The sequence below is a fragment of the Phascolarctos cinereus genome, unplaced genomic scaffold (assembly GCF_003287225.1).
Source record: "Phascolarctos cinereus isolate Bilbo 61053 unplaced genomic scaffold, phaCin_HiC Scaffold_7;HRSCAF=346, whole genome shotgun sequence".
NCBI lineage: Eukaryota > Metazoa > Chordata > Mammalia > Diprotodontia > Phascolarctidae > Phascolarctos > Phascolarctos cinereus.
The window spans coordinates 165,127,903-165,199,991 of record NW_027556180.1 but is presented as its reverse complement, the minus strand read 5'-3'; the positions used below and the strand labels follow the sequence as shown (position 1 = coordinate 165,199,991).

Here is a 72,089-nt window from a genome sequence, read left to right as displayed (position 1 = left end):
AGATTACATTTAATAAAGTGCCCCCAAAGCATAGAAAAAAAATTAATTGGAAATTAAGTAACTTAATCCTAAAGAATGTATAGATCAAAGAACAAACTATAGAAACAATCAATGATTTTATTAAAGATAACAATAATGATGAGATAATATACAAAAATGTGTGGAATGCAACCAAAGCAGTACTTACAGAAAAATGTATATCTTTAAACTCTTTCATCAGTAAAAGAGAGAACAAAGAGATTAATGAATTGGATACACAACTAAAAACCCTAGAAAAGCAACAAACTAAAACTCCTCATTTAAGGACCAAAATAGAAATTTTAAAAATCAAATGGGAGGTTAACAAAAATGAAAGAAAAAATAAATTAATAAAAGTAGGAGCTTGTTGATTTCAAAAAAAAAATAACATAAACCATTAGCTAATTTGATTAAGAAAAAACATGAAGAAAATTAAATTACCACTATAAAAAGTGAAAAGGGTAAATTCACAAACAATAATAAGAACAATTATTAAGAGCTATTTTGTCCAAGAATATGTCAATAAATTTGACAATTTAAATGAAGTATGAATTGCTCAGTTTAACAGAGCAGAAAATTTTTAAATAACCGTATCTTAGAAAAAGAAATTAAATGAGTCATAAAAGAACTCCTTAAGAAAAAAAAGCCCAAAGACCTGATGGATTTACAAATGAATTCTACCAAACATTTAAAAAATAATTCCAATATTACACAAAATGTTTGAAAAAATAGATAAAGAAACGCTCTCACCAATGTCCTCCTATGATACAATGGTCTCGATACTTAAAGCAAGGAGAGTCAAAACAGAAAAACAAAACTATAGGCCAATTTACCTAGTGCATATTGACACAAAAATTTTAAATTAAGTATTAACAAGGAGACCATAGTAATATATCACAAAGATTATATACTATGACTTGTCTGGATTTATTCAGGAATACAGGACAGGTTCTTTTTTGGATAGGCAGTGGGGTTAAGTGACTTGCCAGGGTCACATAGCTAGTAAGGGTCAAGTATCTGATGTAGGATTTGAACTCCTGACTCCAGGGGCAGTGCTCTATCTACTGCATCACTTAACTGCTCCACTAGGTTCATTTTTAAGAAAGCTCTAAGTATAGTAACAAAACCAACAAAAATATGATTTTCTCTAGATGCAGAAAAGGCTTTTGACATAATACAATACCTATTCCTGTTTAAAAAAAAACTGGAAAACACAGGAAAAAATAGAGCATTGCTTAAAATTATAACAATATTCACCTAAAACCAAGAGCAAGTATTATCTGAAAAATGGAAAAAGCTAAAACCTTCTCCAGTAAGATGAGGGATGATGTAGGATGCCTATTAACACCGTTTCTATTCACTATTGTACCAGAAATGATAGCTCCAACAATAAGACAAGAAAAAAAAATTGAAGGAATAAGAAGAAACAAAACTATCACTTTTGCAAATGATATGATCATTACTTAGAGAACCTTGGAGTCAACAAAAAACTAATCAAAGCAATAACTTCAACAAAGTGGCAGGATATAGAATAAACCAAATAAATTATTAGTATTTCTGTATACTGCCAAGAAAATTCAGCAGAGAGAGATAAAAAGAGAAATCTCATTTAAAATAAGCATGAACAGTACAATATATTTAGGAGTTTACCTACCAAGACACATGCAGGAATTATATGAACACAATTACAAAAGAATCTTCATATACATAAAAACAGAAGTAATACTTGGAGAAATATTCCATGAGTTCATGAATATTTAGTATCATATCAACAAAACTACCAAAGAATTATTTTATAGAACTAGGGAAAAAAATAAAATTCATCTGGAGAGATAAATGGTCAAGAATATCAAGGGAATCAATGAAAAAAAAAAGGAAAAAATTAGGATTGACAGTACCAGGTCTCAAACCACGCTTGGTCGTTTTTTCAGCCATTTTTTCAGCCACACCTGACTCTTTGTGACCTTACTTGGGATTTTCTTGGCAGAGACAGTGGAGTGGTTTGCCATTTCCTTCTGCAGCTCATTTTACACATGAGGAAACTGAGGCAAACAGGGTTAAGTGAGTTGCCCAGAGTCACACAGACAGTAAGTGTCTGGGAGCAGACTTGAACTCAGGAAGATCAGTTTTCCTGACTCCAGGCAGGGGACTCTATCAACTTTACCACTTAGCTCCCCCTTAATAACAATAACAAATCAAGCAACAAAACCAAAACCAAAACCTAATTATCAAAACAATTTAGTATGGGGTAAGGAATACAAATGATAATTAGTGGGAGAAATTAAGCACACAATACACTGAAGCAAATGAGTATAATAACAGGTTTCTTAACAAACCCAAGAATCCCAGCTGTTTGGCAAGAATTCTCAAACTATTGGGAAAGGAAAACTGGAAAGCGGTCTGGCAGAAACTAGATATAGACTAAGATCTCACAGTGTATACCAAGATAAGCTCAAAATAAGTACATGATTTAGACCTAAAGGGTGCTATCATCCTTATATTAGTGAAAATAGAAGAACTTAACCATCAGGACTCTGGATAGGAAAAGAATCTGTGATCAAGCAAGAGATAAAAAGTGTCACAGGAGGTAAAGTGGATGATTTTGGTTACGTAAACTTTAAAAGGTTTCGCACAAACAAAACCAATACAGCTAAAATTAGAAGAAAAGTAGGAAAATGGAGGAAAAAAATCTTTGCAGCAAATCTCTCTGATAAAGGTCGCATTTCTAATCTATCTAGAAAACTGAGAAGAAAATTATAGGAATAAGAGCAATTTTCCAACTGATAAATGATCAAGTGATTTTCTATCAACAGCCATATTTTTTAAATGATCCAAATCACTAATAATGGAGAAGTGCACATTAAAACAATGCTGAAGTACCACCTCACAGTCATCAGATTGGCTAAGATGACAAAAAATAAAAATGATGAATTCTGGATGAGCTGTGTATGGATGCAGAGGTACACTAATGTGCCATTAGTGGAGCTGCGAATTAATTCAAAAAAAGCAATTTGAAACTATGCAAAAGCTTTTATTTATTTATTATTTAATGGACACAGCAAAAGTAGCCCTTAGAAGAAAATTTATGTCACTGGAAATATATTATTAAAATACAAAAGTGAAAGGATTGTTGAGCTGAGTATGTAATTAAACTCACTCCCAATTTTTTAAAATAATGCAAACAATATACACAGATTTAAAATAAGCTGAAAAGGGGTAAAGTAGAACTTTTTTTTTAAACAAGCTACACCAATGAAATCAAGGTGCAGAAAAAATTAACTGTTACTTTGATAATTCAATATTTTCATGGATCTATGATCACATTAATGTGATCCATTTCAACAGTTATTGATCTCTAAATATTGATCTTGCCAACCAACCCATTGGACTGACAGACAAAACTTAGCTGGTTTTCCCTTTTTAAAAATGTTGATGAAATAGATAAGACATTTGCTAAATTGATTTTTCAAAAGGAATAATAAATTTTAAAATGAACAACATGAATTCATAACCTGGAGGAAATAAAGAAAATTATCAGAAACTACTATGCACAACTGTATGCTAACTAAACTAAGAATTTAAATAAAATTATTTACAATCTACCTATTTATAAATGCACAAATTAGCAAAAGAAGAAAAGATAAATTTTAAATAAGATTCTTGGAAAGAAAGAAAGAAAGAAAAAACCATAAATGCAGAAACAATTCTGTTGTTGCTGTTGTTCAGTCTTGTGCTTTTACTGGTGTAGGTAACTTCAGTTTTTTTAATTCTCACCATCTACATAAATCTACAACTTGTCTGCAACTTACAGTCTTAGAGAATTTCCTGGGGGCACCAAAAAGTTTGGTGACTTGCCCATCATCTCATACTAAATGCTTGTCAGAGCAGGGCATAAAATGTGTTGTCCCAAGTAATCATGGTGAAGAAGACTATATGATCCTACAGGAAACGATGGAGGACCAGATGTCACATAAATGTAAAACATACACTCACACACACACACACACACACACACACACACTTACATACACATAGAGGTTAGTGTAGAAATATATTCAATTCAGGACACCAGTGGGGACAGAGAAACATGAGGAGGGGGACCACAATGGAGGGCAAACCCAGATGATTATTCATAATGAAAACAAACTCCAATTTTGGTTTCTGGGTTTTTGTTTTGTTTTGGCTTTTTTTTTTCAGTGAGGCAATGGGGTTAAGTGACTTGCCCAGGGTCACACAGCAAGTAAGTATCAAATGTCTGAGTCCAGATTTGAACTCAGGTCCTCCTGACTCCAAGGTCAGAGCTCTGTCTATCCATTGTGCCACCTAACTGCCCCAAATTCTAATTTTGGAAGGTGGATCATAAAAGATGGAGGGAGGGGAGGGCCAGTGTTTAAAGAAAAGAAGGGAAGAACCCTATAATCTAGGGCTTAAAAAAGAGAATAAGTAAATTGAAATGGAAGTAGATTATATCAAGTATAGAACACTTGTTGTGCACATTTCTCTCTCATCAACCTCTTTGCAAAGAATGAGGAGCAAAGAGAAGAAAAGGATAAGATATACAACATAGAAAAGCAAACAAACATAATAATATAGTAGATAAACCATAAATCCCAACAATTTTGGTAAAGACTATTTGAGAAAACTTCTGGAAGAAAATGGAAAAGCAGTCTGTAGAAACTGGTGTTAGACAAACACTTTACACCATATACCAAGTCTCCAAATGGATATCTGGCCTGTATACCATTATACAATGAGCAAATTAGAGATTACACTTTTTTTTTTGTTTTTTGTTTTAGGCAATTGGGGTTAAGTGACTTGCCCAGGGTCGCACAGCTAGTAAGTGTCAAATGTTTGGTCTGAGGCCAAATTTGAACTCAGGTCCTTGTGACTTCAGGGCAAGTGCTCTGTCCACTGTGCCAGCTAGCTGCCCCCCCCACAGCAATTAGCAAATTAGAGGAGCAAGGAAGGAAATATCTTTCTCAATTACGGCCAGGGGGAAAAAAAAACTCATGACTCAATTAAAGGGGCTGGGCCAGGAGGAATCACAAAATGAAAAATGGAAATGTTTTATCACTTAAAATTGAAAAAAAAAACTGCACAAAGAAAATCAATATAGTTAAAATTACAAGTGAAATAGTTTACCAGGAAAACATCTTTTCAAAACACTATTCAAATATATAAGAAGAAGAGTCATTCCCCAGTTGTTGCCACTCTTCATCATTTATTTTTGAAGATGACTAATGATATCATAGGTGATATCTTGATTCTCATATGAATTGGATTTAAGTAAAGCAGATTTGTACAGTCATCAGCCACACTCTCTCTTCTACAGTTATCAAAGTCCAGGGGCAGGAAAAAAGTCAAGATGACGGGAAATGACCCATGACACAGTAGATGACCTTGGCATCTTCAACGTTTGACCAACCTCTAACCACTTCATAGCACCTGCTTCCTCACAAAGGACAGTACAGCCAGCACATTTGGAGTACCTGACATGCTGTAGATTTTTAAAATTTCAAGTTTATTCACTTTAATCTTTTAAATTTCTATGTGTGTTTTTTGGGGGTAAACATTGATTTTCTGGATTTTATTGAGCATTAAGCTCATTAATCCTTTCATGTTCAATTTTGTTAACATGTTTTCAGAAATATAAAATTTTCTCTGTCCAATGATTCTATCTCCTTTAAATTGTTCTATACTGTCTCATTCTTAGCATTTAACATGTGAATTCTTTATCATTTCCAATTTTAAAAAATCAACAAAAAGTCTTTTGAATCTGTTCAACTCAAAATTGTCCTTCTTATTGACCTTTCTGTTATACTTACCCAGATCTGGGGGAAAAGAGAACTTTAATATATTCCCTAATTATTGTGATATTATTTAATGTGTGTTTGACATTTGGTTAGTTTTTCTATTAAGAAGACGAAGAGAATGCATTTTGTGGGTATTTATTCACTGTTTAATTGTCAAAGGCCTCTAAATAAAATGTGGTAATTCTGATTGTCTAAGTTATTAATTTTTATTGTTGTCTTTTCTGAAAACATAATTGTGATTATGGATTTTGGGGGGATTTTCTAAGTTACAATAATTTCTGTTCTATTCTTTTATTTTTGATTATGCATGTTTTTAGGTTTTCAATGTGATTCTTACATTAACATACTGTCAGGTTTTATTTTCTCTTCCATCTTGCAATTTTCTTCATTTTAATGGATAGTTCAATGTATTCACTTTTAAGGCTTTAATTTTTAACTTTGTCATCTTCTCATTAAATTGTTTTTATTAATTTTTTTCTTTTCTTTCAAATTAGCACTCAATCCCCGTACTTTGTTCTACTTACACTACTTTGATCCATATATCTTTCCAGACACCCCTTGTCCTTCCAGTGTCTGTTCACATCTAAATTCATTATCTCTATTGTTAGCTTTTGTCTTCTTTTCTCTCACTCTTGTATCATTTATTTTCTGATCACATATAAAAGATCATATAAAGGTTACATATCAATACCTAATATACCTAAAGCATTAAAACAATGATTGTATTTATTAGTCTTTCTTAGATAACCATATTTGTTTCCTTTACTTGTTTTTATTTGACAAGGTTGCATGTCCAAGAACTTTTTGTCACATTTAAAAAAATAAGTGACACAAATTCCTCCTTTTTGCTAAAAAAAAAAATCTTTTCCTTTGGTAATTCAAACCCCAGAATACAATTTCTTAGTTAGATAACAATCATTTGTGAAAAAGTAATATTATGTGAAATGAAATATAATGTGAAATATAAAATTAAATATAATGTGAAAAGTAGTAATATTAATTTATTCCATCCTTTTCCTTACTCCTTTCTTCTTGTAACATATAAGATGTTAGAGTTTAGAAGCAAATTTCCAGTTCTTAGATTTTGTACTTACACATTCCTTATTCTCTCTATCACCTTCATAATAGGTTGTGCTTCTGGTAGACAAACACTTTGCTTCCTCCTTTAGGAAGCCCATTGGTAGTATAGTGTATTGTATAATGTAGTGTAGGTTTCTCTCATGCCTTCTTTACCTCTTGTTTTGAAATGACATTCTTGTGAGGAATCTAATTGATAAAATTATATGTTCATTAAGCAGATAGTGTCCTGAGATAAAAGGAACTCTGATTTCAAAGTCACAGGACCCAATTAGAATACAAATATTCTCACTTATCCCTTGCTGATCCTGAAACTTCCACGCCCAACTTTTACAATGAAAGCCCCTTAAGACTCCATTCGCTTTTGGGGGAAAGATCTGTGACAGTCCCATAGTGTTCCCTCTCTGTGGGCAAGACTCTATACTAGATCCCTGCCAACCCTCGTCTTTCCTCAATGCTTTTTCTTTGGTTTTCTAAAGCCAATACCCATCCTGTTGGTTCGGGTTAGTCATTTTTCTGTTATGTCTAACTCTTTGTGATCCCATTTCAAGTTTTCTTGGCAAAGATACTGAAATGGCTTGACATTTCCTTCTCAAGCTCATTTTGCAGATGAGGAAACTGAGGCAAACAGGGTTAAAGGACTTACCCAGGGCCACATAACTAGTAAATGTCTGAAGCCAGATTTGAACTCAAAAAGTTGAGACTTCCTGACTCCAGACTCAGCCTTCTATGCACTGCACCAACTAGCTGCCATCATCCTCTTCATAAAGAAAATGATTAAAAAATTCCACAGTTCTCTCTTTTTTTTCTAGGTCTCTTTCTATAGGGCATATTGCTATATTTCTCTAGCCCACATCCCTTGCTTTCCCTCCTAACCACGTACCCACTGGAAATATTCTCTATATTTTCTGAGCATTCAAAATATTCTTTTTTTTGGGGGGGGGGTTAGGCAATGGGGTTAAATGACTTGCCCAGGGTCACACAGCTATTTAGTGTTATGTGTCTGAGGTGGGATTTGAACTCAGGTCCTCCTGAATCCAGGGCTGGTGCTCTATCCACTGTGCAACCTAGTTGCCCCCAAAATATTCTTTAATGATGGAATATGTATTCTAGTAGAAGAAATATTAATTTAACTCTTGTTCCTTCTTTCTTCATGATTTTGTCACTCTCTTTGGAATTTTTTCATAGATATTCTTAGTTGTCTCAATGGCCCTCAAAGAATCTGAGTGTTAGAAAAACACAATACCTAATACACCTAAAGCATTAAAACAATGATTGTATTTATTAGTCTTTCCTAGATAACCATATTTGTTTCCTTTACTTGTTTTTATTTGATGAGATTGCATGTCAAGACCCTTTTTGCCAAATTTTAAAAAAAAGTGACACAAATTCCTTCTTTTTGCTAAAAAAAAATCTTTTCCTTTGACAATTAAGCTCATTTTTTGCGCATATGCCATATTGGTGTGCAAGGCAACGCCTTTTATTTTGGGGAATATTACCTTCAAATTTTTCTTTGATCTTTTCACAAATAAATTGTAATTACATGTGATTCAGACTGATTTGCCTTGGTATATAAAGGACTTTTTTCTAGCTCCCTAAAATAGCTGTTATCTGTCACTGAAGTTACTTGATGTTTAATACTGAAGTTCTGAAATTTGGACATAACACTTCTTGGTGATTTTTAATTTCCCATTTCCTTCTGTCAAGGCACTGTGGATTCCATTTCATCTGTACTTTAAACCACACTTCAGAGAAATTTTCATGCATGATTTCCTGAAGAATATAGTTGTTATGTTTTTATTTAAAATTTTTTGAAAGTACCACAATCCTCAGACTGTATATTCAAATCATATCTTAGTTTCCATGCCTTATAAAGATTTATGTTCTCTGACTTTGTTCAATTAGTCTTTCTTTAATCTCTGCATTTTTGTGTTCTAAAACTACTATTCTCTTTTTCAGAGCATCTACTGTTTTTAAAAGATCTGATGATTTCCTCTAAATACCCTACTCTCTTGTTTAATTTCCTTTATGCTGTCTTTCTCTCTTATTTTAATTTTCTTATTGACTTTATAAACCATTGTGAAATTTCTTCAAGATACTGTCATCTCTCAAGGTTGCACAAAATTTGTTTTAAAATGGTCTCTTTCATAGGAGAATTTTGAGTCATTTTCCTTTGCTCTGTAGTATTATTCACTGTATTAATTTCTTTTATTGAGCGGTGATTCATGCTTTTATCATTAATCTGCTGATTTTTCTACAATGTCCTTCCTGAGATAATTTTCCATATCCTTTCTTTGTTGTCTGTTATCATTCCTTTACCCTTTTTTGGTGCATTTCTTTTAATTTTAGGTTATATATGAGAATGGGCTTAGATATGACCCTTAAATTGACTACTTTGACAGAAGTGACTCAATAGTCTGATTCAGAAATGACTTCATCATTGGTAACCAATCATTTCCTATCAGCTAAAATGGAATCAATTTTATTTTTATGATATCTTGTGCTAGCTATGTTTACTAATTCCAGACTCTTTTCTTGAAGAATGTTATTTGTGATATACAGACATAAGGAGTCTGTATAGTCTGAAAGCCTTTTGCCTCTATTATTTCTTCCTACTGCATTATGTTTTTCCATTGGTCTTTCACTGTCCTCCCTCTATGCCCACCTTAACATTGAAATTACATTAAAGTATACATTGACTTAATTTGTATCACCTTATAAAGTTCTTTGAAGAACCATACCTTCTTCACTCCAACAGATGTTTGTGTATAGATGTTAATTATGCTCATGGAGCATTTTTTTTCAAATGCAAGTTGGGAACACTAGGGACTCATGAAATTATGCTTCTTTTTTACTTTTGGACACATAAAACAAATGCTGACATCTTCTTTGGCTCTTGAAGAAGAGTCTATAAAGTATATTTTCATTGGAATTATTTTTACCTTCTAGCTTCATTAAAATGTTTAGGTTTAAAACAACTCAGCACTTTCAGTATTATGTTCAACTGCTAGTCACTGGACTTGGATCTTACACTTAGAGTACCTTCAAGTAAGGTAATGTTCATAGACAGTCTAAAAAGTGTGATTCTTGTTGCTCTTTTCTCCCATTTCTACAACTCCATCTACACCGTTGGAGCTGAAGGAAGACATAAGATTGAAAGCCATTTTATATTTGACATGTTTCATAAATTGTCATGGCCAAGAAACTCATCACCAACTGATCAACTTACTAGTGATGAGCTTCTCTGTACTTAGCTAAGAATGATTTCTTCATAAAAACATGATCTATTTTCAGAATCATACTTGAGTATTTCCTACAACTATAAATACTGCCACTACTTGTAGAGGTTTCAAAGCACAGAAGCTTTATTTCCATACCATGAGGAGCTTTTATAGTTAGAATTTCAACAATAATAGCAACAAAAATAACATATTTTATAGCATTTTAAGGCAGGAATTATTAACCTTTTCTATCATGGACCCCTTTTGTAATGTTGTGAACCCTATGGACACATTCTCAAAATAATGTTTAAAAATGCATAAAATAAAATACATAGGGCTATGATGGAAGCCAACCATATTGAAATACAGTCACCAAAATATATTTTAAAACAAGTTCAGGGGCAGCAAAGTGGTATAGTGGATAGAACACTGGCCCTGGACCTGAGTTCAAATTCAGCCTTAGACACTTACTATGTGACCCTGAGCAAATTACTTAACCCTGATGGACTCCAAAAAAAAAAAGTTCAAAGACCCAAAGTGAAGAACCCCAAATTAAAGATTTGAGGTTTCACATACTTTTAAAGCACTTTCCCCATAACAACCCAATGAGATAGGTGAGTATCGTTAGCTTCATTTTATAGATAAGGAAATTTGGGCTCAAAGAAGATACACTTATGAACAATTCCAGATTTTCTGACTCTTTATTTTATGCACTTTCCAAAAGAACTACAAAATCTTTACCGAAGCCAAAGAAAAAACAAAGAGGGTGACATGCTAGATATTTTCTTTCCCTTTCCAATCTGTCACAAAATATTTCCTTCTCAGAAAAAAAAATGCAAAAAATAACTGAAGTATTCTACTTAATCTCCAGTATTTGGTACCCACCATATTCTACAAGATTGCAAACTACTTGAGTTCAAGGACTATGTACAATACATTCTAGTATAGCACAACACCTGGAATACAGTTGACACTATGTCATATTTATTAAATCAATGTTAAAAGAGTGAATCATTTGTACCAGAAACCATATCATGAAACAGTTACTCAGCACCTAATACATATAGTTTATCTGGTTTGGAAAATATAGTACATGTTAAAAGTGAGGTAGCTATCGTGAAGAATAGTTTACATTATTGCAAAATAAAATAATGTGCACTTACATTGGAATTTTTGTTTTAAAAGATTGTTAAAGTCACATTAATGGTGTTTTGTAAAGAAACTTAAAACACTTTGGGATAATCTAGTTATGTAGTTATATTTTATGCGATAACATACAATAATTTACAAAATTCTTTATTTCAGAAAAAATAATTATATGATCTCCCAATTACTCTTTTTTTTCTAATTAATATTATTTTAAAACACTTATTTTTGCATGGACTATCAGAAATGACAATTGTTTAAACCAAATAAATTTTAAATAGATAAATTTTATGACAAAATTATTCTCTTTTTGATGGATTTTAGAAATATACCAAATTTGGAGCACAGCATCATCATCATCATCATTATCCTCATCAACAACAAGAAGTATTAAGTACTTAATACGTGTTAAGCTCTGGTAATACAAAGAAAGGTAAAAAGAATCAGCCCCTGAGATTTTATGTCATCATCAGCAACACCATCGTCATTGCTACATTTAGCATCTCAAAATTCACGTGTGTGTGTGTGTGTGTGTGTGTGTGTGTGTACACATAATAAATATACGTATATGGGTATATATAACATATATATTTGGGTATACACATGTATATACACAATTCACATGTATATGTTTCTATATGCTTGTGGATGTGTAAAATTTTATTTGCTCATCAACACACTCATATAAGGTATGCATCTTTGGTGTCATTTTACTGATAGGGAAATTGTGGTTCAAACAGATTAAGTGGTTTGCCGGTAGTTATACATACATTCAGATGCACATAATACATATATACATGTATGCATGGCATACATTCATATATGCATAAAAAGAGAGGTAGATAGATATAGAACAAATAGATACAACCGAATTTATGCATGACACATATCTCAAAGACACAGTGAGATTCTACTTTGAAATTGAATCCTTAACAAGCCCAAGCAGCTGACAGGCATCCACAAATGTAGAAGGAAAAATGGCCTCTGAGTAAGGAAACAAATTGAATCAAAGGTCTATGTATTTTACTCACACAAAAGTCATAGCATTGCTTCATTCTAGGAACCAATTATATTGAAATAAGGAGGGTTTTCCCCCCTCTGTTCATGAATCTTCTGAAATCTATCCATAAATCTAAAGAGCTCCTATTCTAGTGAGTATTGATTTAGTATTAACTATAAAATTATAATTACCAGTTTAAAAGCTTTGCTATTTAGTTATCCTTTCTATTCTGAACTAGAGGGAACAGGGGCTTATCTGGCTTATGTGCACATGAAAACTTCTGGAAGCCAGCTCTTCCAGGAGAGACAACAAACACCATAGAAGATCAACTAAAAAAAGAACAGTTATCTGTACTAAAGAGAATTTTTTTTTTGCACATAGTAGACTATAGTAGCATTCTGAAAAATCAAAGTCATCAAGAGAGATAGGGACAGTTTGTTGTTGAATAAGACTGGGTTTGAAACCATCCCCATTTCCCCGTGTAAAACAAAACTGAAGTGAAATTTTCTTGATTGAATAAAATCAGACTTGAGTGGAAACAGACACTGTATATCTCCTTGAATCAATAAAACTACTGTGTGAGAATAGATGACACCCTGAACAATTTGTATCAATAGAGAATTGAAGTGATATTCTGGACCTAATTCTGACAATAAGAACAAATTTTGGATTTTGTTCCTTTTATGTACTATTTTTGTGAGTTCATGAAACAAGGACAATTACAAAAAGATATGTTAGGTAAAGTTTCTTTCATCCTTTTAAATTTTGTATGTCAACTGCAAACTTCAGATAAAATTCAAAATTGTTCACACAACCAAAACAAAAAAATTCAACAAAAACAAAACCCCAAAACATGAAGGTACTTTAACAAAAGAATCTTCAAGGTATGAGTCCATTTCAGTGTGTCTTTATAACACTAATAAAAAAAAAGTTCAAAATGTTGATTTATTCACTTTTATATAGTTAGTCACACATATGGAAATTCTATCTGGACCCTAAGGCCACAATCTAAATATCACTATCTATTTGTTGATAGCTCATCAAAATTGCAAGTATGATACTTACTAGAAAAATAAGAGCCTCATAAGCATAAAGTAATGGCAAATATTATATAAGCATTTGGGATATTTCTTTAGAGGGGGGAAGAAGTCCAGAATTGTCTTACTGAACAGATTACCTCAGATTTCTTGACATCTATTATCGTTAATCTAGTACCACCATACTCTCCAAACAGCCATAGTGAGCTCCTTAACATCTGTCTCAGCTGATACAATAGAAACCTTGAAAATTATGAACATCAGATGGTCGAGCAGAGGATGAGACAGCAGTGGTCAGGAGGAGGAAAATTTCACTATCAGACAAAATAGCTAAAAAACTTCACATACTATGATCCAGTAGTAATTCATATAGAAAAGGGATATGCAGTTACAGTGAACCTTGAATGAATTGCCAAGGTCAGCATTTCGATTGCACGGCCAAACTATTACAGAAAATGAGGGTAAGAATCAGAGCCTCAGTAAACCATTTGGGTTTAGCATTTACTGTTTCAATCTAGGTAGAGGACATAGACCAGTCATGGCACTAGAATATGCAAGCTGGAGGTCAGGATAGAAAGTTGAGAGTGAAGTCAGAAGGTAAAGGCGTGAACCAACATTCAGGGTTCAAACTGAGCACAATTTTACAAAGCAAAGGGCAGTGTTCAAACCAAGATACCACAGAGAGGTGGTCCTCACAGCAAGGCAATTGTGGTACAGTGGTTGATCCACAGATAAGAGCTGTCTGCTCTTTGGTAGCACCTAAATTAAAACATTTCAATCCCTAGTGATGGAAGATAGACTATTGGAATCCTTGTGATTCAAATTAGAAGTTAAAAAGGAATTGTTGAGTGCTCAACATATGTCTAGCAGCTAGTTGCCTCCAGGCAGTCATGGGATATATTACAGATAGAAATTGTGCCACAAGTACATAGCATTTTAGATATGTAAGAAAGTTTATAAAGCTCCCATCCTCTTAATATTATGGATGAAGAAATTGAAGCTGACTAGGCTAAATGACTTAGCAAAGTTACTTGAAGAACCAGGACCTAGTATTTGTATCTCCCAATTAGCAAGCAGTCCATTTGTTTTTCTACCTCCTCATCTCGCCTCCTCTTTCCTCTTTTAAAATTTATGTTTCCCTTACTCTTCCTTTCTTAATTTCCTGTTGTCCCTGTCTTGCCTACTATCATTTCCTCAAGTTTTAATAACTCCTATCTTCTTCTGAAGAGTACTGCAGTCATTCATTCTGGTATTTTTAAAAGATAAACTTGCTAACATCTTTATTTAGTGGGAAAAGTGAAATGAATTCTAAGGAGGAAGCAGTACACCATAAAGTAGGAAAGGTCAGGGAATCAGAGTATGTTTTCTTGGATGAGAAAGACTGAAAGTATATTACATAAAAGACTAAGAGAAAGTAGTTTATCCCTAACTACCCTCATAATAAATTGATCTAAGATTAACTGGAGCAGGTATGAGAATCTAATGCTACCTTCCAGCAGGTGATCCTACCCTATCTCTGAAACAGTCCATCCTCTTCTTCCTTCCACTAACTCATTCTACAGTTTTAGGTGTGAGGCGTGGATCAAGGGAGTTTCTGATAAAATTGAACCTAAATCAACCTGACGAAATAATAGGGTATAAGCAATTGTTAATCATGGTGGATGGCATAAGGAAGAGGAATCCCTTCTCTTCACAAACCGTTGGTGCACTTTAGAAGGAGCAAGGCAAGCGACAAAAAAAAATCCTTAATAGTTAAGCATCCCAAAGAATAAGATGAATTTCTTCTATTTTTATTTCTTTTATTTTTAATTTATGGAATATTTTAGTTTATATAATAAAACAAACATATCTATAACATAGTATAGTAAAAAAATAATTGTACATGCAACTGCAAATCTATTATGTACAACTTGCTATTCCTTTTAAATATGTAATAAAATTATCATACACATTTTTCCCCTTTTTTCTTCCCCCTCCACCCTAGAGATGGCTGCCATCAGACACAAATAGTGTGTGTCCACACACACACACACACACACACACACACACACATATGCACACACGCATATTTATTCTACACATACTTCTATTTATCGGTTCTTTCTTAGAATGCAGAAACATCTTTTTTCATGTCCTTTATGGTTTATTTGGTTATTTATAATAGTCAAAATGACTTATTCACTCAAAGTCATTCTTAAAAAAATATTGCTATTATTTATACAATGTTCTCTTGGTTCTGCTCATTTAGCTCTTCATTATTTCATGCAAGTCTTTGCATGTTTTTCTAAGATCCCATCATTTGGGGAATGGCTGAACAAGTTGGGGTAAATGGTTGTGATAGAATACTACTGTGCTACAAGAAATGATGAGTTTCTTTTATAGGCTTCAAAGAAGAGGTGCTGATTCTTCTGTAAGTCCATCTTTAAGAAGTCTTTATGATCCATAAATTTGATTCTTGGTTAATAAATATGTATTAATTGCCCACTATAAACCGAGCCCTGTGATAAGTGCTAGGGATACAACCAAAGGAAAATAAAACAAACAAACAAACAAAACAGCTTAGGCTTTCAAGGAGCTCACAGTCTAATGGGATAGACAAATTGAAAAACAACTATTTGCAAATCAAATATATACAAGATAAATCAGAAATAATCAGCAAAGAGAATACACTTGCATTAAGGGCAAATCAGTAAAGGCTTCTTATAGTAAGCAGAATTTCACCTGGGAAGCCAGAGAGCCAAGACATGGCAATGAAGATGAAGAAAATTCCAGCCATGGAGGACCTCAATAAAATGCCTGGAGTCAGGAGACGGAATGTCTTATTCAAGGAACAGCAAAGAGGACAGTGTCACTGGGTCACAAAATAAGTGAGAGGGAGTAAGGTATAAGAAGGCTGGAAAGGTAGTAGGGAGGTAAGTTATGATGGACATTAGATGCCAAACAGGGGATTTTATATGTAATCCTCAATGTGATAAGGAGCCACTGGAATTCATTGAACAGCGGAATGACATGGTCAAAAATTAATTTGACAGCTGACTGGAGGATAGACTGAAGTAGTGAGAGACTTGAGGCAGGTAATATTGAAGTTATAATTGAAGGTAAGATCAACGTGAATTGGCTTATGGTGTGTGATAAAGAGTGAGGAGTTGAGGATAATACTTGGGTTTCGAGCCTGCTTGACTGGAAGGATGGTGGCATTCTTGCAGAGGGTTGGGGAGAAAGATGATGATTTCCTGGAGGTGACAGGGAGCCACTTGGATTTATTGAATGGGGTGAGGAGAGGGTGACATGGTCAGACTTCAGTTGGATTAGGAGATTCTTTCAATTTGTTTAGGGACTAACAATAGCTCATACCTTGTCATTTCATAAATTGCTTAGTAAACTCATTTTGATCAGGGGCTGCTCTGATGTCACCTTGCCTACATTCACTTAGTGCCTATACCACTAGATGCTCTCACTAGCGTCTAATAATGGCAGATCTAGTTCTGAATAGTTGAGTGTGGGGCCATTTATTCCAACAGAACATCTAAGTTCTTGGTATTTTGTCATCTGCATTATCTTGAATCTTCACCATTGGTTTTGGCTTTAACAGAATTGTCATGACATAATATTCTCATGGGGACCTGCATTTGGGGATTTGTTTAGCTATGGAGCTTTTATTCTTAAGGTTTAGGTGTTTTTTTTTAAATAGCTGGACATTTGAAAAATGGCTAGATGATTAGCCATTTAGAAGTTAACATGGTGTTGTTTTTGTTTTCAAAAATATTCAATAGAGTCAATATAGTATAATGGAAAGAGCAGTGAATTTGAAATCAGAGGATCTGCTGCTTTTTCCCTCTGTAATCCTGGGTAAATTTAACCTTTATGGGCCTTAGTTTCTTCGATGAGAGGATTAATAGCAAATTGGTGCAGATGATAAAAAGATAGTCCAAGTTTGTAGAGCTGAGATTAGATAGGAACACTAATATGCTCTCTGGTTAACACAGAATTAATTTAACTATCCCATAAAACAGCTTGGAATTATATAGGGGGAAAAAGGTGATGAAAGTGACAAAATTGGTCATACCGCTTGATCCAGTAATTTTCCTACTGGGCATATACTTAAATGAGATAACAAATGGAAGAAAAAATATCCTAAAAACACTAACTTATTCATAAAAGAATTTAAGAAGTAGAAACAGTAGAAGCCCATTAACAGGAGAATGGTTGAACAAACCATGTATATGAATTCAAAAGATATTATTGCATGATAAGAAATTAAAAATATGGAAAATTCAGAGAAAAATGAAAAAAAATTGCATAAACTGATAATGAATGAAATAAAAACACGAGAGAACCATATAATGACAACTATAATATAAATGAAAAGAATACTAAATGGCAGCTAAATCCTAAGTAAGTGTGGTAATAACCAATTTTGGTTAAAGAGAGAGAAAATGAAGCAAACCTTTCAACTTTTGGCAGAAGGTAGGTGTTCATGGAGGTGCAAATTTGAGAAGACTGTTAAAGGTACTACTGTCTGGGATGAACTGTTTTTATTTTGTTATAAGGGATGTTGTAAAAAATATATCCCAAAATGCCTGATATAAAAACAAAAGGCATCAATAAAACAAAAACAAAAACAAATTCAGAAATAACAGAAAGGGGATCTGAAAAGCTCTAAGGTCCCTTCCAGGTCTCCATTCTATGATTTATCTTCACCAATATCTTTAGGTTCAGTTAAAATAAAGCTTCTCTCACTTAGTCCTTGTGCATAAAAAGTGACAAACTAATCCTAGAATTTTGAGAGATGGAAGACAATTTAGAGAACTCACTAGAGAACCGGTCTAACCCACTTTTTTTTGCAAATTTAAGAAACCAAGGCTACAATATGTTATGTGCCACACTAAATATAAATTAGTTAAATTGGTTAAAGAAGGTCTCCTAATTCTTATTTTAGTATTTTTTGATTAAATTATATTTGCCTATCAGAAGAAACAGGTAAACAAGAGGAGCTAAACTATTTTCACTATATTATAACTAATTAATCAGTAATTATATAATTAATAAATCACAAAAATCCCTTCAGATTCCACAACATAGGTGAAATCAAATATTTTATTGCATGGGTAGGGATCTGGGTAGGATACACAACTGAAAAATTTCTTACATTTTATTTCAGTTCAAAGGTATTATTTTTTATTGCATTGTAGTTATAGGTTTTCTGGGTTAATTTTTTAATGTTCTCAATATAGGCAACTAGATTTAGTTAAAAAATCAACTCTGAAATAAACTGAATGTGATTACTTGGAGTATCTGGTTAAAGCTCATTACCATGAAAGAAAATACATAGAGCTTTTTTTTTTTAACTATCTCATTTCCCTGTAAGCAATTAATAACCTAAAAAACATGCACCGACTTCTAAGCACTCTTGATCTTTTCAAAATTGATGTCCTTTATTTGTACAATATGTACTTGTGGTATATACATACCTTATTACTACTAAAATGATCTCATTATGTATCATTAAGTTTAAATACGGCATTCTAATCACAACAAAGGACATTATTTCAGCAAGCAAATCAAGGAAGACATAAAACTATTTTTCCCCTATGGAATTAACTGGAGATTGTAAACATCCTTTCCAATTGAGAGAATTAAGCTCTTACTTTAAGAATGCAGGACAAATGATACCTAATGAAAAGCAACAACAAAAACCGTATAACAAACACTTTAATTATGTTTTAAGAAACAGAATAAAAGGGAATGGGCTATCAGACAGATGCAATTTTAAAAGATTCTGGTTATTATTATTTTATTTAGCATTTATTAAACACCCACATCAGGTGATGCTAGAGAGGAATATTAGAAGCTATTTTAAAGCCCAGGGAGAACCTATCATCAGTATATTTTCACCATAGATCTTTTCAGATTCATCAGTAAACAAATATTCTAGAATTGAAAGGGAAAAAAAAACAGAGTAGTGTTCTAATCTGCCTTTGAAAATCAGTAATTATTCTGCTCTCAGGGGGTTCTCATTTCTTTTCTTTTCTTTTTTTCCCAGAAAGCACAATTTTGCTCAGCAGCAATTCCTACCTAACCAAGATGGACTCATCTCTTGTTTTGTCCCTCACACCTACACTCAGACCATTACCTGGAATTTTCCTGAATATGTAATCTGATCTAAATATCATTTACTTATAGAAAGTACCTGGACTTGAGAAGGGAGAAGATTCTCCCTAAACACAGAAAAAGGAAGAGGTTCAAAATTGATATATTTTTTTTAATTAAGGAAAACAATTGCCACAAATTTTTGTAAAACTTACGATTTGGAATTCCTTATAAAAATAATACTGTCTGAATGTACCGTTGTAAGGCAACACAGGAAAAAAAAGCTATTTCTCAAGTATTGCTAGTTTGAGAATGGAATGAAATTAAATGAAAGTTCAATTTGGAAGCTTATTTAGTTTTTCCCCAAAGGTTGCTTATGTGTTTTCTTTATTTCATTCAGTATATATTTCATGTTCAACAACTGTATAAGCATTTAGTGTTTAAATATTTAATCACCACAAAAATCCCATAATTTCTTTAAGAGACAGAACCTACTGAAGTCATATTGGCAAGAAATGTGGAACTAAAAAAGATATACATTCTATTTGTGCTATAAAATATCATCTCACCTTTTCTTATAAGGCATATACACCAATAAATAATGCAACCATGCAGTGACTCTAAATGCCAACCACCTGCATAGTAATTTTTACTGTGAGAATTTATGTATCAGATTTGAAATGGTATATACTGTTTTTAAATGTGATATGAATTTTAAATGTGTTGAGAACAACTAAAGTGAAGCCAGAAAAATTTCATAAGGTTCTAAAGAAATAGTTCATTTCAATTTAATATTTGTCTTTGAAAAACTAGGGAAAATATTACATATTAATGATCTTATGACAATTCAAAAGACACTCCAGTGTAAAATGTAATCCAATGTTTTCAATTAATTAAAAAAATTGCTTGGATCGTTATTTATCAAGAGAGATATCCTTCACAAATAAAAACAAAACAAGCTTAATGTCTATAGCAGTAAAGAAGGATTGGCAAAATCAAAATTTAGGGTTCTATTATGCTGGTCTTTCTTATATGAGGCTTATATGAATTAAGTTCTTCTAAGACCTTCAGCTATAAGTGTCTGGCAGTAAATTATACCAATTTCAGGTTCACAAGTTGGTGTGAACTTCATGATTTTGCGTTTCTTGAAGAAGTCTAATTTCATGTTTTTAAATAGATTATGAAAGTTCTAATGAAAGTATAAGGCATAAAAAAACTGCAAAGCAATAATACTCAAATAATTTGGATTCCTAAGTTTCTTACATCATTACGGTTTTCCCCCATCCTTAGGCTGGATGATATATTTTCTGCTCTCTCTCTTATCCCAGTCATCACTTGGTAACAAATTAAACCAAGCTTTTCACTTGCTCCATCATCCTTCATGCACACCCAGATGTATCATCAGTGATTAAATGGAAGACCTTCATTCTTTGTATTGGTTAATAATTGAAACAAATCCAATTAAGTAAGAGAAAAAGTGTAAGCTCTGCATTTAAAATTGGTTATGTACTCCCTGGGTCTTGGCTATTTTATTTACTCAAAATGTTGGTATGACAATAACCAAGGACCACAGGATACTTGTATTTTACTTGTTTTCTTAAGTTTTTCTTAAGTATTTTTTCCCAATTAACTCAAAACATATCCTTTGGTTAACTTCAATAATAACTTTGAAATAGCTTTTTTTTTTTTTAAAGATTTGATGTCAAAAATAGGTCAGGAAATACATAGCAGTTTTTTCCTAATCAAACCAGAAACATATGAAGCTTAATCATGAACATAAGATAAACATGTATATTCATTTCTATTAACACTGAATCCTTAAATTTCATCAAATTTTTCAAAATAAAATTTCTTATGAAGAATATCTATAGTATTTCATTAGATATTCCCAAAACAATCCAGTTTTTCAAGACTATAAATCTTTTTGTGATGTTACAACAAACACATGATTGAAAAGTGTGTATATTAATTCATGAATGATTCTTATTTACAGATTTCCTATGCTTCATTTTTTTCCCCTGACTACTGTCAGAAAATACTTTTTGTTTCAGGAAAATGGATAAATATTCATTTAACCAACTTTCTGTACTAGAAGCTGCTCTAACAAAAATGCTAGGGCTGAATCTGGCGTTGGAAGAAATTTTACCAGTTGGTGGCAGCATTCACAAGTGTGGATTACATTTCCACTGTTATCTTTAGGTTGAATTTCAAAACAACTCTTGAAAACAGTCTCATAAAGCAAGCTTAGAAGAGCACATGAACAAGTACAGAAAAGTAAAAGGCTTCAAGTTATAAGACAGTTCAATAACACACTGAAACATCTGTCAAGGAGCAGGGTTGTTCATGTCCTATTCTCTATCTCATGGGCAGTTCATTGAATATAAAATCAGAAAGAATTCTGCCATACACAAAAATAAATTGTGCAATCAAAGACCTACATGCTGATCTTTCCCCTTTAGTAATGTCTGAAATATATTCCACTATACCCTAAATCCTAGATGATCATCATTGCTCACATCCTCCTCCTTCCCCCTTCCAGAAAATATAGCTGTGTCACTTTGGGGACATATTTCATTTTATCTGCTACTGATGATCTGAAGATTGAGAGGTAGACAATTTTGTTCTGCTCTGACTAGAAAAGAGCCAGTTTTATACCCAGCAGCAGGAGCTACAAACAAGCAGTACACAGGGCATCAATTCGGTCACGCAAGACATGAGCCTATTATATTACAGAGGACATGTATTCAAAGGAAAAGAGATGTTCCAAGGAGAAAACTCCCATGTTATGATGATTCACTAATGTTATTCCGGCTCAAATGTTTAATTTTCACGTCAATCACTGAAGGACTTTAGCAAAGCCCTAGAATTGGCTGCTAGCAGTAATTTTTAAATAATTATTCTATGACATAAGATTGTTTCCCTCATACATAAAGAAATTAAAAAAAACACAACAAATTTCACCATTTCAGCATTAAGGTGGCATTTTAATTTCAAACTGCAATTCTTCTTTCACTGAGGTATGTGTTGATATTTATTTAAAATCAATTGCATTCAATACACTTTTTACAATAGCCAAAAACACACAGTAATATTCACAAATCCTTTACTGTGAACTAAATAGGTACCTATAGAAACCTATTTTTGGAGAATGCTCTTTATGTAATTCCACCCATTTTCAGAATAGAACATTATCTGATGAAGGCATTTCAGCTTGGACAAAGCATGTGTATACATTAAATATAATAATATTTTGTATAAATTCTGGAAATTTGAAGTTTTAAAAACCTTTATTTTTTTGTTCCATTGTTAAATTCTGATGCTTTACATATATAATCAAATGCCTTAAATTGTAAATAATCCAAAAGACTGTTAAACTTATGCACAGTCAGCATGTTACAAAATTCTTTTGAAATTTCAGTTGAAAAATATTAGCAAATAGAATTTGTAAAGAAAAACTTGCTGTTTAAGTGGACTACAGCTACATTATGAAAAAGAAGAATAAGCTTTTTTTTCTTGCACAGAGTTCATTCAACAGAAAAATGGATATTTAAAATCAAACTACTCTACCAAGCCATTACTCTTATTAGAAGTATAATGGAATGACTACTTTTAAAAAGAATGTTCAAGATAAAAATCTTTCTTTGACAATCAGATTTGTACTAAAATATCTTCTATGCAATAATTCTAAACACAGTCTTAGTGTTTATTTATTTTAAAACCCTAGCAGGTAGAACATGGTCAACCTACCCTAGTCTATTAAGATTAAAATACAATGCATATTAGAATCCTTGAATTTACTTTCTAATTACCATAAATGCTCTTATGCTCTTTCTACTTCCTTTTCACTCATAAAATAGCAGCTGAAATGACTCAAAGGAAAAAAATAATGTTTCCATTATTTTCTACCACTTTTTATTTTCCAATATGGATTTCTCTTAATATGAGATTATGATGCATATTTACTTGCCTTAAAAAAACAAAACAATGTAATTTATAAAGGAAAAACCATTGTTCTAGAAAGAGCACTAATTTGTTTAAGATAGAAAAATACTTCTAAGATTCATGAAGGATCCCTTTTGGTAGAAGACATAATCACTTTATTATCCTACAGAAAGAGTGGAAAAAACTGCCAACTAAAGATCTTGGGGCATGAGAAAAATTTTCAACCAGGCTGTGTGCTGGCAGCAGGCCATTCAACAGTTCTCAGTCCTTCAGTTTAAAGCATATTGGGCAGGAGTTAATAGCTGACTTTTGCTGAAAGACAGTATGGGAGAACATTTAGAAAACAAGAAGGTATAGAACAGATCTTAAATTAGTCAATAAGTATATAATGATATATTCTCTGTGTGTGTGTGTGTGAGAGAGAGAGAGAGAGAAAGAGGGGAGAGAGGGAGAAAGAGAGGGGAGAGAGAGAGAGAGAGAGAGAGAGAGAGAGAGAGAGAGAGAGAGAGAGAGAGAGAGAGAGAGAGAGAGAACCAGGAATTTTCACAGAAAGAAATGAGAATGCACTGACCATAAAAGATGGAAAGAAAAAGCCTACAGCACATGAGAAAGAAGACTGGAATAATTCTGAGTACAGAATTTCTTGGCTTCAGCATCCTGGAATAAACTTCCTGATGTGAGTTGAATATATACCTCCCACATTTTGAGGTTCAAGGGCATCAGGATTAAAACCAGTTTGGTTTTTTTCTTCTGCAAGAGATTTGTAATCTTGATGGTATAAGACAATGCTAATGACGTACATGATAATTCTCCACCCTTTTTCTCAGTTTGCCTACCCTAAACTTGGTGACCCTGGCAACAGATGGAAGGCAACAGCCAAGCTAAACTTCATGCCTGTCCATAATAGCTACTGATCCTTAACCATAAAGAAAAAAAAAGTTGGCATTTAAACTAGAATGGCCCTAAAACGGCAGTCAAGAAACTTCTTCTAGATTATGCTTGCTAGCATCATATGTGTCTAACAGCTGAAGATGCATAAGAATTTTTAATTCATCCTAGTGTAGAGTAAAAATCTGAAGGTGGGGGTTACTGGGGAGCAAGAAAAATACTTGGACCAAACATCTCACAGGAAGTTACAGAGTGATGGTAAGATGTCACCTCTTTAACTCCTGGTAACATCTTCTGTAATCTAGGTGAAATGATGAAGGGAAAGGGGTCATATGTACATGTTTTTTCCTAATGTAATGTGAATTGTTACAAGGCCAATAAAGCAGTATACATTTTCTTCAAACCTCCAGGTAAGACTCCCTCTATGCTTTCCACATAGAGATACACTGAATTGCTAGGCAACATTTGTTGATATAAAAGGCAACAACATATACAGAAGAAGCAAACAGAAAATCGAACTGAAATGTCCACACACATTGCCTCCCTCATCTCACCCACCAACCCACCAACCCCTACACACAAACAAAACAAGAAAACCACATTTAAAGGTGGCATGCCTAGTTACACACTACCATGTCTTTATAAAGAGGTCAAGGATTAAGGAACGGGATTTAAATGAATTTACTTCATGGCAATTTTATATCAAAATCTCTTTGCAACACTGATCTTTAATCATAACTCTATGCAAATAATGGTGCAAAAATGTTTTGTTAATTTTCAGATCATTTAACATGCAAATGTTTTAAAACTACATCACATTTGATTTTTAAAATGCCACTTAAAATTATTTAAGACACAATTAAGATTGTAACACATTTTGAAAATTATTCTTTACAAATTATCAAAGAAATTCAAGTACATAATTGATATTTAAATAATTTAATAACAATTATTCATTACTTTGAGAAATTATTCTCTCATGCAACTTCACAGACTCTCAAGAAGTAAAACCAAAAAAAAGTTTGTTTTTTTTTAAAGAGCAATTCCATTCTTCATTTTCCACCTATGATCCTATAGCCAAATTAAGCCTACTGTTTCTAATATAAAGGATTTTGGAGAACCTATTTCGTCTCTGAGTATGAAAATCATGAGAGGCAGCCTAGCATAGTGAATAAAGAGCCAACCTGGAGACAGGAAAAGCTGGGTTCAAATACCTCTGGTGATATATACTAGCTATGTGGCCCAGACCAAGTCATTTAAACTCTCAGTACCATCAGGCAACTCTCTGAGACAACAAATAAAAGTATAGTTGTTGATTTGTATTGCCAAAAGGGACTTTCCTAACCAGGAGACATCTACAAAGATGAAATCGCAGGTCCAGACCAAAGAAGGGGGGAAAATCTTCAAAATCCATAAAACCATCCCAAAAATTAGAAGCAGGAATTCAAAATTCTGTTCTACCTAGGGGGGAGGAGGGATCGCTAGCTGCAAGGTGGGTATATGCTCTCCTACCCTCTTGTGAGTGTGTGTACGTGTGGGATGGGGTCTGAGCAGGCAAGGAACAAACGGCTGCTGACACAGAGTTTAGCTAATGTTGTTTTCTTGCTGGTGCCCGCCCTATCCCTGCACTATGGAAACTGTATTTTTCTCTGGCTGCTGTTCCTTCTCATTCTTTTTCTCCTGTTACATCCAAAACAGATGGGTTCAACTTCATGACAATCTGACAAGTTAATAGGTTCTGATGACATCCCGAAAAGAAAATGCGAAAACAGGGATGTTTGTGCGACCAGTCCCCCTCTTCCCTCATCTTGCCCCCACCCCCTGCCACACACATCCGCCCTCCCACCCCTAACCCCCTACCTCCACCCCCCCCAAGCATATGTAAAAAAGAAAGGTCTGAAGCCTGGTCTGGGAGAGAGATTTGTGGCTGATTAAAACCAGCCTAAGCTGGGGGGTTTCCATTGAGCTTTGCTTTCATCCCAAGAATCATTACTCTTTCCTCTCCGTATTCTGCTCCCCCCCCCCCAGTTTTTACGCGGCATACCTCACCCTAAGCAATGATTTTCAACACCCCCTCCCTCCCCAGCTTGTATCTCAGGGGCTGTCCTCTTCTTAACAATGAGAATTCTTCTTATCCCCCCCACCCTCCGCCCCCCTTCTTTCCCGTAAAGGGAATGAAGCTGCTATTGAGCTTCATCTCACCGTGTGACTAATTTTGATGTTCGTAAACAAGCGCCAGCCAGGCTCTCTCCAGGGCCACCCTTTACAGACAAGGGGAAGAGAGAGACAGAATGTTAAAATAAAAAAAAAATACTGAGAGCTCAACAAAAGTGAGGGCACCCCGACCCCAGAGACCTTCCACCCTAGACCCGTAAACAAACATGAGCTGCGCCACACATTCTCCTTTCCACCGAACGGCTAATCGGCAGCATAAACTTCTCAGAAATATTAAAGAACGGCTTGCTTTTCCGGAATTGGGGTCGGCGCTGGGGGAGAGTGCCGAGAAAGAAGTCCGAATTCGTCCACACCTCCTTTCTTCCCAAACGAAAAGATTCCATGAAGCCGGAGCCGCAGCAGATTTGGAGTGGGGGGCGGGGGTAGAGTGTGAGATGCATTGGGGCTTATTCGGGGGGATGCTTCCCGCCCCCCTTTCCCAACCTATTAGCTAGCTGTGTCTGCGCTTTGATCTCCAAAGAGTCCCCCCACCTCCTCCCCATACATGCTTTACAGTATTTCCTTTACAGCGGAAGTGTGGGGATAATTTAATATATTCAATAGCAGGAGTGAAAGGTCCGTCTCGCCCCCCCCACTTCCTCCCCCAGCTCCCCTTTCCCCGCCCCTTCTCCTCTCTCCTTTTTCACGCCCTGGGTGGCATTTCCTTCGCGTGCATCAACAACAAGCCTCTGATTAATGAGGCACTAGAGCTGGCATTTCCCCCATACCCTACGCCCCCCTTCCCAGTCCCTCCATCTCTTTACCGTGTGTGCGGGGAGGGGAGGGGAGCTCAGAGCGGGGGAGGGGATAGGCGGGAAAAGAAACAGAAGGAGAAAGGAGGAGAGAGAGGAGGAGGGAGGGAGGGAAGAGGGGGGGGAAGGAGGGGTGCTTTACGGCCCGCCTTCTCTCTCCTCCCTTCTCCCTCCTCCCGCCACCCTCTGGCTCCCCCTCTTCCCCCCCCCGCCTCCACCCCCAACTTCCTCTGCGTGGTGCTCAATTGGTGCTTAGGGCCGTCAGTCCCCTGGCGCTGCACCCAATGCGGGGTGCGTGTGGGGGAGGAGTGCGGCTCTCTAGCCCCCTCTTTCCCCCCTCGCCTTGCGCTCGTGTGTGTGCCTGCGTAACGCAGAGTCACATGTTGTTTTGCTCTTTAGTTCAGTCACTCAGTGCGCGATGTGTTACTCACTGTTCAGCTGGGACCGAGACAGGCAAGAGTCGCCGTTGGCGGCGGCAGTAGCACCAGTAGCAGTAGCAGAGGCAGCAACCCCCGAGCCACGCCGAGGGATTCGCCGCTCACCGAAGCAGCCCAGAGCGCAAAGAGGCAGCGGCAGCCGCTGTGGCGGCGGCGGCGGCGGCGGTAGTGGCTGCAGCCCCGGCAGTAGGGACAAGTGCCGCCGCTTAACCCGGAGCAGCGGACAGCCTAAACAGTGAAGGCGCCTGCAGTCCAGAGACGGGGTCTACAGTGTGCTTTTTAGGGCAGCCTGAGATACTGGAGAGAGAGAAGCCGCGGGAAGTTGGTGAAGGTGGGGGCGGGAGTGGACTGTGATCTGTGCATCATTCGGCCCGACCACCAGAGATAACCGAGCATCCGAGGGAAGCCGGCTCGGCTCATCTTCCGATCGTTCCTTTTTTTTTTTTTAAACCTTTGGGGAAAGAGACGCTTTCAATTGAGTGAAGGGAAGCCATCCCCAACCTCCCATCCCCAAATCACTCCCCCTCCCCAAATCACCCCTCCCTTTGCCTCCCCTTCCCCCTCCCCCTGTTGCCTTCGCGACTGGATTGGGGAGGTCAGGACTGCACCCTCCCGGGAGCATGGCCAGCCCGCCACTGAACGGGCTCCTGACCCCGGCGAATTCCTCCAGCGGAGGAGGAGGCGGCGGCAGTGGTGGCGGCAGTGGCGGCGGCACCAACCTGAACAACAACAACAACAACAACAACCACAGCGTGCGGAAGTGCGGCTACCTGAGGAAGCAAAAACACGGGCACAAACGCTTTTTCGTGCTCCGGGGCCCTGGGGGTGGCGGGGAAGAGCAGAGCGGTGGGGGGCCTGGGGGGCAGCCACCCCTGCCCGCGAGGCTGGAGTACTACGAGAATGAGAAAAAGTGGAAAAACAAGTCGGGGGCCCCGAAAAGGGTGATCGCCCTAGACTCCTGCCTCAACATCAACAAGCGGGCGGACGCCAAGCACAAGTATCTGATCGCCCTCTATACCAAGGACGAGTACTTCGCTGTGGCAGCCGAAAATGAGCAGGAGCAGGAGGGCTGGTACCGGGCGCTCACCGACCTGCTCAACGAGGGCAAAGCCGCTTATGATTCCAGCACGCTCTACCCGCACTGCCTCTCGTCCGGCGCCTCGTCGGCCAGCGCCTCGTCCTGCAGCGCCTCCCTGCCTGGCTCGGGCGGCAGCGGCTCTTTTGGGGCAGCGGCCGAGGACCTCCACTATGGGCTGATCACCCCGGCCACCGCGGCTTACCGGGAGGTCTGGCAGGTGAACCTGAAGCCCAAAGGGCTGGGACAGAGCAAGAACCTGACCGGGGTGTACCGGCTCTGCCTCTCCGCACGCACCATTGGTTTTGTGAAGCTCAACTGCGAGGTGCCGTCGGTCACTCTGCAGCTGATGAACATCCGACGCTGCGGCCACTCGGACAGCTTCTTCTTCATCGAGGTAGGGCGCTCGGCGTCCACGGGCCCTGGCGAGCTCTGGATGCAGGCAGATGACTCAGTGGTGGCCCAGAACATCCACGAAACCATCCTGGAGGCCATGAAAGCTCTGAAGGAGCTGTTCGAATTCCGACCCCGCAGCAAGAGCCAGTCCTCGGGCTCCTCTTCCACCCACCCCATCAGCGTCCCGGGCACCCGGCGTCATCACCACCATCATTTGGTCAACCTGCCACCCAGCCAGACTGGGCTCCTTCGCCGATCCCGGACCGACAGCCTGGCCGCCACGCCTCCCGCCGCGAGTAACCCCATTGCGACCCAGGCCCCAGGAGCTGGGAAGTGCAGCTCTTGTAGGGTACGCACGGCCAGCGAGGGGGATGGCAGCAGCGGGAGCGGAGGAGGGGCGGGCTGCAGGCCGGTGTCAGTGGCCGGCAGCCCCATGAGTCCCGGCCCGGTGAGGACTCCCCTGAGCAGGTCCCATACTCTGAGCAGCAGCTGCAGCGCCTCCATGCGACCTAATAAGATGATGTTAGCCCCTGCAGGAGGCTCCCTGCAGCACAGCAGATCCACGTCTATGCCGGTATCCCATTCGCCTCCGTCTGCCACCAGCCCTGGCAGCCTGTCCTCCAGCAGCGGGAATGGCTCAGCTTCTTACTCCTTGCCTCAAGGACAGCATCCACATCCACACCACCTTCACCTCCACCAGGGCCAGCGGCCCTCTAGTGGCAGTGCTTCTGCTTCTGGCTCCCCCAGTGACCCAGGCTTCATGTCCTTGGATGAATATGGCTCTAGCCCTGGGGACCTGCGGGCCTTCTGCAGTAACCGAAGCAACACTCCTGAGTCTATAGCTGAGACCCCACCAGCAAGAGATGGTAGTGGGACTGAACTATATGGATACATGACCATGGAGAGACCCCTGAGTCTGTGTGGCCGAAACTACCGAAGGGTGTCCGGGGAGGGGGCCTCAGACTTGGACAAAGGTCACAGAAAGAGGACTTACTCTCTGACCACTCCTGCTCGCCAACGTGCAGTACCCCAGGTGTCCTCTGCCTCTCTTGATGAATATACTCTGATGCGGGCCAGTTTTGCAGGCAGCTCAAGCCGCCTTTACCCAGCCTCATCTCCCAAAGTGACCTACAACCCATACCCAGAGGACTATGGGGACATTGAGATTGGCTCCCACCGGAGCTCCAGCAGTAACCTTGGAGCAGATGATGGCTACATGCCCATGACTCCTGGAGTGGCCCCACTGGCAGGGGGCAGCATTGGAAGCTGCAAAAGTGATGACTACATGCCCATGAGTCCCACCAGCGTCTCTGCTCCCAAACAGATACTACAGCCACGGATGGCAGCAGCCTCCCTTGCTGCAGGTGCAGCCTCCCAGGCAGCCTCATCAGCAACAAGCGGTAGAGGCTCTCCACTGAATGGCAGCAGCTTCAAGACCAGTTCTCCAGCTGAAAGCTCTCCTGAGGACAGTGGGTACATGCGCATGTGGTGCGGGTCCAAGCTGTCGGTGGAAAGCTCTGAGGGCAAGCTACTTCCCAATGGGGATTACCTTAACATGTCCCCTAGTGATGCTGGAGCTTCTCTCACCCCACCTGACTTCTTCTATGACTCAGTCCCCTTGCCTGGTGGTGGAGAACGACCCAAGGGAATCCCAGGCTGCTGTTACAGCTCACTGCCCCGGTCCTACAAGACTCCCTGTCCTCGAAATGGGGATAGTGACCAGTATGTCTTCATGAATTCTCCAGTGGGGAGGAGGATTGTGGAAGAGGAGCAAGAGCAGCCGAGGCTGCAGCCACTGCCCGCCACGGCTACCCCCTGCACCCAGACCACCAGGCCCTTTGTGTCTAACGGGGACAGCCACTCCCAGCCTCACCACCTAGTGCCTTCAGCAGTTAGGCAGAGTGGCAGTAGCAGTGGCAACAACAGCCGGCCAGAGAGTTTCCTCATTCAGCGTTGCAGAGCAGTCCGGCCAACTCGTCTGTCCCTGGAGGGGCTTAGAACCCTACCTAGCATGCATGAGTACCCTCTGCCACCTGAGCCCAAAAGCCCAGGTGAGTACATCAACATTGACTTTAGTGAGTCTGGAGCCCACCTCTCACCACCTCCACCTCCTCTGCTGACCTCAGCAGCCTCATCATCATCGCTACTCTCAGCTAGCAGCCCCGCCTCTTCGATGGGCTCAGGTACCCCTGGCACCAGTGGTGACAGCCGGAGGCGTTCTCCTCTCTCTGATTATATGAACCTTGGCTTTGGCTCACCCAAGTCACCCAAATCTGGCACTGAGGGTGGTGGCTCTGTGGGCTCTTTGGATGCCTTGATGTCCCCTGAGGCCTCCTCGCCCTGCCCACCACTGCCAACACCACCTGCCTCCTCCTCTACTTCTTCCTCACAGCAGCAGCAACTACCACCTCCACCACCACCGGGAGAGCTATACCGCCTGCCTCCAGCTTCTTCTACCTGCCACCCAGCCCCTGTTTCTTCCTCCTCTCCGTCTTGTCCCCCTGAGTCAGGGGATAGTGGTGACTACACCGAGATGGCCTTCGGCATAGCTGCCACTCCACCACAGCCCATTGCAGCCCCTCCGAAGCCAGAAAGTGCCCGGGTGACCAGCCCTACATCTGGTGTGAAGCGGCTGAGTTTGATGGAGCAGGTGTCTGGTGTAGAGGCCTTCCTGCTGGCCAGCCCACCCCCAGACCCACACCGGGGTGCCAAGGTCATCCGTGCTGACCCACAGGGTGGCCGCCGACGCCACAGCTCGGAAACCTTTTCCTCGACCACTACTGTGACCCCTGTGTCCCCGTCCTTCGCACACAATCCTAAGCGCCACAACTCGGCCTCTGTGGAAAATGTCTCTCTCAGGAAAAGTGGCGAAGGGCCCAGTGGCAGTGGTGGTGAGAGTCTTGGAGGAGGTGAAGAAGAGCCGTCTATGTCTCCCCACCTTCAGCAGCCTTCGCTCCCTCTGCCACCTCAGCCCCAGCAGCTGAGGTGGACCCAAAACCAATCTGGAGCGTTAGTCGGTTGCCCTGGGGGCAGTACCTCTCCTATGTGTCGGGAGACATCAGCAGGCTTCCAGAATGGTCTCAACTACATTGCCATTGATGTTAGAGATGAAGCTGGCCTATTGTTGCAGCAGCAGCAGCAGTCTGGAGACAAGAATACTTGGGCCCGGACCCGTGGCCTGGGTGGGCTCATCAATGGTGGAAATGGCAGCAACACAGGTGGTTGTGTGGGACCAGGCTCTGGACCCTTGCCCACAGCCAACACCTATGCTAGCATTGACTTTATGTCCCATCATCTGAAGGAGGCTACAGCTGTGAAAGGTGAGACCATCTTTGCTTTGTAATTGGGTGCAAAGTGGGGGGAGTAGCAAAAGGCAGGCATGGGGAACCTGTACTGCCTGAACTCTACTCTTTCTCATTCTTAATAACTTGACCTGAATGGCAAAAGCCCTGAATTCAGCTTGGTTTGTTTGACTTTGGGCTCCTGTATGGGCCTTTCTGCCAGAGTAAGGCCTTCCCCAAAACCAGGAAAACAGTTAATGTGAAGGAGGCTTAAAAACAGTGATATTTTCATTTTTCCATCCAGGTCATTTCTCTCCCTCCCTCCCCCCAACACTCCTCCACACAGATTGAAAAATCCAATCTGTTAACACTACGAACCTTTCTTGCGTAAAACAGCACTATTTATCTTTTTAGTGACTAGAACATTATTTGGAAGGTCTAAATAAGTCCTGCTTAGACTTCTTCCTGTTCTCACCTTCCCCTGGATTGCAGTACTCTAGACTGGATACATGTTAATTTTTTAAATGTTACTTAAAAGTTTTTTTTTTCTTTTTGGTGTTTTGTTTTTTTGAAAATAGAGTACAGAGAAAATTTCTTTAGAAAGTTACCGACCATTTTCCCTGGGTGACAGGGTGAATAATTGATTAGCTTATCAAATAATTATTAATTTAATTAAACTTTTGTATAGAAACTAAATGATATTTTCCACTATCCAAATTATTTTTATCTGTTATAGAGGAATTTTAGTGAATCTGCACGAAGCACAGAATGTGAAACAAAAACATGGGTTTTGTCGGTAATAGTTGTATGAGGGTTCATCATGGTTCTGGGAATTTTCTTCAAAGGCCTGTGAATAGTGATGTGTAAACTGCAGGTGGCAGTTCATTCTAAATATGAAGGCATGGTAATTGGCTTGTATGTTGGAGTAGAGCTGAAATACACAAAGCTTGAAGACAAAAAGAAAGATTCAAATGTTGGGTTTCTTTTTTGATTCCATAGCTGTTCCTTTGCTGAGGTGCTGGTTTTTAGAGGCATGTTTTAGGTTTTCCAGCAGGGAAACTTGAACAGGACCAATTGAATATTATAATTGATGAGGTTTTTTTAATTTTGTTTTGTTTTGCTTTTTGAGTAAACAACTAGCAAGCATTGCATTGGATGACTAGGCTGGCAAGAGGTCACATTTATCTCTTTCTTTTTTGTCTCCCTAACAAGAACACATCTAAATCTAGTAGGCATTTTATGAAATAGTAGTAGTATTTTAGAAGATTTAGCTATAATCATAAAATATGTCCCCCTCTCTGCCTCCCCATGTTAGTTTTCTAGAGGAAAAGCTATTTCCTCTTTCGGAAGTAAGTCCAAAAGTTGAGTGACACAATAATTGAAAAATAATAAGGACTTTTGGAGACTAATGAAACTCAGATAAAGTTGATGTGTTAGACTTTTTCCTATAACATCATTCATTCACTGAAGGTTATTTTGTTGTACAGTGTACCAAACAAATATTCTAGGTAGTTCTGCCAACTTTCTGAAGGGAGTGAAAGGGTTAGCTGAAAATTTGCATAGAATATATCAATAGAGCAACAGAAATAAAGTCCCTGTGTGTCTTAGTAGGTATATTTTGACACACAAACTGTAAAAGTAACAATTTTTGCCCAGACCTGATTATACTAAAATAAAACAAAAACAAGAACAAAACACAAACACACACAAGCTGAAGAACTGATAGCTTTTACTGTTTCCGGCCTGTCCCTGAAGGGGAGGAGCAGGGTAATAAAAACCTGGACTGGATTCAGGTGAGGCCCTGGCTGTTGGTTTCTGCCTTCAGTTTACAGGAGGTATTAGGGTTGGAGTCTGTTCATTGAGTGAGCTCACTGAAGGTACAGGGCTTGAGAGCTATCTGATGAAGCAAATTTGATTCCAAAATATGATTCTGATTCGTGTATGATACAGTGCCCTCTTAGGGTTAATAAAAATGGTAAACAGCCTGATACTGTGTGTTTGGAGACCAAGCTTAGCCTATTTTGGATAGTTTTCCTACCTGAATATCTCTCTCTCTCTCTCTCTCTCTCTCTCTCTCTCTCTCTCTCTCTCTCTCTCTCTCGCTCTCTCGCTCTCTCTCTCTCTGTCTGTCTGTCTGTCTGTCTCTCTCTCTCTCTCTCTCTGTCTCTCTGTCTCTCTGTCTCTCTCTCTCTCCCTTGTGAAGAATTTATTGCTTTCAAGTTAAAATGCTATGTATTTTGTATCCTTCATAACTGAACAGTTTTTTTGGCTGGCAGTTTTCGTAAGTATGTGTGTGTATGTCTATTTGCATACACCCTGCTTGGAAGCAGGTTAGCCAATTTCAAGATAAATAAAAAAGGAGGCTTTATATTAAATGAACCTATAGTGAATTAACTTGTAACACAAGGAATAGTAGATTAGGAAAGTACAAATGTTTCATCTTTCATTATTAATGTAATCCATAAGTAGTGATCTATTGAGCCAGACCATTAGCATTTACAAATTCACAGAATAATCCTCTGTGTTGATTAGAATTACATATGAAAAGTGTTTCTGGTTCTTTTACATAAAAAGGCCATAACAGCACAAATGCCTTCTAAGAGTGTGATTTATAGAAATGCCGTTGTAGGATTAGGGGGAAAAAAAGGAATTGATCTTTTACAGTGAGCTAAGAGGAAGGAGTGCCCTCGATCACATTGGATTTTAGCCTTAATTCTTGGAAGTGTTTAATATTTGTGCAGAACAACTGTGCTGGGTATAGAAAAACGGTATCGATTGAAGAAAAATACCTTGGTGCTAGTTATATCCTGTTTACTGTTTGCATAAGTAGTAGCACAAAGGGTGTGTATCATTGTTTGCTTGTGTTTGCAATGGACTTTTACTGGATCACCAAAGTTCATTGATAAAAGCTTTAGGTAGGCAGTTTTTTTTTAAAGTGGTATAAATGAAAATATGAATTAAAAATAACTGTGTAATTGTTTTAAAGAAGAAATGAAATAAAGGTCACCCACCTTTTGTGTGTGTGCAGGAACACTTGTTTTCATTCTGTTATCCATCTGGATTTTTATTGGATCAGAAATTTGTTATTGCTTTTAAAAAACTATTGATTTGTGTAAACTTGACAACCAGATGTAGCAAAATTTGTACAGTGGCTTATACTGGCTATTAAGAAAAATTAGTATTTTAGCTTTTTTTCTATTCTTGGAGGGCTTCTCATTTTAAGATTTATTTGAATATTCTAAAACAAATTTGACAAGAAATACTGCTTAAAGTAATATCTGATGTCAATTTTTCAGGTGGATTTGTCTAAAATTTATTTGATAAAGAGTATATCACATGATGATTTTAAAACCAATGGTTGAGTAACTTTGGTATGAAAGAAATGCTTGCAAGGGAACAATAAAGGCACTACTCTATTTACATTTAAGAGGAAGTTGTACTTACTGAAATATCAAAGCACTTGAACACTTTCAGAAGTATAATGAGCTTAGTTGACAAACCAAATAACCTTTCTTTTTTTTTTTCCCTTGGTTTAGTTGGCTAGCTCTTGTCATAACAAGATAATACTGGTGTAGAGTTCCTATCCCATTCCCAGGAGTAGACAAGTAAGGTGCTAATGAAAACACATGCACCCTTTCTTGAATGAAAGTCACATGACTGGTTCTGTTTCCTTTATTGAAAGGGAAGCCTTTACAAAAATAGTACTTCATAGTAGGCACATAATCTGTTCCATAGAACACTGAATTAGGTATCAGGAAGCCAGGTTTCTAGTTCCTGCTCTGTTACTGAATCACTGTGTGACCTTAGGGAAGCTACTTAACACTTTTTTTTCTCAGTTTCTCCATCTGCAGAATAGGGATAATAACTTCCCTCCACTTAACTATCTCATAGGCACAGTTGTTAGGGTAAAGGAGATAGATAAAAGATATCAGGGCACTTTAGAGTTCTTTCAAAGAAAGGTGGGATCTCAATCCAAGAATTCTGTTGCTACTTCTACTTATTTAAACACATACACACACACACACACACACACACACCCTATCAAGAATTCACAAATATACAAAGAACTGGTACATTGTTTTAAATGAGCACACAATTTCACAGATCTAAGAAATATTTTTAAACCTGTGAAATTGTTTGCTCTTTTAAAAAATGCACCAGTTTTTATATAATTATATAAGCATATGCATATATGTATATGTATGTATATGTGAATATACATATATCTACATATGTATATGTGAATACACATGTACCTACATATGTATATAGATAGATTGCTTATCTTTTGAGTTTTGTGTTTAGTTTTTGAAATGGGGGAGATAATACATGTGTGACAAAGCCATTCATTAAGAAATAGGTGCTCTATCTATTTTAAGGTACCAAACCTCCTGATATTGGTGTTTTTCATTGTTTTTTATTTAACTTGAACGTTTATTTAAAGATACCATTAATGTTAATTCATTAGTGTTCCAAATTACACCTCAAAATAGATCATTATGAAAACTATTTTCTTACTCTTGGAGCTACCTAAAGACTTTAATTTTTATTTCAATTACCCTTTATAATTACTTCTTATTTAAAGAGAGGCTTTCCAGATGAGCATGTATGTTAAAGCCTACATTGTTTTAGTAGTGACAGTTTGTGTTTAGGAAAAATATACATTTGTTTTACTAGTGGCAGTCCAAGCTGTTATGAGATACATTACAACAACAATAACCAATTCCTCAGACTTTCCATTGCCTCCATCATTCTTTGTTCACTTTGGTATTTCATTCTTTTGGGCTGATTAAATGAGATTGGTCCCTCAGTGCACCGTGTTTTGACTTGTAATGCTGTGCTCTTTGGTTTTGCAACAATGTAGGAATATATCTACATTTTAACATCGCCTTCTATCCAAATTCTGTTTTAATTGAAAATTGAGTCTTTAAAAACATTTTATTAACGTTAATCCAGACTTTGTTGTTGTTTTTAAGAAAAACCTAAAACAAGGTCACGGTTTTCCAGCCATACCAAAGCATAATGGTTTTTCTGTTAAAATACTCACTAATGCATTTTCCACAGAAACATAGTTCCAAGAATTAGTTAACTTTTGGTATCAGATTTGGCAGCTAAAGGGAGTTTTTGCCTTTTTTTTGTAGCACAGAATCAACTGTTCCAGTTTCACCTTAAACTTAAGGGAAAATGTAACTTTAGTCTTTTATCTACATTACCAAATAGAGTTTGGAGGAAAAAAAATCATTCAGGGTAAAATAAGCTTTTGTGGGCCCACCCTTCTAGGCAAAGTTCTCCAGTTAGGTCCTAGTCAGTCCACAAACCAAGTTCTCTGAAGAATTTCTGTAGTATAGACAAGACTAAAAATAATATGTGCTTCTAATTGAAATTAATATAAAGTATTTGAATTTAAAAGTGCCATGAATTGTGTAACCTGACATCTTCAAAAGCAAAATTTAACTCAAAATATAAAAAAAAATACATTTTGCAGGGGGGAAAACCCTAAACATTTTCCATTTTAAGCTTTAATTTACACATTATTAAAAAATAAAGTCAATGCCATCTGAAATGCAAAGCGGGGTAGGGGGTGCTGGACATTAAAGTTCCTTTTTTTTTCTTTATATTTTAAGTTATATTTAGTTTGAATGTCCATTTGAAGACTGTCATAGTTAACTCTGAACCACTTAAGATAAATTATTGTAGACAAAGTTGAAGGGTGGTTTGTTCTAAAGTGAACCAGCAGAGTCATTGCTCAAGGCAGAGGAAATGGTTAGGTTGATGGTTGCTTCTGATTACTTGATTTCTTTCAAGATAGCTACAGAGAGTAACATTGACTCGGCTCTAAGTAAAATACATATAGGAATGTATGTTTAAACAGAGAAAAGATTTGGAGCATATTTTATGCACTAAGCTTTCCCTCCCACTATCCATAAGAGAAAATAATGTTAGATAGAGCTTGCCATACTTATTAACGTAGAGAATTTCATTACATTAGAATGCTGCAGGAAAATTAGGCTGAAACTAGTATGTTGTGTTCTTACCCTGCTCATATTCAATTTGGTCATTCTGATTTATTTTATTAACTTGGGGAAATGTTATTTTGTATAATCCAGGTGCTTACTATGGGAATTAGAATAAGTGATAATTTTTGACTGGCAAACAAATCCTTTAAACTTTGATTTATTGAATTTTAGAATACTGTAATTGGTGCAACGTGAATGTTTTTGTGTGTATTTTAGGTAATCATAAACTTTTAAAAGTGAGCTATGTTAATTTTGACATTCTGTCAGTTTTAGTTAATTTGGACAGTATATAATTCTTCAAAGTTCATTTCGCAGGCAAATAATTACTTTTACTGTCATTTGCAAATATAGCATCTTCCAAATGGCCTATATCATTATGGAGTAATTTAGAAAGAGATAGGGAATTGACCTGTAATTTCATTTGAATAGAGAACATCTAGGTGAGGAAACTACCACTTACATTGCAGTTTGACACCTACTCTTCAATTATAGCCTATAACCCAATTTATAGGGATTGCCCAGAATACGAACAGGCTAAATGACTTGCCCAGGGTCACACAGCAGTCGCGAATCAGAAGCTGGCCTTGAACCCAGGTCTTTCTGACTTTAAGGCCAGCTCTATTGACTGCATTCACTGCCCCTAAGCCACTGATTTATTTACGGATTTTAAATTAACCAAATTATTTATAAATTTTCCAGAAACTGTATTCTTAGATTGATATTTATATATACTTATCCTCATTTGAACACACTTATATAAATTTAAAAAGCAATCCCACAGGAAGAAAAGTAGTTTTTGCTGTGTTCTAAATACAAATTCAAAGTGATAAATTGATCAAAGAAGTAAATAAAATAGATTATTTTCTAAACTTGAGATTTTTTTTTTTGTGGCAAAGGTTCCTGTCATGATAATCTGTTTCATCATCACATTAACAGTTATCCCAAAGCTTGTGCAATAATCAATTATACTTCAAAGTTTTATTGCATAATCCTAAAGTTTATGTATGGGAAAATATGTTCTCTCTTGTAGTGCATCAAATAAGCTGTTCGTATCTATCTACAAATACGCCCCCAAATGACAAGTTTAAAAACAATCCCACAACCTTTTGGAGAATGTCTTTTGTTTCTGAAGGAATGCTATTGAGTTTAGCTGTAATGAAAGATTTACTGATTTCTACTCACAAGCTTCAGATTTTTTCTATTTTTTTTTTGGCAAAAGAACTGTTAATGATGTTTCTAAAATTTTACCTTAATAAGTAACTGTTCAATAGCATTAACTTGACAATCATCAAGTAGTTTGGAGTTATCTACTACATTAGTTATTTGGAGTTATTTAGTATATTATCTTTGGAGCTTTTTACTATGTTATATTTAGAATTATCTACTACATTAATTATGTTGGAGTTATTAGCTACATTTACTTGTAGTAAAATACTGAACAACTCTGAGTAGTAAGCATGGGAGGTATCCTTCCATGTATTTTGTAGATGTGTAGACTGAGGTTCAGAGAGAATGACAGACTAGTAATGGAGATAGAACTGGAGTCTCAGTCTTCAAACTTTTAGTCCAATTCTCTTTCTACAGTGTCATGCTGCCCCATAAATTATATGTGGTCATCTTAGAAGATTCATACCGTATTATAATATCCACATCACAGTTTTCCTGAGATAGGGATGTGTGTGTGTGTGTGTGTGTGTGTGTGTGTATGTGTATGTATGTGTAACATTGGCCATTTATGCTTGTGTATGAAGACATAAAGATTCAGGGGAGAAAGGTAAGAAAGTTTCTAAAACTTTTGGAAGAATTTAAATAGGTTATTCAGTTTGAAGAACTTGCTTTAATATTTCTAGGATTTCATCTAGGATTTCATCAATGGAATTTTAGAAATGGAAATAAAGACATGTCATGTAGTTAGTGCCATATTACAGAGTAGAAAACTAAAACCCAGAGTTTATGTGACTTTCCCAAGCAGTAGGAAAATTTGTACGCATTAAAGAGAGTGCCTTGCACTCTCTTATAATGACTAATAGTTTCTTGATTTTTTTCAGGGTAGACTTTGGAGCAAGTCAGGCATTTGTAGAAGCTCCTTTATGACCCCTCAGTCTACTAGAATAAATTGCTTCTTGGGAATGGATAGAAGGTACCTTCTTAATTAATCCAGAGGAGGCTAAGTAAAGTGACAAGTTTTTGCACAGAAAGTCTCTGGCTAATTTTAATAGTGCCCCCATAACACAAAAATGAAGTGGAGATTTCTCAAGCATCTAAGTAATTTACGCAATGCAGACAGCCAAATATTAGGGATAATTCAGTTCCAAGAACCTTCTTAGAATAGAACTAGGTAGACATAGCTTAGGTTATAAATGCAATAACTAATAAGCTCTACTCAGCGTCTACTCAGTTGGATTTTTTGTTTGTTTGGAGTTGTTCATGTTTTTCAAGGCTAATTTATTATTTCAAATGAAATACTTTATACCCTTCATTATGTCTAACTCCTTTAACGGTTTCTTAAGATATGAGTCATTAACCCATTCAGTGATGGGTTATTGGAAAACTAACCAATTTAGAACTTGCCTGAGGATAGATAAATAACCTATCATTTTTTTAATACTACTTTATCTCTTTGTGAGTTGATAATTCTACCAAAACTTGTGTTATTCTTAAGAAAATAAAGAGAAATTGTTAGCCAAGTTGAATATATGAATTTAGCATGAAAACCAATCTCTAATAATAGTCATTATGAGAATAATATTCCTTTTAGAAATACATGCTTTTGCCAAAGCATAAATAACTAAATAAATGAATAAAAGTGAATGTTGTATGTATAGAGAAAAGTGCCTAGAAGTCTCCTATATGGACTCTGTTTATTATAGATGACTCAGTGTTTTGTTTACGTTAGCTGTCAGTCTCTTCAGCATCCTAGAAGAGAATACTTCCTTCCTAGCAGATGGCAGCCCCAGGGCCATGCACCTGCCATTACAAGCAATACACACTAGTAATCTACCCCAGCATCACTGTTGACAACAGGCTAATGATTGGAGACTGTCTGCCTCACAGGGTAAACAAAATAGGGGGATATTTTTCCCCTTCAGTAAAAGTTATTAAGGTAGCGATAAAACTTTTCCTTTCCTGGAAAAAAAGGAAATTTCTCCTGGTAGTGGATTTATTTACTTTTGAAGCTGAATAAAAGCAAATTAAAGGAAATAAAGATGTACTGTAAGTACACACGCACCCAGGTCTCTTACAACGACACAGTTTATTGATGTGCAATCTTGCTATCTCCAGAGTGAGGGATAGAGTTTGTGGAGTTATATACACTGCCCAGCATTGTGATATAGGGTCATTCTAGAAGAGGGACTGAAATCTATTTCATCATCACAAATTCCCTTCTCTGTTGTTGAAGAATCCTTCAGTAAACCTAGTTCTGAGTTACACTACCATCTGTTACTGCCATGCCAAGGGACCAGCTTATATTAATGTGGGACTCCCTGGCTTTTATTTCTTTCAAGTTTTCAAAAAGCACTGATAGACTATATTAGGGGTTAGGGGGGATGCAGAGTGGTGGGAGAAAAAAAGGTCTTTGAAATAGGCCAGGATGTTCTTGCTAAATTTAAAAACTACCCAAATATTACCCGGAGTTTTTGGAGTATTAAGCAGGATTAGGTGATGTGTGGATTAAATGTTGTGTTGAGCAGCTTGTTTTTGTTTAAAGAAGTTAGAAATGGAGACACTAGGGCTCTCGTTTATTGCCCAATCACAAAGTTTCTGAGACCAGATTTAGCAGAAATTCCGTAGAAAAGCAGAACCTAATAGTCAACTTCCCATACCACAGGCCCCTAGGCATTTTTTATGGTAGTATCAGCATTACTAATAAAATATCATCTGGTAAATGCTCACTGTAGTATTTATATCTTATTTTTGTCTTTTTAAAATTCATCTAGATAATGACCTAAGGTAAATGCAGAAGTATAGAGATTACTACTGCAAACACATCAGGAAGCTATTCTAGTGGTAATCTTACAAATTGGGTCAATCAAAAATTCTACACTTAAATTAGTTCTTGTGTTGACCTTCTAGAGAGATTTAAAATAAATACACGATTTCATTTAAAACTTATTTAGGTATTCAGTGAAAAAGTAATTTTGCTAAAAAGGAAAATAGTTTATTTTTCTCTTTTTTTCTGGGGGGTGGGGGTGGGTAGGATTAGGCTTCACAAAGGTACATATGTATAAATCTATATTCCATGAAAATTCTTGACAACTTAATACTATCTTCTGATGAATGTGAGAAAATCAAATAAAAGCAATGTATAATTTGCTATTTATTATAAACAAATGGAAACTCTGTCACTTTGCTATTTGAAGCCTAAAAAAATCCAGTGATGGCCTTTTTAAAATGAAAAGCTTTAGTTTTTTCACAATTTCTGCAAATTTGTAAAAAGCAGACTTTTTTTGGATAAAGCTTGTGTTTCTTTCAAAGCTAAGGATATTTAAAAGTTCTAGTCATATCAAAGGATTATAATATTGATGTGAAAAAGCCCTGGAATGCTCAGACTCACTTTTAGCCTTACTTCTGAAGCACTTTGTATTAAGGAGTTGAGTTTGTCAAAGTTCATTACAATATTTTTTCATCTTCCTATCCTTTATTTTTAATTAATTTACTTTTAACATTCTTTTAAAATTTATTTTTAAATTTTGAGTTCTAAATTCTCTCCCTTCTTCACATGCCCACCTACTGAGAAAGCAAGCAGTATAGTATAGATTATCCATATGAAGTCATGCAGGATATATTTCCATATTAGCCATGTTGCAAAAACAAACAAACAATAAAAAGAAAGAAATTAAAGAAAGGGGAAAAAAGTATGCTTCAACTGCATTCAAAGTTCCTCAGTTCTCTCTCTGGAGGTAGATAGCGTTTTTCATCTTGAGTACTTTGGAATTGTCTTAGATGATTGTTTTCACAGTTGATCAATTGAATATTGCTATTATTGTATACAGTGTTATTCTGGTTCTGATCACTTCACTTTGCATCAGTTCATATATGTCTTCCCAGTATTTTTCAGGAGCCATCCTGCTTGTCATTTCTTACAAAACAGTGTATTCCATCACAATCCACAGCTTGTTTAGCTATTCTCCAATTGAAACACATCCCCTCAATTTCCAATTCTTTCCCAACCTCAAGAGTTGCTATAAATATTCTTGTATATATAGGTCCTTTTCCCTTTCCTTTGATCTCTTTGAGATAAAGACCTGATAGAGATAGTGCAGAGTCAAAGGATATGCAGTTTTATCACCCTTTGGACATAGTTCCAAACCGTTCTCCAGAATATTTGGACCAGTTAACAACTCTGCCAGTTCATTAATGTATCTATTTTTCCATATTCCCTCCAGCATTTATCTTTTTCTTTTTCTTTCATGTTAGCCAATCTGATAGATCCAAGTTTTTACTTTTTAGAGTTGTTTTAATTTGTATTTCTGTCATCAGTAGTGATTTAGAGCATTTTTTCATGTGACTGTTGATCACTTAGATTTCTTCTTCTGAAAACTGCCTTTTCATATCCTTTGACCATTTATCCCCTGGGGAATGGCTCTTATATTTATGAATTTGGCTCAGTTCCCTATATATTTGAGAAATGAGGCATTTATCAGAGAAACTTCCTGTACATTTTTCCCCAGTTTCCTGCTTTCCTTCTATTTATGGCTGCATTGGTTTTGTTTGTTCAAAAGCCCTTTAATTTTATGTAATCAAAATTACGTATTTTACTTCCCATGATCTTCTCTGTCTCTTGTTTGGTCATAAACTCTTCCATTATGCACAGATCTGATGGGGACATATTTCCATGCTTCCTTAATTTATTTATGTTATCACCCTTTATTTCTTAAAGACAGCATAACGCAAAGAAGGAACCTAGAATAAAAGCTGAGACCTAGGCTTGAGTTCATTCACTAAACATTGTAGCTGTGGTCCACCATTTAGCTTCTCTGAGCCTCAGTTTCCTAATCTGTAAAATAGAAAAGAATACCTGCATCACCTACTTTATAGGACTGTTGTGGAAGAAATGCCTTGTCATCCTTAAAATGCTATATATGTGAATTATTATTAACAATGCTATTAGTAGTAGTAATAGAAAACCAACATCAAATATGTAACTTCCTTAGACCAAACTGTGTTAATTCTTTCCCTGTTCCTTGCTTTATCCAACTCATGAAACACCTATAAAAGTTTGAGGCCCCAGGTAGTGGAGTTCTTACCATAATGATTCCATTTATATTCAATTTGAGGATTTTTACATTTGCAGGTATTGGAAACCTTAGACCTTCAGTAAGGGTGGGACTCTGTTCATATGAACCTGTTACTTAGTCAAAAAATATTATTGTTCACTCTGATATTTCACACAACCATTTATTTTTCAGTGTCGATAAGGAAATCCTGCAATGTAGTATGAATGTGCATGGATGGAGGATTCTGATCCCTCAGTGATAATAATTACTGTGTCTAAGTATAGATGGGAAATAATAACCTTTTACTTTATAATAACAACCTAAAACCACCTCTGTTGCTCAGTCATTTTTCAGTCATGTCCACCTCTTTGTGATCCCATTTGGGGTTTTCTTGGCAAAGATACTGGAGTGATTTGCCATTTCCTTCTCCAACTCATTTTACAAATGAGGAAACTGAGGCAAACAGAGTTAAGTGACTTGCCCAGAGCCATACATCTACTAAGTGTCTGAAGTTAGATTTGAACTCAGGAAGATGGGTCCAAGCTCTGCACTCTACCCCTTGTACCACCTAGCTGCCCGAAACTAGCTATAAAGGCTGTCTGTAGGACTTAGAACACTTTTTTTCTCTTATCACCTGATTTTTTCAGTATTCGTTAATCTTTTGTGTAAAACATTCACAAAATCACAAGTGGATTAATACTCTGATTCTAATTAGTAATCACACCACTGTGATATATAAAATATTGATTTTTCTATAATCTGATGATGCTGAGGTATGAATTTGTTCTATTCTTTTAGCAGACTTATACATGTTTATATATCTATGTGGACGCATACATGTGGATATAGGCATACATATACATATGCACACACAACATCCCTCTTCTCATTCTGAGTTCCATATGACAGTGCTTCTATGTAGTCACATATTTTCCTAGACAAATAAAGCGAGAAGGAATCTTAGAGACATTAAACCTCCGCTTTTGAATATGGGGAAACTGAGGCAAAAGAAGGTCCGTGATTTTTCCAAGCCAGTCCAAGTCTCCACCTCATTCTGCTCTCTTGGCTTCTTACCCTTTGCTGTTTTTACTCTAGCATTGCAACTTCTCTTAACTTCATGCCTGTAGTCCCTTATCCTTGCCTATCCTCTGACACCCATGTGGAAGTGTGTGTGTGTGTGTGTGTGTGTGTGTGTGTGTGTGTGTGTGTGTTAACAAGCCCTAGGAATTTTTACCCATGCATTGCTTCATTTTTAGCAGTCATGAGTTTTTTTCTTCCATGAGGAGGTGATTTTCTTTTTCTCTTTTCCATATAACTGTATCAAGGAATACCATGTGGTCTCAGTACTTTAAAATTCTTATTTAATCCTAAAACAATTCTTCTAGTAGTTAGATGATTTTGTCTATTTTGTTATTAGTTATTTCAATCCTTTCCACTCCTCCTGCCTCCAGGCCTGGCACTCTATCCATGCACCACCTAGTTTCCCTAGTTAGATGATGAGGTTGTATTTTTATGTAGGCACTTGAAAAACATCAGTAATGATGTAGGGGCTTTTTTTTTTAAGCATTTGTCCCATCCTTTTCACAGATATCTATGAAATATCCAGGAAAGTCTCCTTTCCTTCATGTGCAAAGGAGGGTATGCTGCCACTGTCAGTCCCTACTGTTTATAATGCTTCCTGCATTGAAAAATCACTGCCACTCAGCGCAGTTCCTTCCACTACTGTGACAGTAGTTGGAGAAGGGAAATCTGATTTGACTGGGCAGCCCTGAATCATGAACCCATAGGGGAATCAGCTGCAGGTGAGTTCCCTGTCGTTCTTACCTTTTTCCCTTTCTTTTATAACCCTCTGTCACTATTCTTTACAAAAGTAACGACAGGAACTTCACTTAAAGGCTGCCTTGGTAGGGGGAGTGAGAGATGGGAGAGTGTAGGGAGGGCAGAAAAACATATGGGACCTCATAGAGCATCAAATTTTGGAGTTGGAAAGGACCTTAAGATAATTTAGAAGATGAGGAAGCTGAATCATAGTTCTGGCCTGAGGCTATACACCTAGACTGTGGTAGAGGCAAAATAAGACTCTTCATCTCCTATTTCAGAACAACTATACCTGGGCATCAGGAATATAAACAGTACCATAATACCCTGCCTGCCAACCTCAACCATTTAGAACTCATCTGAGTCAAGATGGAAAATAGTTGTCATAAAGCCCATGCACGTGGGGTGCTCATTTAAAGCTTGGTTATTTACAGATGAGAAACATTAAAGGGGGATGCTAGGATTTAACGCTATTTGGGAACAGTGAAAACTTGGGAAGGATACAGTTTTGAAAAGCAGGAAAAACTTATTATAAAAGCTTAGCATTCTGGGGATGTTTAACATAATTCAAAAGCCTTTGAGGGATCTGCTGTATTAGACTGTAGTGCAGTAATTAATTTTTATACTGATGGCTGCCCCTGAAATAGGTACATTTTGATAAGCATATACTGTTAGTAAGACAAGGAAATGTGGAACACATTTTTGAAAGAATTCCCTTCAAAAACGTTTTCTTTAAGGAGTGTTGGCACTTTTTTAAACATTCATTTTATCATCAGCCATAGGCAAGCAATATGATAAGTGTTGGCACTTTTAAAGGATTAAGCCTTAGGTGTCTGGAGTTCAGATACATGGAATACTTCATTCTACAAGAATGCCAATTAAAGGAAACATTTCTTTAAACACATTCATTTTTACAGTTAAGATCTAAGAGGACAATTAAGTGAGCTGTGTGGGTACATGTACAGTTTTTTTTAACCATTTGTAAACCTGTTCCTGCATTAATTTAGCATAGTATGCCTCTAGGTGTAAAAATAAACTGAGTCTGCCACAATTTCACAATTACATTAATGGTTTAGAGAGAGAGGGAGGGAGGAATTTAGAAATAGCATGATAAATTTTATTTTAAAACTTAATCATTTTTTATTTATTATCAATTATTTATTTTTTGATTTTTTAATTAAATTGTAATTAAATTATTCATTATTTATTTATTTTATTGATTATTATTATTTATATTTATTTTTAGGCTTCCTTTGCATTGTATATGTATAGCTGATTATTTATCTTAAAACTAAATTTAAAATTGAAGTCTGATTTTCTTGGAGCCTCTTTATTGAAACCGTATATCCACCAATTTTATTTTAAAAATTAAAATAAAAGTAGGTAACTTAATTTGTACATTGTTAAAATGGCCTTATCTCCTGAATATGTGTTCTCTAGGTTTTTTTTAAAAAGACATTTTAAAGACATCCAAATACTCCATTTGAAAGAAGCTTACAGCTGAGGCATTTTTCAAAGTTCAGAAAGCAGAGATTTTGTTATTGAATTGTGTTAAGAGAGAAACACTGAATTGTCTATGAGTTTTCCATTCCTAAAACTTTCATTTAGTGGGAGAGTATATTTAAACTTTACTAAAATAAGTTGACCATTGCCAGCTACTACGTCAAAGGAAGGCTATTCACAGAAAAGTATGGTAGCTTTGGAGCAATCAGTAAAATCCTTTGAGACTTTTATATTGGGTGGTCATCCCTTCATTCTGTTCATTGTGGCCCATGTGATATTTCAGCGTACAATTAGGTAAATGTCAACTCTTATATTTCTTTATAAAATATTTTTACGTACAGTTTTAAAAAATCTTGAGAGGCAGCATGAAGTAAGTAGTATATAGAGAGAATTGGCCTTGGAATCAGGAAGACCTGAGTTCAGTTTCTGCCCCTGAAACATACTAGCAGGTGTCTTAATCCTGCCAAGTCCTCTAACTTCTCAATGCTCTTGGAAACTCTTTAAAATGGTACATCTCAGAGAAAGTGCTGACTTGTATTGGAAGAGGGAGCTTGATTACTGGGCACTGTCTTTGCCAATGAAATCACTGTCCTTTAAAAAAATCTTCTTTGCCTTTCGGTAGAAATGAAGAGCAGGTAAAAGAACTGGTAGATCCGTTAAAGCAGCACTATCCAAAATTCTTCTGTTATTAGCAATTAGTAATTGAATTATGAACTCTGTTTAGTTATGTATTCTTTCTGTTGTGTTGTGTTTGTACTACAGTACTGTCTCCTGGGTTCAATATCTGGGATTGCCTGAAATGTGAAACTGCCATAAGTCTTTCAAACGACTAATTATTTACAGTATATTCATTAATAAGCTGCCTTATATTGCATTATCCATTACAGTACATTTCCCACTGTATTTGCTTTCCTTTAAATTTTTTTACCTTAAAATCATGAAGTAAAGGTTTTAATCTTTGACTCACTTCATTAATTTTGGAACCAAAATGTTAGTAATGATATCTTACAGATTTGTAAGGGATAAACGGTAGAGAGTTGACTGTTAATTTGGTATAGGGAACCCCTTGGATGATGGAAATTCTCTCCACCAATGCAGGTCTTAAAGAGGTGATATAATCTACCCAGGGTATCACAACCAATATGTGTCATAGGCCAGACTTGAAAACAGATCTTTCAATTTCCAAAGCTGGCTTTTTATCCACTGGCTTGCTGTCTCTCCATATTTGTAAAGTACTTTAAAATTTGTAAATAGCTTTGGCAATTTTTTTTTATCTCACTTGATTTTCACAACAGTCCTATGCCTTAACTGAACTCCCTATCTAACGAGGAACAGCAATGTTCAATTGACTTGCCAGAGGTCACACACCCCTAAATAGCAGTAAGGTTTTTAACCTTGGTTTTCTATCTTGGTCTCTTTCTGTTGTATATCACACTGTCTTATAGTTATACTGTCCTGCCTCCTAAATAGATTAAGTCAGTCAGTCTACCATCCCATAGAGAAATAGTGTGGCATCCTAGATAGAAGACTGGAGTTGGAGTCAGGTACACCTAGGGTGAAAATCTTGCCTCTTATACTCCAAGGACATGGACAAAGCTCAGATTTATCATCTATGAAATGGGGATAATAATAACTTTAAGCCCTTAAATGAAGTAATGTCAACCACACACCTAATAAGCCTTAAAACACCGTTGTAAGGGTTAGCTGGACTATTTATGTACCTTGACCCAGTTGTAGTGATGTCATTTTGGTCCTCCCAAGTGTCAGCTGTCATTATCCCATATCTTCCATAGACTTTGTACCAATGGAAAGAAAATTTAGAACTAGTGATGTAAAAATTGTGGAAACACTGATAAGCTATAATGAAGCATGATGCCTTCCCCCACTTTGTCTTATTGGAGCTGGAGACCATGTAGAGGCAGTGTGATATAGTGGGGGAAAATAACTGAACTAGGAGTAAGGGGGCCTGAATTCAAATCCTGACTCTGCTATTTATTACCTTGGTGACTTTCAGCAAATCATTTGAATTCTCTGGCCTTTATAAAATGAGAGTAGTGGGCTAAGGGATTCCATCTAGCTCAGAATGCTTTGACCTTTCATGTAATTTGGTTAACTTGATAAACTTTTCACAATTATTTACATTTGAGCATATTTTTAAAAACTTGATAAATGCTTTTATCAACCCTTTTCTTTTAGGATCCAGGCTCAGTTCTACATGTTGGTTTTCCTAGAATAAGAATATCACCCTCATTAATCATTATTGACATATAAGGAGCCTCCTATAAAGATGATAATCATATTTTCCAAATTAAAATTAATGAAAATTAAAACACATGATCTGTCAAAGAATATCCTCATTGCAAAGCCATTGCAGTGTATGTAAAAATAAATTTCCTCCTTCAAATCTGTACTCTCCTCTGCTATTACAATGTGTAGTTGCTATACCTATAAAATGCTATCCTTCATTAATCAGAGGTGAGGGGGGAGAAGGATAAAACCCTTCCATTTAATTCTTTGTTGTGTCTGCATAATTAAATATTCCTTCTCAGGCATTATTGTTTTTTTTCTTTCAAGTCAGAAATACCAAATTAAATTTTTTACTGTCACATGGGTTCTAGAAAGCAGCACTGTATATCCAGATCCTTTTGACAGCCTCTGTTGTCATAAGGTAAATCTTAGAAGATTTCCTTAAAGGGGGTAATGAAAGTAGAAACAGCAGATGAAAGGAAGCAGCTGTTTTTGCATTGTTGGGAATATAAACAAAGGGAAGGTTGTGACAAGCAGTAGTGCATGTGGTGAACCCTGGTGCCCTTTGCAGCAATTATGAAAAGAGCGTAGGAGATTCCTGCTCAGTGTCTCTGAAGATAATACGTAAAGCCTGATTTTTAGGGAAAAAATCATCAACATATTTATAAATCATTTGATTGGTTTACAGTCTTTAATTTGTTGAAACTGGCTTATGTTTTGGTAAAGTTAGCATTTTTGTTTTTATTACACATTCCTTTTCTTAGTTAATTTTTTGGATCTCTGTGTCATGCCTTACATTTTCATCACAGAAGTAGGCTTAATTCATTTATATTTAGTTGAATTAAAAGTTGGAAATACCCTTTAGGAAATAGGAATGAAAATACAGTTGTGTTTTTAAAATGATCTACTTGCTGTCTTTGAAAGAGACATGGGTTCTAGTCTCAGCTCTGCTGCTTACTTTCCTTGGGTAACTTGAATTGAAGTTTTCTCATCTGTAAAATAAAGGGGTTGAAACAGATGATCTCTTAAATCTCTTCCAGCCCCAACATTTTGTGATTCTGTCAAGATGAGAAATTGTCAAGTAATCTTCCATATACATACACACATATATACGTGTATGTATATGCAGGATCTCTCTCTCTCTCTCTGTCAATATAATCCTATGGCATGCGGATATGTGTGTGTGTGTGTGTGTGTGTGTGTATACAGACACACACACACACACACACATACACACACACACACACACACATATATATATATATATTCCAAAACTTATGATTTCATTGGAATAGCAAACTCTTAATGAGGAAACTCCTTTTACAAATGCAGATTGTCACTCTTTTGCAACTTAAAGTCATAGTTTTCTGGGGGCACTGAGAGGTTAAAGGACATATTTAAGGTCACACATCATGTCAGATATAGAACTTGAACCAGATATTTTCCTGACTCTGAGGACAATTCTCTATCCACTATGTCACACGCTTTTCAGTATCCACTTATTAAGCCATATAAAATGGATATCACAAAATTAAATTAACCAAAAACACTCAAGTGTACTGATTGATATTTATTTTGGGGGATAGCATCTCCCATCTTTGTGTGATTGGGCTTCAGGAAAAATAATAATAAAACATAAAAATAATAATGACAAAAAAGGAAAATTGAGGCTATCTCATTGTCAGAATATCATAGACAAGGAAGGAATTATCCAGAAAGAACCTTGGAAGTCTTCTAGTCCAACCTTTTTCTATGTATCTGTTAATTTAGAGCTTTAAATTTTGATTTTAAATAACTAAGTAAATCAATTTAAAGACATTATGTTGCATATGTGGAAAATGTTGGCAGTACTATATTGCTTTGGGGAAAAAAATCTTATAATTGAGAGCATATGTATTTGTTTACATCCTTTATCTCCAGTTTCAGTGAGTAGATTCTTTGGATGGTGATTTTGTACTACAGACATTTTGGGAACTTTTATGTTTGTGTAGATAAGAATTTTACTTATAATCCTTCTGTCATTTGGGTGTTTAATGAGGGAAGCGTCACCAGAAATGCTTATAATCATGTGTCATAAATGGCATCATTGCCTTCCAGTCTGGAAGAGATGAAGCGGATGTGTCTGTCATTGACCTTGAACCTCTCTTTCTTTTGCTACTTTTTCTAATTCAGAAAAGGAGGTTGTGTTTCTTAGACTTGCAATTAGGTGTTACAGAAATTGTATCTGAAGAAGGGTGTAGGCAGATTGTCTTAAGAAGACTTTGTTTCTCTTTTTAAATCAACAGTTCATCTGGAGACATTTTGGGAGTTGGGAGCCAGATGTGATGAAATCTTCACTGAAATTTGTTTTCCACTCATACAACGCCTTTAAAATGTCAGTGGTTTAGAAGTGATTCCTCATAAACTACCATCTCATTTATCTACAACTTAATCTTCCTTGTGACAGAAAAGAAACAATATGGTATATTGTAAACAGCTCTGGGTTTGGAGTCAGAAGAGATTATTTTGAAACCTGGCTCTGCCATTTGCCACCTGGGTGATGTTGGGCAAATTAGTTCACCTCCCTCAGTTTATCTGTCAAATGAATGGAGTTAGATTAGAACCGAGTTACATTCTAACTTTTAATTCTAGCATCCTCTGTTCCTGAGATGTGATTGTACAAATTCTTACTTCCTGAAGCCCACATTAAAAAAAAATAGGTATAAATAAATCTGTATGGAGGATAGCATACACATACATATGCCCATGTCTATACACACATACATGTGTATATATACATGTATGTATGTATATACACACGTGTGTATAGACATGGGTGTATGTGTGTGTGTGTGTCTGAAAAGAAATGTTACATGTAGCGCTTTGAGGACCTGAGGGTACTATAGTGACTCCTGGAGACAATAGGAATGCCTGAAGTTTGCAATCATATGGACAGCGCATATACTCTTTTACCAAATTAAATTGATGGAGACCATTATTTCTCTTTTCCATACGTAGCACTCAGGCTTCCTTCTTAAGGTGTTCTTCCTTTGAAGGGTTCTCTTGAGGTTCAATTTAATAAATGTTGGATGGTAAGAGTGCACAGAGTATGACTCAGTGAAAACCTGTATTCACTGCCTTCATTATGGTTGTGGGTCCTGTATTTGTCCTCGGTATGAAGGGCCTATTTCTCTGGTCCCTCTTATGTAAATTAACTGTATAATGATAATTTGTTACTTGGTGTTTGGTCTTTTTCAGTAGTGAAACCTAAATAATGGGTGATTTGAATGTAAATCATTTTTCTTGGACTGAAGGACTTACGTGTAGATCTACCAATTGGTGCATATTTTTATCAGCTAGAGAAACCCAAATTGCTATTGCTGCATGGCCTCGACTAGACTTGTATCTAGTTAGTTTATGATGTATTGTCCTTGCTCAGTACATGTGAAATTAAAAAGGATTTTGGCATTCTCTAGCTATGCAGCTGCCTATCCTATTGGCTGCACCCTCTTTCAGTGTGTTTGCCTGCCATTCACAGTGCATTGAGAAAGCAACTCTGTCATGCTCTGAGCCCTTTGCAATATCTTGAAGGACTTTAAGCTTTTCAGAGGCCTATAGCTAGTTCTTGGAAAAACAACTCCAATCCTATTTACTTTCTACAGAATTTAAGTGAATATATTTGTTTTACTTGAAGGGTTATTTATTCCATTGGTTTTAAGTATTAAAGTAGTAAGTATTTTAAATAATATTATTTTCAGTTCTTTGCTGGGTGAAGTATCCTTATAAAGTGACTTTTATAGCAACTGGCAGTGTTATTTTTCACAAATAATATTTTGGGACGAGGAAAAGCAATAAAAGCATACTGTTGTATAGTGTTAAGAGAACATGACTTATCATTAGCAGGAATAACATGAGACAGGAGTGGTAGTAGGGACTACATCATTTTAATTTTTTCCTGAAAACATATTTGTTCTAAAAAGGGTTTTTTGATGTTGTTTTAAAAATTGATGACACAGTTAATGAAGAACTTTAAAAATAATCCATTCTAACCCCTTCATTTTACAGATAAAGTCACTGAGGCCCAGAGGGATGAAGGGATTTGACCAATCTCCCACAAGTAGAAGTTACAGAGCTAAGATTAAAACCTAGGTCCTCTGATTCCAAATTTAGTACTTTTTCTACAATACTATACACAAATTAGACAGAGTCCATCTTCTTTCTGTCCAAAAAAGATTTAGTGTATACACACACACACACACACACACACACACACACACACACACACACCCTTTCAAGATTTACATTCTTTCACTACCTTTGAAAAAGCAAAACTTTGTTTCCTCATTTGTTTTGCAGGTCTGATGAATGCAAGTTTACTTGTATACCATCTAGATAAAAGGGTGCTAGATATGTGAAGGTCACCTAGTAGTAATCTAATTTATTGAGCACAATTTGCATACTATGTGAGAAAAGCAAAGTGAAATGCCCATGAGACAGAGGTGGATTCTTCCAAATGCTTCTTGGTTTCATAAATGATTTTATGACTGGCTTCCTCATTTTCCATTGGCTCTGTAATAGGATAGTGTGGTTTTTAGGGGATAGTATTGCATTTCTAAAGTAAGCAAGCTTGCTGGTGATTTTCAAAGGGAGTATCAGTTGGTCTCCAGGTGTAACACACAGATGGAAATTTATTGTGTTATTGGGATAAAACTGCCCTCCTTTTTTCCTCACTCTTTTCTTTAACAAAATAAAAGTTGTTATGTATTTTCCTTGGAGCCACACTATCATAGGTAAACTGTAAAAAGGGATCTTTCCCTGCTGTGTTTACAGCTAGCTGGGGTGAATAGCCGTGTTGGTCATTTTTCGTGTGTGTGTGTGTGTGTGTGTGTGTGTGTGTGTGTTACGCTTTTTAATTCCTTTGGGTAAGTAACAGTATTCTATTGGAAAGGAAAAATGTAGAAGGAATATGAGAAATCATCATCTGAGAGGGCTTTCTGAAGGGATAGTTCTGTTATACAGTTTTTAATTATGTCAGCATCAAAGCATTTATTAAGTTCCAGGGGATCCCTTACAGAGAGGCTACCTGTAAGATGGTGGAGTGAAAGCAGTGGCTTGCTTTTGAGTTTTCACCCAAACCCCTCCGAATACCTGTAAAAAATATGGCTCTAAACAGAGAGGCTACCTGGCATAGTAGACAGAGGGTCAGCCCTAAGTTCAGGAAGATCTGGATTCAAATTTTGCATTTTGTCATACAGCTGCTGTTTAACCATGGACAAGTCACTTATCTTGTGAGTACTTCAGGCAATTTTAAAAGAACTTAAATTATAGATGGGTTGTTAAATTGTATCAGTGGAGTTTGTGCTTTGGGATTTGTCTCATACTGATTAAATCACTGGTCTAGACCAAAGTAAAATGATCCCTTACATTTAAGTTCTAGTATCTAAGCAAAAATTTCAGAAAGGTGCTTTTTACCCTCTTTTTCATTTGTTAAAGAAACATACCTGTGACATATTGAGAAGATGACCAGATTCAGTCAGGAAGGCGTGCTTGAAGTCTTCGGTCTGCCACTAATTAGATGTGTGATCTTTTAATCTCTCTGGACCTAGTTTACTTATCTGTAAAGTTAGGGAATTCAACTAAATTGTTTCCTCGGCTCTTTACGTTCTGTGATTCTATAAAGACAAGGCCTCTCTTTTGTGGACTCCCCTGAAATCCAGGGTATGGTTGGGTAGTGCCTTTATGTCAAGTAATTATTTACTTGTCCTTTTATACTAGATGGTGGTGCAATAATTTTTATGTTAGAGGCTGTACAGTAACCACTGTTTTGTGTACAGATGTGGCTGAAAAGATTTAAGGGTTCCACAGTAGGCTGAGATCAGTTAATGCCTATTTTTTGATTTATGAGCAAAAAGCAAAAAAAGAAAAAGGGCAAAGATAAAGCAAAATGTTTAATTATTGAACATACAGCGTGGTTGACACTCACTCTAGAACCCAGTATTGGATTTAGCACCGGTTGTCTTGGACTAAATTGTGAACACAAAGATATATTTTGAACTATATGTTTACTAACAGTAAGTAGAATGAGTTGGTAGGGAGTGGGTTTTGAATGGTTTATGTAGTAGTTTTTAGTTGGTGGAAAAACAGGAATATGAGAAGGGAAGCTAGTCTTTTTTGTTTTGTTTCGTTCTTAGCAATAAGGTCTCTATAAAAACTAGATTGTCTCATCCTTGTGGAGTGGCATTAACATCAAGTTACAACTTGATTAGAAGTGAATACTTTAATAACAAAGGTTCAGAAAGGAATGATGGTTCAAATTGTAAGTGGGAGTAATGAGCTAATGTAAAAGAAGTTATGAATTCATCTCATGAAAGATTAAGAGATATTCAGAATTGTTTTCTTCAGCCTGAGAAGCTTTACTTTCCTATAAACTTCCTGTAACAAATAAAAAAATTAAAATAAAAAACTTTCCCCTGTATTTATTCCCTTGCATAACTCAAGAAATGTCAACTTACCATTCTGGATATATTTTTGAAATGTCTTGCTTTGATTTTAATAAAGGAAGGCATAGCAGTCAGGTTTATTTTTTCCAAGAATTTTTGTTGTTACTAAAAGCTGTACTTTCCTTTTGTAATACTATATTTTAATTCAGGAATAAAATTCTGTCCTGGAAGATTGATAGTAGTGTCAACTGTAATGACTTTAAGATAGTCATTTTATCTGTCTGGACCTCAGTTTCCTCATCTATTCAGTGAAGAGGGCTGACCTAGATAGTAATTTGTTTGAATTTATTAGAAAATAATTTCGGGGGGCAGAGCCAAGATGGCAGAGTGAAAGCAGTGACTTGCTTAAGCTCTCCCCAAACCCCTCCAAATACTCATAAAAAATGGCTCTAAACAAATTCTGAAGCAGCAGAACCCACAAAAAGACAGAGTGAAACAAATTTCCGGCTTAAGACAACCTGGATGATTGATCAGAAAGGTGTATCATGCCAGGCTGGGAGCACAGGCCAAAGCGAACCTGGAGCAGGCCTCAGAGGAGTGAATCACAGGCAGCTGTGGAGGGTTCCAGACTCCTCAACCCACTAATGCCAAAGACAACTTAGAAGGTCAGTGGGAAAAGTCTGTTTCTGTCGGTGCTGAGACGGGAAGGTGGGGTTTCAGCTCCATTCCCCAAGGGCGCGGCCCTGGGGGGGGCAGCTGCTTCCCGAGCTTCTGGCCCACAGACTGAGGGGGAATCCAGTGGCTGATCAGAGAGGGATTGCAGGGATCTCTTTGCCAGTGCTGAGGCAGGAATCTCTTGCTTTGCCTGTGTTTGGATCTGGGTCACAGTTCTGGGTGGCGGTGCTGGGGTGAGGAGGAACACTGGCATGGTGGAGCTTGTAGTGGCTGTGGAGAGGAACCCTTCCTTACAGTTACAGGACAGAAAGGAATACTTGTGGTCACAGGCCAGGAAAGGAGTAAACACCTCACCCCTTATCATACCACCTTGGAAGAACTGAAAATTTACAGGTCCCTACAAGTATCTCTGAAAACAGCTATACAAACCCCTGAAGCTTGGGACAGTACATTCTCCACATTGGAAGCAGACTCTTACCTTAACAAAGAGTTTAAAACTCAAGTAATTGGCTGGGATCATGAGCAAGCAGCACAAAAAGAGTCAGACTATATTATCTTACTTTGGTGAAAAAGAAGATCAAAATATACAACCAGAAGAAGACAACAAAGTCAAAGCTCCTACATCCAAAGCCTCCAAGAAAAATATGAATCAGTCCCAGGCCTTGGAAGAGCTCAAAAGGGATTTTGAGAAGCAAGTAAGGGAAGTAGAGGAAAAACTGGGAAGAGAAATGAGAGTGATGCAAGAAAATCATGAAAAAAAGTCAACAGCTTGCTAAAGGAGACCCAAAAAAATACTGAAGAAAATAACACCTTAAAAAATAGCCTAACCCAAATGGCAAAAGAGGTCCAAAAAGCCAATGAGGAGAAAAATGCCCTAAAAAGAAAAATTGGCCAAATGGAAAAGGAAGTCCAAAAGATTACTGAAGAAAATACTTCCTTAAAAATTAGAATAGAGCAATTGGAAGCTAGTGACTTTATGAGAAATCAAGACACTGTAAAACAAATCCAAAAGAATGAAAAATTAGAAAACAATGTGAAATATCTCATTGGAAAAACAACTGACCTGGAAAATAGATCCAGGAGAGAGAATTTAAAAATTATTGGACTATCTGAAAGCCATGATCAAAAAAAGAGCCTAGACATCATCTTTCAAGAAATTATCAAGGAAAACTGCCCTGATATATTAGAACCAGAGGGCAAAATAGAAATTGAAAGAATCCACAGATCTCCTCCTGAAAGAGATCCCCAAAGAAAAACTCCTAGGAATATTGTAGCCAAATTCCAGGCTTCCCAGGTCAAGGAGAAAACATTACAAGCTGCTAGAAGGAAACAATTCAAGTACTGTGGAAACACAATCAGGATAACACAAGATTTAGCAGCTTCTACATTAAAGGACCGCAGGGCATGGAATATAATATTCCGGAGGGCAAAGGAGATAGGATTACAACCAAGAATCACCTACCCAGCAAAACTGAGTATAATCCTTCAGGGGAAAAAATGGTCATTCAGTGAAATAGAGGACTTTCAAGCATTCCTGATGAAAAGACCAGAGCTGAATAGAAAATTTGACTTTCAAATACAGGACTCAAGTGGAACATGAAGAGGTAAACAGGAAAGAGAAATCATAAGAGACTTATTAAGATTGAACTGTTTACATTCCTGCATGGAAAGATGATATTTATAACTCATGAGACCTTTGTCAGTATTTAGGGTAGTTGGAGGAAAAAAATTATAGTATGTAGATAGATAGATAGATAGATAGTAGTAGTAGATAGATAGATAGAGGGCACAGGGTGAGTTGAAGATTAAGGGGTCATATCTGGAGAATAAAATTAAGGGATGAGGAGGATTATACTCAGAGAAGAAGAAAGGGAGAGGTAGAATGGGGTAAATTATCTCACAAAAAAAACAGAAAAGAAAAGTCTCTTACAGTGGAGGGGAAGCAGGGAAGGTGAGAGGGAATGAGTAAATCTTATTCTCATAGGATTTGGCTTAAGGAGGGAATAACATACACATTCAATTGGGTATGGAATTGTCTTACCCTACAGAAAATAGGGGGAGAAGGGGACAAGAGAGCAGGGGATGATAGAGAGGAGGGCAGATTGGAAAGGGTGTAATCAGAAGTAAATACTTCTGAGGAGGACAGGGTCAAAAGAAAGAATAGAATAAATGGGAGGGCAGATAGGATTAAGGGAAATAGAGTTAGTTTTTCACAACATGTCTACTATGGAAGTGTTTTGCATAACTGCACATGTACAACCTATATTGAGTTGCTTGCCTTTTCAATGAGGGTGGGTGGGGAGGGAGGAAGAGAGAAAATTTGAAACCTAAAGTTTTAAAAACATATGTTTAAAAAAAAGTTTTCACATGCTATCGGGAAATAAGAAATACAGGAAATGGGGTACAGAAGTCTATCCTGCCCTACAGGAAAATAGAAGGGGAAGGGGATAAGAGAAGGGGGGAGAGAAAGAAAAGAGGACTGACTAGGGGAAGGAATATTCAGCATGCATGCCATCTTAGGGTGGGTGGAGGGTGAGACAGGGTAAAAATTTGGAACTCAAAAACTTGTGGAAATGAATGTTGAAAACTACAAATAAATAAATTTATATTCAAAAAAATAAATTGTTTCATTAATCCATAATGCTAATTATTTTAAAAAAAGTCAAATTTCCATTTCAAAATTTGATTTGCTTTTGCAGTTCAATATTAGGAATGGTCTTAACTCTAAGTTGAAAATGTTTAAATACTTTTTCCCTCACCCCATAAATTGTCATATTGCTTTCTATGGAGAAAGAAAGAACAGTTCAGAGATCCCCCTTTTGAAGTATCTGTTCTGTGTTTTCATGTAACTTGGTATAACATGAGGACAAGAGAAAGTAAGGATACTGTTGAAGCCAAAAGTCCCCCCAGTTATAAATGTTCATTAAAGCCTAGCCAAAAGGATACAGTTTAGAGCTTATTCAATTTTATTTTTAATCCTCTACCTTTACCTAAATGTTGGATTTTCTTTACTTAATTCTTAGATTGTACTTAAGTTCCAATCATATCAGTTAATTTGTTATCCAGTTCTTAAAGAATCCTAGAAATTATGCATAACTTTACATTTTTAAAATGTAAATGTGGAAATTATATTGTCTAGATGATGTGGCATATAGAATAACCATCTCATATTTGGTGGAATTTTGAAAAGTAGGGACAAAGCAACTTTTCTTATTCTTTCTATTGTGTGTACACCCTCCAAAGGAACATAGCCAGTACATACTATTCAGTAACCGCAGCATTTTCCCAAAATTATATACCTCCTAATAATTAGGTTCTCTCTTGCAGTTATACTTAGTGTAATTCAAGTGCCATTCAGCTTAGAAAATATACAGAGTAGAATGAGCATAAAATTAATGTCATATCCCCCAAAAGGGATAGTTTCTTGACTCTATTTGTTATTAAGTAGGAAATAAAATCACTTTTAAGCAACAAGGGAACTAACATAAACAATCTTGCTAGAATAATCTTACTGATAGCAAAGATAATTTAAAAAAAACTTGAAAATAAAGGATTAGTTCTGTGAAGGGGCAGTGTTCGCCAAAGTGGTGGTGGTATGGTTGTTATTGTTTTATTTGGTTTTAGTTTTATTAGACTGAGTCTCTCTTTAATTCAGTCTGTAAGTACAGTGGAGGTTCATGGTCCAGTACCACTACTGACAGTCACAAGAACTTTTACCTGCTTCATTTCCATCATGGATGGGTTTGCCTCTCCTTAGGCATTTTAGTTGCTGCCTACTCTCAGTGGCTCTTTTGGTGCTAGACCTAGGGATACCCAATTGGCTTAGCCTACTGAATGAAGTTTCATGGCTCCCAAGCTCAAGGAATTCACTATTCCCAGCCACCACAGTAGCAAGCATTATGGTCATCTGCCACCACACCAGCCCATTTTAACATTTAAAGCCAAAGCATTAGTGTATTCATATCCCCCAATTACACTGTATGCGGGAATACTTCATTACTCTTGCTTTCCTCCTTCAGTCTTGCTGGGAATGAGGAAGTGACATTGTGGAGTGAGAGCTTGTCAGCTGCAGTAACTCAGTAACAACAACCAGAAACACACCATCTTCATTTTGCTTTCTCACGTTCAAGTGCTGTGTTGCTGAAATGCAGAAGATGGTTGCTTGTCTGCCATGTGTGAATCATTTAAGTGGCATGTTTACTGTGAAGTTTCTACCTCCCATTTCTCTTTGTTGAGTCAGTCTTCTATCATTGCTGATCTCAATTCAAGGTCTCCCTACTATGTAGATTCTTAGAAGCATAGCATATTGAAGATGAAAGGAACTTTGGAAATCCTCTCACCCAGCCAACGCCACAAATGGGAAGTGACTTGCTTGAACTGACTCACACTGATAAAAAAAAATGTGCAATTAAAGAAGTGAGCTTCTGTAAATAACATTTCCAAAATAAATAGTTGAAAATGAATTCCTAAAATTGGCACATCTTTTAAATATGCGTTATCACAGACCCTCCAAAGATTTGCTTCAACTTCTAGGTTCAATATTATCTTATGCTCAGGGCAGCTAGGTGGTGCAGTGAATAGAGCACCGGCCCTGGAGTCAGGAGGACCTAGTTCAAATCCAGCCTCAGACACATAACAGTCACTAGCTGTGTGACTCTAGGCAAGTCACTAAACCCCACTTGCCTCACCAAAAAAAAGTATGTGTGTGTGTATATGTGTGTGTGTGTATATGTATATGCATGTGTATATATGCATATATACATATACATACACATACATAGATATATATATCTATATATACACATATACATATATATAATTTCATGCTACTCCCCATCATGTACTCTGTGTTCATCCAGGTTGGATTGTAGACCCTTTCTAGCTCTTGTCCAGTATCAGTGCCTTTGTTCACTAATCCTCCATATCATGAGTGGACTTACTTAGCCCCGTCTCTATTTGTTGAAGTTCCCCTCTTTTTTCAAGACACAATGCAGTTTCTGCCTCCCCCATAGAAATTTTGTTGTTCTTCCCTTGCCCTGAAGTAAAAATAATCCTTCCTTCAAACTTGTTATAAAACTTGGCTGAGATCTTTCCATTTTACTTTTCTCACACCCCATATCAAACTTATTTGTGTGTATGCCATTTCTCTCTTTAGATTGTAAGCTTAAGAATAAGAGCTATTGTGGTTTTTTTCTTTGTTTCCTTGTGCCTAGCTTTATGCCTTGAAATAGTTGGAGCTTAATAAGTATTTGTTGAATTGAGGTGAGCTCAGAGATTTCAATTGATCATACATTTATTGATTAGAGCATCTTCCATATGGACAATACTGTATTGGGGGTAGAGAATGAAAAGATAAATGAAATAGCCCCTTAACCCAAAATGCTTACAGTCTCAATTAAGAGATAATAAGTTAAAGAATAATAAATGAGAATAGAGAAAATACATAGGAGGGATACAGATCATTTGTGAGAGAGATAGGGAATTAAGAGATTATTTTCAGCTTATGGGATCAGGCAAGTTTTGTGAAAAGAGGTGACACCTAAATTTGGCCTTAATCAAGGAAGGATTTCAAATCAAGCAACAAAGATCCAGGAAGGAATGGCTTCTTTCCAGGCACAGGGAAAAGGATAACCAAAAGCATAGAGAGATTTGGAAGGAGGGACATATTGAGGTATCTCTGGGGTTTAATAAATAAGCTTCCATTCTTCCTAAATCCTCATGTTAGATCTCAGGAAATGAAGAGTCATCTTTATCAGAACTGAAATCTATCTCCAGCCTTTCAATTTCTACCCTTCATCTCTCTCTGTTAACAAGTATTGTTTCTGATGACTAACTCTGTTGATGTTTTTGTGAGTATCACTAAGCATTCTCAAGCTGTCTACTTGTATCAGCAGTGCCATCATAGAGAGGGTTTGCTAAAGCTTGTTTTGGTATCAAGCCAGTAATGAGCCAGTTTGGTTTGAAGAAGGCAGGGCACACTGATTGGTAGAAAGATGGATTTCTGAAGAACATGAGATCTAATAGATTTGATCTCTATCTCTAAAGCAACAGTAGAATTGGTTGTTTTTTTCTCACTTTTGTTTTTAATTAGTCAGGAAACAAAAGTCACATTTCCACCTTGGAGTCTGCTTCACTAGATAAACAAAGTTTTCAAATGTGTCTCTAACTTTTTCAGTTGTATCTGAAAACCCCATTTGGGGTTTTCTTGGCAGAGATACTAGAGTGGTTTGACGTTTCTTTCTCCAGCTCATTTTACAGATGAGGAAAGTGAGGCAAAGAGGTTGAATAGACTTGTCCAGGGTCACATAGCTAGTAAGGGTCTGTGGCCAGATTTGAATGCAGGTCTAGGTCTGACTGTATCCATGGGGCCACCTAGATTTCATTCTAAAGTATCTGCTAACTTGTCTCCTTATCTCTAGTTTCTCTCCCTTTCATTCTTTCCTCTACACATGGTTCAATTAATCTTCCTTTAATGCTGTTTTTACCATGCTGCTCACCTGCACAAAAATCTTCAATGGCTCCCATTTGCCAACGGGATAAATTCCAAACTCAAGATCCTCCATAATCTGTTGTTAGCCTGTTCCCTTTCTTTTTCTCCCCATTGTGTCATTCATTTTTGGAACTCCTTTTTCCTGCAACTTAGAGTCTAAGAGAGTTGCCTAGGTCACAATGAGGTTAAGTGACTTGTCAAGGTGATTTCAAGGCTGACTCTGTCTACTATGCCAATGTACCTCTGAGCTGTCTCTAAGATGACCAAAATCAGAACTTTTAAAAAAGTTCACAGAAGGACACATCAAAAAGAAGTAACTAGTTTCTATGATAAAATACCTGCCAACATAGTCACATACTAGCCATCTGTTAGTCCTATTTCCCATGGAGCAGCTGGGTGGCATAGTGGATGGAGTGCTGGGTCAGGAGTCAGGAAGACCCATTTTCCTGAGTTCACATTTAACCTCAGACATTCACTACCTGTGTGACCCTGAGCAAGTCACTGAACCCTCTTTGTCTCAGTTTCTTTATCTGTAAAATGAGCTAGTGAAGGAAATGGCAAACCACTCCAGTATCTTTGCCCAGAAAATTCCTAACAGGGCTACAAAGAATTGGACACAAATGAAAAGGACTGAACAACAATAAACCTACCTTCCATTATTCTCATTCACCAGCTTTCTCTTGGAGGCCACTGTTTCCTCCAACTGTCCCTGGAAGGTACTTGCTTTATTGTTTTCTGTGTCTGTTCCTTTTTTCATAGTGCTCCTCTGACTTGGAACTGTCTTTATTTTCTTGCCTATCCCAATCCTGTCTATTCTCTAAGACCTTTCTCCAGTCCCAGATACCCTCTGTAAAACCTTCCTCTGACCATCTCCAGCTGAAGTCATCTCTCTGTCCTCTAGACCGCAGTAGCAATTCTTGTCAGTACAACTTGGGCCATTGATCAGGACCTGCTTTGTGACATTCTTCCATTGTTGTCTTGAACTGCTGTTTAAATCTTTTATTATCATTTCACTTTTCAGGCATTTCTATAGGGTCTCCTAGTCGAGTCATTTGCCCCATTTCTCTTCTCCTCTGAAACCCTCATTAATTCTTCTTTCTGCTCTTTGTCCCCCCCCCCCACCAAGGACACATAATATATATTTCTTGTCTTCCCTACTCTTTGAAATTAAGGAGTTTTTAATCTACTGATTACTACTGGGAAATAAAAGAGTTTAACATAACAAAAGCAAAGGTTACAAAAATTACTAGGGGTTTAAAGCTAACCCTGGCTGTCCAGGCTTTTAGGAAGAGGTTGGCCTCAGCTTGTCTTAGCCAGTGGTATCAAAGGTGACCCACAACACTCCTGAATACAGCTGAACCAAATTAAAATGTAATTGGGAAATAGTTAACAAAATAAATAAAATAAAATAAAATATTGATAATGTTACATTTCAAAACAAAGTAAAATGTGGCCCTCAGGGATTCTTTTATGTACAGATTAGTGCCTTAGGAAAGGTTCCCAGCTTGTGGAACTGCTTTTCCTGTTTGGAATTAATGAACTCAGGTTGACTTCCCAGGAAGTTCTGGTTACCAATTTCTTATCTACTCTAATCTTGGCCTTTATTGGCCTAGTTGAAGTAGCAGGTTGGTCCTTCATTCAGGGAATGAATTTGTCTCCATCAACCACTTCTATCAACTTCATAATGTTTTCATATGAAGGACTACTTCTCAGACTCCCCATCCTTCAGAAGAATAAGTTTTCTAAGATTAGGGTTGATGGTAGGAAAAAAAAATGCTTTGAACATTAAGTGATTAATCACTGACAATTCCTCCCTCACTCCCCAAACAAAGAGAACAGACTCAAGGCTCCACACTTTCTGATTAGACGATAAGCTCCTTGAGGCCAGAAACCTTATTTACATGTCTTTCTACTTCATTTTCTGGTGCAAGTTAAACTTTTAAATTGGTTTGAGTAGAAAAAGGCAGTGTGAGAACATTGTTGTGAGCCCTAGGGATAATGCAACTTGATATCCTGGAGGTAGGCATAAAACTGTGAAATCTAACTCTGTGTGATCTTGCATTCCCTACCTCATCCCTGAGCTCCACACTCTTCTAACCTCTTTGGAATGGAAATTTGGGGTTAGTTCCTCCCTGGGCTATCTTATCAGGATGGAGACACTTTTAGGACTGTGATAACCTTGTGACCTATATGTAGTCCACTAGGAATTTGGCATTGCCTGAGCGTGTCCCAGGAAGCTTCCTTAAGTTTTATTTTCAAATAAGCGGGACCAATGATGTCATTTTTGTGATCCAGAGAAGGGATTTCATGAGAATTTTTAAACAATTAAAATGTGACGTTAAAAAGCATCGGGAAAGATGTAATACACATGTAGAAGTACGAGTTAGAAGCTTAAGTTACGTGTCCAATTCAGTGTAAAAAAGTTAGAGGAGGGTATGAAGCCAAAATTTTATTGAGGCCTGGGGAGAAAAAAAAAAGACATGCAAAACCATGGAAGAACCAAGATAAAGCAAGTTTGGAAGGGGAGAAAACTTAGTGAAAAGAAATTGAACCTTAATTATCTGGATAGCTCCATCTCCACCTAGGAAAGAAGAAGAAATACAGTGTAATATCTGGAATTTACACAGATGGAAAAACAAAATATGCAAATGATGGTGACTACCATTGGTGTGTATTACTGATTTTTTTTTTAATGAAGGGTTTTTTTTTTTTCCAGTGGTTTTTAGGAATGAAAGCAATGTAGTATTTAGGGCAAAGAGAGCTGAGCTTAGAGTCAGAAGCACTGGTCTCCAGTCCTGTCTTTACTATTTACCTAACTGTATGGCCACTGACAAGTAACTCCATCCCTTTTAGTCACAGTTACTAATATAATGGAGATAAGAAATTCTTGTGCCTATCTTACGGGGTTATTGGAAGAAGCCAATGAGGCAACATACCAAAGCACATTGCAGACTTGACGCATTGTTTTTTTTTTCCCCTATTGAATTTGCTTTTATAAAATTTAACACATTTTTGTAAATTAATTACAATTAATTATAAATTGATTTTTATAGAATTGTATAATCGTTTATAAAATTTGCCCTGTAAATATGTTGATAATTACAGGAAACTGAATTTTATAGAACCTAATGACAGTATAGGAAAATAGTAGACTGTGAGCTCCTTGAGATCAAACACAATGTCAGGCACATAGTAGGTACTTAATAAATGCTTTTTGACATGCTTTTCTGTAGAGCCCTTAAAAATCTGCCTTCTTTTTTCATGGGGTGAACATTACTCACTTTTATTTATTTTTTTTGCTTTTCAGAGTGAAAAATCTGGCTAGATCACCATGACCTCATACACCGGAGTATAACATTAACAACACAAGCTGCTCAGCATTTGTCATTTCTTAATCTGAAGCTGCTTATGGTTTATTTTTCTTTTTTGATCTGGGCAGTTACTTAACTTTTGAGATGATAATAGACTACATTAAGACAAGGAATCATCAAAGAAAGGAAAATGACCTGCCTCATTTGTTTCCTGTTTTTGGCATCTATCATCATGCTGCTGCTTGAGAAAGTTAATTGAAGAAGCTATTCTATAGAAATCTAGACCTTTTTAGCAAGCCACCTGAAGTGGTGGCCAATGCCTTCATTTTCTTCTCCCCTTACTCCTCTTTTCTTTTCTCTCCCCTCCCCATCCTTATAAAGACAAACTGTATTTATCCCTCAGCATGCTAGGAGATTCTGTTAACACCCACTAAAGCAGTAAAATCTGGTATTTACTGGTATACTCTCAAAATTACCACAGTCCTACCTCAGTTCAAAGTAAAGCCGGATTTGTATTGTTGGGGTACGGCAGGACCTCCTTTATATGTCTATGCTGAATGTTTCTGAAGAATGGTCATCAGCCTTATTGAACTTATTCAAGTATGTAGCAGCTTGCTGGATCTCAGTTCACTAGCTGTAGGGGTTTATTTAGAGACAGAGAGCCCAATATGGAACTGAACAGTCTCAATAAATGAAAATTTTATGTTGGACTTTGAAGATGGATGCAGAATAGTTATAATGTGTAACTAAAGCAACCTAAGTTAAAAATCATAAAACTCTATAGGGGTTGAAGTGGGGGTGGGATGGGGTGGGAAGGGACTTGGGGAGGGGATGAGTATCTCTTTTTACCTTTGACAGACTTGTTTAATCCTCTCTATGTAGATGTTTATGTAGGTACTTTGAATTGCAAAAGCCTTTTATCCTATTTACAAGCTCAAATTTCTCTGCTACCCCTAATATTGAGCTTGCATTTCTTATAACCAAAAATCCACATAGGCATGCTAGCAATGCAAGGGTGGTCGTGGGTGTTTGGCAGATAAAAAAAATGTTATCTCTAATACTATCATGCCAGCCAATATGGCTGCTTTGTACAAAAAGAAAAATGAGGCATTCCAGCCACAGACGTTAAGGGAAAAAGAAGAAAAAATTGCAGTACTTGTCAGTTGTCTAAAAGTCTTGACAAGACTACCCATGTTTTATGTTTTCAGTGTTCTGAAAATACCAGTATTGTGGCAAATATCCCAGATGTCACATAGAACTGCTGACCCAGACCAGCAGAATCTTATGTCATCTTGCTGCTCCTTTGAGAAATTGGATGGGAGAATTCACATGCTTTTTTTCTCCATGGGTACAACCCCAGTGTCTGCCTTCTGATAGTCATGTATGTATTACACTAATTCAGTGTAGATGTGAAACGTTTGAAAAGTTTCATGCTACGGGAAAAATATATATATTATTACATCACTGTAAAAGAATGCATTAATCAAATGAGGTTTATTTGAGGAAGACCAAAAAATTAAATCTTACAAATCCAGTTAATGGCAATGCAAAAAGTCTTCCTCCTTCCATGCTGAACTTTTAGAACAGAGGATTGTATTACAAGACAAAGATGAATGTAAAGTAATCCCCCTGAACATTTTTAAGGTTTTAATTTTCTGGGATTTCACAATGCAGCACTGCATAGGCCATACAATACTAGTTTGAAGGTCAATTTCAGTGTATAATATGCTTTATTAAAAGGGTGTAAAATGTTCTAAAATTTTTATTTAGTTTCAGAAATAAGATGATGGGTGATATTTGCTATGTAATTCCCCAACTAAAATAGCACTGAATGTGGAACCTGCTGAACACGATAGTGTATTGACTTATATTTTGAAGTAGTCCTCTGTACTTACAGTAAAGTCATGCCACTATAGGAAATGGTTCATATTCACACTGCAACTCTAAAAGCAAACAAACAAAAAAAAAACAAAAAAAATTGACAATGTACTAAATTTTCCTCTATCCTGTACATTTCACAAAAGGCATATGCAATATTTACATTTTAATTTAGTTTACAGAATGGAACCAAAATGTATAAATGTTATGTTTGCTAAAACTTCACAATGTATATTGGGTCTTTGTACATTTTGCCTGACTTACCTTAAATTTAAACTATTTTTTGCTATATAAACTTTAACAGTTATTAAAAGTGTTTTCTTTTTGGGTACGTATCGTTTCTGGATATCAAGATGTTAAATATATTTCTTGCTATTGTGATATGACAAGAGACTTAACTTATCTTGCTCTGTCTTCCAATGTACACGCTGTATATAAGGATAAATGTGATGCTGCTGGAGACAAGAATTAATGGAACTAGAATAGTGCATTGTATTTAGTCTGTATTGATCATGGATGCTCTCCTTAATAGCCATATGCAATAAAATAAAATGCATTATTTATGAAATGAAGTCTTTGAGGACCTGCTTTCTGTAGGGTTTCTGAGTTGTGATATAAAACCACTTTCTCTCTTTTTAGGTAAATGAATAAATATTAACATTCTGAAAATATTGCATGCTTTTCCTATTTTAATTCTAATGAGAAATTTCAAAAATATTCTTTTCTTAGATGTTTTCTTCAAAATTGTCACAATATTAAATTTTAAGAAATAAAAAGTGCCCCCCTCCCAAATAAATTAGGAAAACCGGTTCCAAAAATATATGTGTAACTTCAGGAAAAAAAAAAGTCAAATAATAATTCCTTTTGACTTGTCAAAGCCAAACAGAAGTACTAATGAAAATCTGCCTGTTAAATAGAAATATTTAGCAATGATTTATGGATAACAAAGGCCTTTGGATTTTTATTCTTGTCCCATTTTCACTTTAATTAAAATCATGTGATCCGGGCATCTGCAAATCATGAAACCATTGTGGCTGCCACTGGTTTGTAAAAAGTACAATAAAATAAGACAAGAGAAAAAATCCTTGAAGATGTAAAAGAACATTTTTTTAAGATTACTGGGGACTGGTCATATGTATATCAAGGCATCTGGGAAATTGGCTAATAGCATCTCTGGGTCACTCAGACATTGTCTGCATACTCATTGATTATAGTAACTGCCTCATGATTGATAATTGTTGGTCAGACTGATCAACTAATCCAATCTACATTGATTGATTTGACCTCAAGCCACTGTCAGAATGGTTCCTGAAGCCATTCTGTGAAGAAAGATAATCTTGGCTTGTCATTTTTAAGAACTCATAGAGGACAGGGAAGGGTCATGTAGCATTCACTTTTAAGAAAGAACAAAAAGAACAACTAGATAGAGAATGAAGGAGTTAATCCAGATACTGGTTAAGTTACTAGAACTATTCATTTAAAAGTAAATTTGCAAGGCCTTAGAAGATCTCAGAGTGCTAGATAGTAACTCACATGGATCAGGAAAGAACCAATTCAGTCAGGTTATCTATTACATCAATTTTAATAAGACTTTGATTCTGACCCAGGCTATGGGCTCATCAATCAACTAGGGAGACTGGTCTGGGTTGGGCCACTACCTTTAGGAAGAGGATGATTGCACCAAAGAGTATAATAACTCAGAGTCAACTTGAGAAGGACCAAGCTAGTGGTCCCCAGAAGGGTCATTCTTAGTTCTGTTATTATTTAATATCTTTAGCATTGATGTGGGTGATGGGCTAGGCAGGATACTCATTGATTCCATGAAAAAAACATGAGTTGAACAGGCTTGCTTACAGTATTGTAGTGGAAAAAAACAAAACAAAACAAAAAACCTAGGACTAGGAGTTCTAGTTCAGAGCTGAGTTCTGGTGCCAGTTCTGCCAGTAAACTACATACCTAGCTGTGTGGTCTTAGTTAAGTCTTTTAGAATGTAAGCTCCTTGAGGGCAAGGACTGTTTTGTTTTTTGTCTTTGTATGCCCAAATCCTAGCACAGTGTCTTGTACCTAGTAGCCACTAAATAAATGTTTGTTGAATTGATGTCACTTCACTGCTGAGCCTCAGTGTCTTCATGAAAATGAGAGCTTACTATCAGAGTTTCTCAACTCTGTGTGTGTGTGTGTGTGTGTGTGTGTGTGTGTTGTTGATCTTGGCAATCTAGTGAAGCCTCTGGGCCTCTTCTGAGAACAATGTTTTTAAATGCATAAAATAAAATACGTAGGATTATAAAGGAAACTAATTACATTGAAATACAGTTATCAGTTTTTTTAAGTTGACGGAACTCTAGGTGAAGAACCCCTTCACTGCACGATAGTCATCTTAATGAGGTCAGGGGCCATGTCTCATTCATTTTGCAAAGCCTAATGGGGGGAGGAGCCTGCGGCCTTGAGGCCACATGTGGCATTCTAGGTTCTCAGGTGTGGCCTTTTGACTGAGGCCAAGTTTTATAGAACAAGTCCTTTTGTTAAGAGGATTTGTTCTGTCAAGTTTGGGTTCAGTCAAGGGGTTGAACTTGAGGACCTAGAGGAACACATGTGGCCTTGAGGCCACAGGTTCCCCACACCTGGTAGCATTATGCTTGTAGAATTAAGTGCTCATTTACTGAAGAATTACTTTGGTTAATAAGATAAGGCCCTTGTCCAGCTCTAAAATTGAATGAGCCTTAGCAAATATCAGTATTTCAAAGTGGCCTTTGCAAATTGGAGAAAAGATGAAATACAGAATTCACTGATGGTAAGTGCAAGATAAAAAAGAAAAATGTGCACACCATGGCGACATCTCCTAGATTTGCATAAACTCACTGTACGTATTATAAGCAGCCATCTCACCACCATATTACACATGATAGCTTATGTGGCCATTAATACCATGTTGCTGACCCTTGACATTTTAGCCCCTTTCATCTAGATCTACCTTGGACTGATGTGACATTGGCTTCCCACACACATGCATGCACACACAACACATATATGCTCATATATATGTGTGTGCATATGTATATATGTGTGTATGTATGTGTGTATGTATATATGTATTTATAAATAGGTATAATATATATAAAATGCATA

The 72,089-nt window shown here is 36.9% G+C and overlaps 1 protein-coding gene across 2 annotated transcripts; it reads left to right on the top strand.

The window, feature by feature from the left end:
- Positions 1-27,622: 27,622 nt before the first annotated feature.
- IRS2 (insulin receptor substrate 2) lies at positions 27,623-71,071 on the top strand. 2 transcript variants are annotated; one of them, XM_020970058.2, is made up of 3 exons: positions 27,623-32,426; positions 46,210-46,424; positions 67,082-71,071. In XM_020970058.2, exons 1-2 carry the CDS (start codon positions 28,256-28,258, stop codon positions 46,392-46,394), a joined length of 4,356 nt encoding a protein of 1,451 aa, XP_020825717.1. In that variant the 5' UTR covers positions 27,623-28,255; the 3' UTR covers positions 46,395-46,424; positions 67,082-71,071. The 2 variants fall into 2 exon arrangements, with proteins under 2 accessions (XP_020825717.1, XP_020825718.1); XM_020970059.2 differs by lacking the exon at positions 46,210-46,424 and having other exon boundaries at positions 27,624-32,426.
- Positions 71,072-72,089: the final 1,018 nt, after the last annotated feature.

Bases quoted from the DNA above. Each gene is read 5' to 3' on its own strand.
- IRS2 (XM_020970058.2), top strand. From the start codon at position 28,256: ATGGCCAGCCCGCCACTGAACGGGCTCCTGACCCCGGCGAATTCCTCC. The intron at 32,427-46,209 runs GTGAGACCATCT...TCCTTTTCACAG, and splicing joins GGAGGCTACAGCTGTGAAAG to ATATCTATGAAATATCCAGG.